The sequence below is a fragment of the Poecilia reticulata genome, chromosome 16 (assembly GCF_904066995.2).
Source record: "Poecilia reticulata chromosome 16, P_reticulata-male-v2, whole genome shotgun sequence".
Lineage (NCBI taxonomy): Eukaryota > Metazoa > Chordata > Actinopteri > Cyprinodontiformes > Poeciliidae > Poecilia > Poecilia reticulata.
This window is the reverse complement of record NC_088845.1, coordinates 25,010,023-25,082,111: the sequence shown is the minus strand read 5'-3', so window position 1 is coordinate 25,082,111 and position 72,089 is coordinate 25,010,023. Positions and strand designations below refer to the sequence as shown.

At 39.9% G+C, this 72,089-nt stretch overlaps 1 protein-coding gene and 1 long non-coding RNA gene across 3 annotated transcripts in view; one reads left to right on the top strand and one right to left on the bottom strand.

Annotated features, from left to right (window-relative positions):
• The window catches only part of trmt11 (tRNA methyltransferase 11), a 13,748-nt gene extending 13,275 nt beyond the window's left edge, over window positions 1-473 (top strand). For both annotated transcript variants that reach the window (XM_008432087.3, XM_081597265.1), the window contains exon 13: window positions 1-473. This exon is cut by the window's left edge and continues 1,271 nt beyond it. The gene's annotated coding sequence lies outside the window, so the exon portion shown is untranslated.
• Window positions 474-28,375: 27,902 nt separating this feature from the next.
• On the bottom strand, window positions 28,376-54,204 carry LOC103478330 (uncharacterized). Its single transcript, XR_014083955.1, has 5 exons — window positions 53,761-54,204; window positions 30,829-30,944; window positions 29,066-29,173; window positions 28,681-28,790; window positions 28,376-28,582 (listed from the first exon to the last, which is right to left on the bottom strand). It is a non-coding gene; the product is annotated as an uncharacterized LOC103478330 (long non-coding RNA).
• Between the last annotated feature and the right edge of the window lie 17,885 nt (window positions 54,205-72,089).

The window sequence follows — 72,089 nt, the reverse complement described above, 5'->3', positions numbered from 1 at the left end:
GGCTGAGCGGCGCTGCGTTTGTGCTGCCGCCACATTAGTGATAAAACGAGTCCTTGAGAGCGCTCGGTCTCCAATGATGCAGACGATAATTAGGGCGAGGGGATGTGTGGTGGGAGGCGGGGTCCTCTCCACACACCACGTAATGCTGTCCAGACGTTGAGGAAATTCTGTTTGTGAATGTGTTTATACTCGCGTAAAATCTGGTTTTGTTTTACACTGGACGCTGGCTGCAGTAGAGCAGTTTCTCGATGTCGTTCAGTGATAATCCAGAAGCTTGAAGCCAAAATTGTTCACAATAGTCACACCTTAACCATTTGTTTGGCTGGTAATTACTGATGTTGGCTTTTAGTTATTTTCTTTTTCTATTTATATAGTGTTCATAGTGGGCAAACATTCTGTGGTAGAAGTGACAATAGTTGGGCATGAAGCTCATTAAATATGTTTTAGAATAAAATATGAACTTTTTAAGTTTTCTTAAGTCTCGTTGGGTTTTTTTAACCCAATGGACCCTTTAGAAATCTACGAAAAGTTACAGTAAGACAATTATTTAAAACATTTTTATTTACAGTCTTCATGGTAAACATGGTAATTTGACAAGACTAAACTAGAAAGCAGTGATTTATTTCAAAGAATATTTAATATTTACTTCCAAACTGTGATTTTAAGGGAAATCAACTGGCAGTGGCATTGCGTATGCAGGACTCAGCTGCCTGCGTTTGCTTTGGCTAGTTACTTTTTTTGAAAAAAAGTCCCCAGAAGAGTCTGAAAAGTCGCTAAATTGGTGTTATTACGTTCTTCGTCTCACTAGACGTTTTGGGTTTGACACACCTGCCCAGTGAGAATCCAACGGGTGGTGGAAATGCTCTCCTGAATATGGCGGACCATAAACTAGCCGAACCTCACTGACCGTTCCACTCAGTGAAATCGAGGCATTAAAGTCCTTTTCAAAACCAGGTTTTATGTGTTTGAGATCATTGTCTCAAACGTCTTTCCCAAACTTGTTACCAAGGTTTACATAAACATGAGCTGAATCGGTACCAACCAAAAGAGAAGTCCTTTCTCTGAAATTGACACCTTCATGCATGGGTGGATTTATCTTTAGCAGAAATGCTTATATTACAGAACGATTGCACTCATCACCCACGGTGATAAGAGGAATGTTTCCATGACTTCAGATGAGACTTTCAAAGCTTGGGATCAAAGTATGACCTGGTAAACATGGTAACGGTAGCACAATGCTCTTTGCCTGCTTCTTGCCCATTTGTTCTGTTCTTAGCAGTAAGTGGTTTGAGTAAATAAGAGATAGATGCCACCTTCAAATTCTTTACAACTTCACCTCAAATGAACAGCTAAACGGCTGAAGCTTTGGCACAAAGAGCAAAGTGATCTAAACACACGTCAGAACTGGTTTGGAATGGATAAAATATTGAGGTCCTAAACCCTATGGATGATTTGTAGACTTCACTTAAAAGCCAGGAAACCACTAGTTTCAATTAGCTCCACCGTTGCTAACAGGAGTGGTCAGATATCCAGCCGTACTTCTGCTCGGACTTTGTTTACGGCCACAAAAATCCACTGGTTTCTGTGGAACCTTCTTTGGTGCTATTAGTCAGAGTTTATGTGCACCATCTACTTGAGCCTGTGTATATCATTTGGACCTTTTTGGATTAGAGAAAATACACAATAAATTCAAATCTGTACACCCATTGGTTGTTTTTAAAAATCAGTGAGGATGTTTGTCTTAGAACCATTCCGCCATGTAAAATGGGTGGAATAAATCATAGTGGTTTGGAGAAAATCCACAATAAAGCCAAACTTATGCGTTGCTTTTAAGCATCACCAGAGTTGTGTATGGTATTGCTTTTTAGAACAAAATGAGGAGAAAAAAAAGAGTGGAACCTCAAAAGCTTAAAATTAATAGCGCCTTGATGTCAGTGATGAGTGTGTGTGAACATCTTACGGGAATTGTGTTCAGCTCTCGTTTTCTAAGCAGCTCTGCATTACTCTGCACCGTCCCACCTCCAGGTTTCTCCTTCACCTCTGATCTTTCCTCCTTTTCTCAAAGGGGAACTCCCCATAGGAGGAGACGGCCACTGTTATGGAACGATGATTTCTGATTAAACTCCCCTCGGTCTGACAGTCACCCTTAATGTGCTGAGTCGGCTGGTGCGCCATAAAGTGAATATAAAATGTTTATATTACGAAAACGAAAACTTTTTGCAATGAAGAGAAATTGAAGCCAATATATATCATTTTATGATTTTTGCCACCTTTATTGTGATGTAAATTCTCTATATTCAGAAAACAAAACAGGAAAACGCCCTAATCAGATTAAAATTTGGACTTTGACTGGGACGTTATGACACACGAATATGTGCAAACCGTTCCGTCGCAGGTCTGGCTGTATGCTAAGTGTCATTGTGTCAACATCTGCTGATGTTTCAAGTCTTTTGCAGCTTTTAACAAGTTTTCTCTCAGATTCTTTGCTCTTCTTATCGGCGGTGTTTTGAACAAATCAAAACAGGTTGCTTTCATAGGATTTAACTTTAATTTTCCTTAACTGGAAATTCAGGTTGGCAGCGATTCTTTCCCAACTGTGCGCCAAGTCAAGTTAAGTTTATTTGTATGGCACATTTCAGCAACAAGCCAGTTCAAAGTGCTTCACATTATCAAAACAAGCAACAACCATTACATTTTACCATGAAAAAGATCAAACAGAAACACAACGGATCTGTTGATTAATGTTCCACTCAAAGGCCACTCAAAACACAGCAGTGTATCTATCACAATGTTCTTATTAGATCTAATGGGAGTCATGCTGAACACATCTGTTTGCCAATGATCCACAGCGCCTGATGAGTCACCTTTTGACCGGTAACATTAGCCAAGGCTTTGCGTGTAATCTGACAGAAGTGTGTGCTGTGCCTGTTAGGAAGGGGAGCATTGATGTGCTTCGGGAGGCCGAGGTGATAAGTGTGCGAGGGTGAGAGGGAAAAACTTCAGAGAGCACAGCTGGCAGTCAGAGCTCTGCAGTCCTTGGAAATACGCAGGAGCACATGTTACACAGGTGCTGTGCACCTGCCTGCAGCCGGGGGAGCTTTGGACACCTGCTAGTCCTCCACCCATTCACACCTCGCCTCCTCCACCTTTAGGTCAACTCTGTGCCCCCCCCCGCCCCATCGACACGGGCAAACCCCTGCTTAGCCTCTGCTGCCGATGATCAACGTAAGATGAGAACTGTTATCTCATAGTCTGGGAGGAGACGTGAGGAGGAGGAAGAGCCATTATAGCGCTACAAATCACCACAGGTCTCTTCGCATGCAGCTGTGTGAAACTCAAACCAGGAACAAAGACAACACGAGGAACAGGCGGAGAATCTGCTGTTTAAATCTTTTTTTTGTTGTTGTTTGCATCTTTTCTGTCGAACCGTTGCGTTTAAGGCCACTAGATGACACCCTTGAGCAAAGAAAGCAATTAAGCAACAGCCAAAGAAGGTAGTGCGAGCGCCATTCCGGCGAACAAATGGTTTTGCCGTACAATCAGTGCTGCGCGGCCCATAAATAAACAGTTCAGTGGCTAAGCTTTTGAAGTGATATAGCTGTGGTTGAGAAAGTGCAGAGCAGTTTGGAACACACAACATCCTCTTTAGGATGCTCGCCTGGAAGTGGTGAGGGTTGTTGGCCCAGGAAGTAAAGGGGGGTGACTGAACGCCTTGCCGCCCAACTTCCTCGTCTTTCCGGCACCTATCCACAGCCCGCTCTCTGCGACCACATTCGGTCGTTTAATCACCGTTGCCCATGCCTCACGGCGTCCACAGGGCAACTGCGCACGCTTTGCTTTAAATAAACCGAGAGAAGAAATCCACTTTGTGGGTTTCACATCTCGTTGTTCGCTCTAGCGTGTGACCCTAAGGCGTCACACATGCGCCGATGTTTCAGTACAGCGGAGCTTTTGATTGCGTGTGTTCACGGGGTCATCATACTTAGTCCAACAGGAAAGGCTGTTTCGCAGGCAGGAAGCAAAACACCAAAGATAAACCGTATTTGGATGTGCGCATATGTGTATCGTTTGGTGTTTACGCTGTTGGTGTGTATGAATGGGCTCTCGCGGTCGTCAGTGCTGTTCTTCATTAGAGTCACGAAGCCGCTCGATGTCTTCCTCTCGGCCTTTTTTTAATGACTCTTAACTGCCAAGCGGGTACACACACTCACACACTGCCAAGATGGCAAAAACCCGCTGGTGGTTGTGACACATTTCCTCTTCTGTTTTTGTTAGGGCCATAAAGCGCTAATGTTTCTCTGCAACCCTATTACAAGCCACCTGTGAGGATGTATTATAGGAGCGTTTTTTCGTCCAGCTCTGTGTTTTCCATGGATACCTCCAGGACACCAGGACCCAGTCTCAGAAACACCGTGTTCTCGAAGCGGGGGGAAAACAACCTGGACACGACGGCGAACCTGCCGCAGAGCAGACGCAGACACACACCCTCACACCGCGCTAATGAGGAATACTGCAAAGTGAGAGGAAAGCCGAGCTGCCAAAGGAAATATCCGCAAATATCGGAGGAAAACCGTGGAGAGGGAGAAATATTAAAACTGTCTGCTCCACATGATATATGTTCAGGGATTTTGAGATGGGATTTCTTCAACAACAGTAGTTGCTGATTTAAACCTATTGGGATTGGCAATACTAGTCAGCTCCTTTTTTTTATCTATTAAACGTTGGCCCCCCCGCTTCACATGGTTTCCGCATCCTCCAGATCAACCAGATTTTCCATGAGAAATTGCCTCTTTCAGGATGAGCTGCCATTGTCTCTCAGTGAGAAAAGCTGCTGTCTATGCGGGGTTTGAATTTCAGCGATGCACCTCAGTGCTTCTTTAGGAGGGTTCGACTGAAACGTGTTCTTTATGTGTGAGCGTTTTGTGTGCCTGTTTGCATCCCAGGCTGCACATATACTTTTAGTGATCACAAGCCCTCAGCTCTCATGGCTGTTTAGCTGAGTGGAATGTGTTATCCATGGGGGTGTGCGTTAGCAAGGGCCACAGTACACGCATGGGGCTCTAATGTTTTTCTCCCCTGGGACCTGCAGAGACTATTGCACCCCTATCGCCGCTCACTGGATCTGTGAGGTGACCTCTAGCTGCTAACACACGCACACCTGTCCTTTCTGCACAGGTGAAGCCACTTAAAATTGGTTGAGCTAAACCGCATGCCTGCCTGTCAGGCCGCGTTTCCACTTGAGTCAGCTAATCTTCGGAAAAGATGTGGAAAGTTGGAAAATTATTCGAACTCTGCAGAGTTTGGAAGAGTCGTGTTTTGACAATGATGGAGAACACCTTAGTGATCATGTAACTTTAAGCTTCAAGCTGATTTATTGTCACCTTCAACAACTTAGGAAGTAGGAATTTAAAAAAAAAACATTGTAAAAACATAAAAACATTGTTTGCAGCAACTCTTGCAAAAAATCATCTTAAGCTTTACTTTCTATAAGCAAACGGCGCTTTTGATTTGTTCTGTTTAGAGTTGCAGTTTAATTTCCCTTTTGCCTCAATAAAGTATTTTTTAATTGTATTTTTGAATGTTTAAATTTTAATGTAACATTATTTTAGACGCAGTTTAACATGTGCCCTGTAAAACACAGGTTTCCACATCACCTTCCCGTTGATGCAGGAGCAGCCATATTGAAACGCGAAGTCCGCCTTACTAACTAGACTAACTAGAGTTGCTCCCAGTTTGTGAGCCATGCTCACTGCATCCATTCATAACCACTTTGAAGATGCTGCCTTAGTGTATTCCTCAATTATATATATAAAAAATACTTACATATCTTCTATTTCTGCCCTGAATAAGTTTGCTATTGCTTTCATGCATTTTCACTCCTGGAACTTGAGAAGTACAAATGGCCACGGTGAACGATAATGATTTTTTAAAAACGATTTTAATTTTATTTATTTTTTATTTTTCTTTAAAGTCAGTAGCTGTGTTTTGCTTGACCACAAGTCAACACAAACGCTTTCAGTCAGAGTCGTGGGCAACTGTGGTCATTCTTAAACAAAAACTAACCAACACCGGTGCACCTAAATCTGGCATTCATAACTGGAAAAAACATTGGCTGCCAGGGAATGGAAAGTTCTGACACTTGACTTCACCAAGCACAAAACAAACACCAGAAACTTTGCAAGGACTACCCATAAAACATGTGCACCTCGAAATGAGCGTAATGTTACACTTTATATTTGCAGCATGTATTTTATATTGCGGCAGACGAAAAGGCTAAACGGTTCTGCCAATAACTGCCAGATGCGCCGACTAAATTAATTACGTGCAAAACTAACCTTTTCTCCGAATAATATTTTGAATGCTAATTCTCCAATCAGCTATCTTTACTGAGAAATCAGAGGGCCAACATACAAAGGAGCCTGAAAGAAAGTTTATTTAATTTTCTTCTCTGCTCTGCTGCACAGCCACAGCTTCTTCGCCAGAACCTGACAGTGTGGAACTCAAATCAAATAAACCTTGCAGATTTGAGTTAGTGCTTCTTCTTGTTTTTACAGCTTTTTGGCCTGGCGCTGGCCAGGACCAACACTGACTTTCATCCACACAGCATGAAGAGCGGCCCAGCGCTGCTACAACTCGGTTTTATAATTCTGCTCAGCGAGAAAGACGATAATGCTACGAAATCTCTCCAAGTTGTCTTATTAGAAGAGTGATTTAATCCATTCTTTTATCTGTTCATATTTCCCATGTCGACCTGCAGTTCTTTCAGACATAAGGTGGTGTGCAAAAAAAAAAAAGTTACAGATTTTTTTCTCTTTTTTTTCTTTTTCCCCCCACACACATATTTCAGATTACAAAACTCACTTTAATATCACAAAAAGACAGCTGACATCAATAAAAAGTCCACTTTTTAGCAGGGATTTTATCGACTTAAAAAGAAAATACTATCCACACCAACTTGTAAATGTAATGTAATGATTAACCAAATTTCTTGAGTTCAGTTTCATCAGCCAGATCCGAGCTGGGCTGTCTAACATGAGGCAGACTAAAACCGAAACATCATGCGCGATCCAGAGAAACTCGCAAACAAATGAGAAACAAAGTTGCTGACATCGATAATCAATGTGCAACCTGGAAACTTTCTTTCCAGACTGATAGGAAATATTAATCCTTTCGATCTGGATAAGATTGAAATTTCTTTTCGAAAGCTTTGTGGGTCCAGTAAAAGCATCAGCAGCGAGCGGAGTGGCGCATCTACCAACGTTACTCAGGGAGTCCGAGGCTGATTCATCCAGGAGATCAACGAAAGCATCCAAGAACAACATCTGTGGCGCTGCAGACCTCGTTTACTTTAGCTAAGGTCAGTGTTCGTGATTCACACAATAAGCAACAGACTGGGCCAAAAGTAGCATTGAATATAGAGTTTTAATGCAATACACCCTGCTGACCAAAAGCAAAGGTCCTGCCTCATATTTGCAAGGGAAAAAAACAACAAATTTGCAGATTAAGGGTGCCACAACAACTTACTAGTTGCACTTTCAGAAAAGGACATATGACTTGTTTTCTCTGAATAAACCACATGATCATTTTGAAAAGTGCCTTTTGTCTAATATTTAGATTCGTTTGATGATCTAAAAGAAAACGAAGCGTGACAAAAAAAAAGGGTAAACGAGCAATCTGTTAAGGGGCAAATACTTCTTTACAGTTCTGCATCGATTTATTTTTTGGCTTTCGTTGAGAGAAGAAGAAGAAGAACAAGAAGAAGAAGAAGAACAAGAAGAAGAAAGCGTTTGAAGCAGTTTCAGGCCATTCTACAGCAGTACGTTTGATTAACTCAACACCAAGCCTAAGATGCCTCAAAAGTGCTTTTTATTATTGTGCAGAGTTGCTGCCTCCTCCAAAACCCTGAGCATCGTGAGGGTGAGATCCTTCAGGTTGTGCCGACACCCAGCATGTGCAAGACGGTGAAGAACGACCCCCACCTTCCAGCACCACCCTCTGCGCTCTGGTGTTTCTGATTCTGTGGTGCAACACATGCAACTTGCTTTTTTTTGTCGTGAAAACATATTACGAGCCGTAGTGTGTACGGGAAGGTGGTTTAAAGCTGGGTTTATTTGTTTGCTGGCTGTTTAGATATTGCATGATGAAAAGTTTGTTGTTTTTTTTATATTTCAATCTTGCATAGCTTTTGTTGAACATTTTGAGGTTTTATGAATCCAAATAAATAAAATGTGTGTTTGTGTAAGCTTCAGCGTGCGCAAGCAGGAGCTTGTTAGTGTGTGTAGGTGTCTACACGGCCAAGATACCGGTTAAGCACCTCTGTGTGCGCTCGTGTGTGTGTGTGTGTGTGTGAGTGATTGGATTGTGCAGTTTGTATCATGGGGGTTTCCAGAATATCTTTTTTTTCTTCTTTTTGCTTGCACATTTTCCTTACAGTTTGTGCCTTGATGAAATGCAAACTCTGCACACTGATATATGTTAACCCCCCACCTGTCAGAGTCTTGGTCCTGGACAGCCTGGAACCAGAACATGGTTCTAGGTCCAGTTCACAAAGGTTAGAGAGAAATGATTCATATTCAAAAATGTTCACTTATGAAAACTAAATTGCTTGCTTCAGTATGAAGCAGTTGATGTTCATCATTCATTTTTTTAAATTTAATAAATATTTGAAAAAAGTATAAAGATTTACACAGTTGATTGAATTACAATGTCATCAATTATCCCTTCAGAAATGTATTTGTCTCACTTTAAAAAAAAATACTGCAACTACTTTAACCGTTTGAATGTCATTAATATTAATAATAATAATAGAAAAAAAATTGAAAGAATAAACTCACCGCTCACCTGTGCAGAAACACGACCTGCACTGTGTTTGTTTGGCTGCCTAACTATGTAACCCTCAGTTGTTCTAAAAACATGAACAAAGTTACATTTCTTTCCAGTCTTGTTTAACGTTGGGAGTGAGGCAGAGTGGCTTAGACTCAGCCGCTGCTCCGCTGGATTCAGTGATGGATGATGGTGAGTGTTTTACAACTTTAAGCACATTTTAAGTTGGTGGTGGTGAGCAGACTTTGAGCAAACAAAAGGAACGCTGACGCTACTGCACCCTTGATGACGACTAGGACGTTATTTGGTGTTGCTGTATTTGGTAAGAGGCAATAATCATGTTTATCACTGCTTTTTTTTTTTTTTTTTGCCAATGTGGGAAGAACTTAGTTTCTTTTTGTTCAAAATACAGAGAAAGTGACAAGGCTGCTCACATAGTGACAGATATTTCTTTTACCATTATCTAATCATGCATGTCTCCAATTCCCTGCTGAGGAACCACAAAGGTTATTTGTATTATTTGTATTTCCATTTCTAACCTTTAAGTGAAATACTTAAGGTTCGAACTGCTAAATGTACTGCAAGCATAATATCCAGGTGCCATCAGAAGTGCATACTGAAGTGTTTATCTTCAAACGTCAAAATATACTGAGCAGATTAACAAGAATATCAGAGCAACAAAAAGTCTCACTTTAACATAAACCATGTCTGTATGCGGTGCATTTCTGGTTAAAACATCATCGCCCATTCTTCTGTGAAGTGAGTCACAGTGGGTCGAGTATTCAGGTAGTAAGAGTAGTGAGGCTTGATATTATTACTACACCTATCAGAGCTGCTGCTGCTGTGTTTCTGAGGTCAACCTCGGTGTGTTCGGTCAGTGGACCGTGTCCAAAAAGCCACCCAGAAAGCTTCCTGATCAAACACCTGAGTCGATTTGGCTGACACCTCTTAATGGGGAGGGACACCCACACCCCTAGAGAACAGAGCTCACCTTTTCACTCGCACTGAACGCAGCGACCAGCGAGAGACAGCTGCCTCCAGCCCGCTTCTATCTGGGAACTCTTTTTTTTTTTTTTTTTCCCCAGCCGTGATTGAAATCTCATGATCACAAGAAAGAGCTGGAACGAGAACGGACGAGTAAATCGAGAGCTTTCTGCGCCTGCATTACAGTCGACGAGGCTCCGTCCCGTCTGCCGGTCGCTCAATAAATTCCAGTATCACTCGTCAACAAAACACCCCGAGACACTTGAACTCTTCAGCTCGAGCCAGAGACTGACCACCGGCCTGGAGCCGTCCTGCTTTTTCCAATCGAGGGCCGTAGCCTCAGACTTCCAGGAGCTGGGTCTCATCCCGGTCGCATTGCAGTCAGTCGCGCAGAAGCTCAAAGGTTTGAAGATCCAAATCCTGTCCAGAAAAAGAAAAGAAGCGAGATTTGAGCAAAGGGCACAGGATGGGTCCAATGTTTTCTTATCGATCAGTTATTGTAAGCATGAGACTCGTTTCCACGCCATGACGACATTGGTCGTCACACAACGTGTGCCATGTTGCAGTGAAAAGTTAGGATAGGGTAACTCTAACCCATTCTTTTAAGCAGCGTATCAGAAGTGTTTTTATTAATGAAATATGGAATATACCAGATATGTGGTGCGTCTATGAAAAGACACTCTAATTAATATGTTTACAGCTAAATCTGTTGTTTTTAAGATCTGAAGAGAGTAATCTGTGTGTTTTTCTTCTATCTTCTCCAGTTTTTTTTGTTCTTTCCAAACAATGATTGTTCTGATGCCAGTCGGTCGTTTGAGGACATCTGGTCTATATATCCTATATTTGCATGATTGCTCCCTTTTTTCCCCTGATTGGCAAAAGAAAAACGAGCTCCTACCTCACACTCAGTAAAGTCCTAACCGCTCATTTTTGAGGTTTTTAAGTGAGCGTTCAGTGAATTGAATCAACACAGTGAAAAAATAAAGTCTTGGCTAATGAATGAAATCTTTCCTCATTCTGTACCGCAAGCACATTTATTGTATTTTGGAGCTGTAAAAACAATGGAAAACAAATGGATTTCTTAGGCCTTTTTTTTTTTTTCCTTTGCTTTATTAAACAATGCTGGTCGTGTACTTTAGCAAGTCCTCGGTGAAAAGCTCAGACTTAACATGTGAAATGAATCTGCTGGTAATAGCCTCTGCAAATATTTCAGAGATCGCCAAGGAGGATAAAGAAAGCCATGTCCAGACTTTAAAAGTGTTATTTCAAACTTTTATTATATACTTAGCACCTCATCAGAACTTTCCAGATACATTTGGAGGATGTTTGGACGCGTGCCAACCAGCAGCAACGCGGAGCGTGACTAGCAGGTGTTGGTGGGTATTTCTCCTGGTGGCATTTCCCGGCAAGGTCCAAACCATATTAGGAATAGGCAGCGTCTGTTAAAACCCCACCCAGCTTCATGTTTGGGGCCATCGCAAAACATTTTAGGGAAACATACGATCGTTTAAAGGTCGTGTTATACGTCGTGATCAGGTCTAGCTGCATCCATATTCTCTTTGACTTTTCCTCACTTTGCAGCATCACAACCAAACGCCGCATTTGGTTAAATCCCATTGGACATGTTGTGTTTAATGGGATTTAATCTGACGGGTTATCAGGAGGCAGAAATAAGTTATAAGCATGTGGTGGAGGGGTTAAGCACAGCCCACATAAGGAAGCTTTAGTCCTCGACTCGGCCGTCGCAGGTTCGATTCCCGGCCTGGTGACCTGCGCTGCATGTCTCATTATCTACTTTCCTGTCAATTCACTATCAAATAAAGGCCACTAGAGCCAATTACACCTTTTAAAAAAAAATCTGAAAACTGTGGTGTAGTTGGACACCTCCACTTGTTCTTTTTTTCCATTCTTCTTTGCTGAAGCACGGTAGACTCTGAGAACAAGAGCGAACATCAATTTTCAAGCATTGCTGCAAATTCCTAAAGCAATGCAGGCATGGACTTTGACTGGGCCATATTAACATATGGGTGTGCTTTCTTCTGACTGACTCCATTATTGCTCTGACTCTTTGTTAGCTGCATCTAACAAGAATCTGTCAAAACCATGTTTCACTATGAGGATGAATCGGTTCAGGCAGCCGTCTCATGTTGGGTTGGTTACTTTTTTCATTCTCATATGACGGATTGAACAGCTCTCTATTGGATGTTCAAAGCTCAGGATATTGTTTTAAAACCCAGACCTGCTTTTAGCCTCTCCACATATTTATTTCCCCGGCCTGTCCGTTGTGTTCCTCTGCCTTCATGTTGTTGTTTGTTCATTAATGTTCGCTAACAAACCTCTGCGACCTTCACAAACCACATCGATCTTTCTGAGATTAAATTACACACGGACAGAATAAGAGGAACGAAGTCGTGTGCGCCACACTTTCCAGACTTGCAGTGATTTTGAGGACTATATTTTTTTCTTGCACCTCATAATCATGCAACATTTTGTGTTGGATTCTTAACCTAAATTGCCAAAAAAAACTAAATGTGAAAATGTCAAGATGTTCTCTGTTATTAATCTTTGGTTGTGTGGTTTGACAGTTGCACAATTCACTTAAAAACCATCTTATCTTTTCTTAACACCACAAACCTGTTTCATGCTTTCAGAGCAGTTTTACTTTTTTTTTTTTTAGCGGGAAGTTGTTTGAGAAATTGTTCTGACTGTGTTCTTTTTTAGAGCTGTGTTTTATTCAGTCAAATAAACTGAGCAATTTTCAGTTACATGAGTAATTGAAAATCTCTACAGGGGAGCGTTTATTTTTCACTGACCAAACAGTTGGAACCCCTTTTCCTCCTTTCCAGGATCAGCCTGTTCTCTGTCCGTTCCTCATCAAACGCCATGCCTACCCGCAGTATAACAGAGAATGCATTTCCAACACTCATTTATCATATCGAACTTATTTCCAAAACGAACTTCAGAGAGAGAGAGAGAAAGAGAGGAAAAACAAAAGAATAAAAAATGGAGGAAAAGAAAAAAAAAAATTCAACCTGTAATAAAAACCAGGCGTGCCACTTTGGAGGCTAGAAAGTGACGTCTCATTTGCTGCCAAGTCTGCCAAAGGTGCTGCTGGTGGAGGGGGAAATCTTACATTATAAGGAATGAATTAGATCTTGGATCCAGACCGGGAGCCTAGATGCTCACTGCTTTCATGAGGCTTCAAGCAGAACCAAACACACCTTTGTTAGATTGGCTCCAACGGTAAAAGCCCATGCGAATTCGGCATCACTGCCAGCTGCCATGTTCCATAAACTGAGGCACATTTTTCCAGTGTTGAGGTGTCACCAAACAAATGTTGAGGCCGTATGCTCAGCAGAAGGCACACGTGTCTGGGAGTAACATTAAGCAAGCAAGAAAGAAAAAAATAAATACAAAATTGTGTTTAAGAGATAACGCGTCCTGAGCGTATTTGCGACGGACAGTTGAATTGTTTACAGTTGCGTGAAAAAGCCGCCATTGCAGACGTCTTCTGTTTTTTGTTGCTGCTTTTTAGGTTTCCAAATGAAATCTTTAGTTCATATCAGTCTGATTTTTGAACGTTTTACTGTAACACTAAAGAAGAACAGTGAGTTTTTCACACGCCTACATATTGGTGCGCGCATGTTGTTAAGTACCACATAGGCACGAAAACAAAACAATCAGCATTAGCTGATTTACTGACAACTTACAAAAAGGCTAAAAAGGCCCAATAATTGACCTGAATTTATTTGATTTCCTTATTTAAAAAAAAAAACATTTTAGAACCACAGTATGAAATATATATACATCTCTAGATAAATGTAAACATTTGTGTGAAGAAGAAGAGACGCTTTCTTTTATTCTGGAGGAGAATAGATGCTTTATATCCTAATAATAACTGGTTCCTTTTTTACGCACTTCGGCAAATTTTCTCGGAAAGGGATGAATCTGCAACTTGGAAATGGTTCATGTCATTCCAGATGCATATTTTGGAAATGACCATATCACAGATAGTGTCTCAAAAACCAAAGCAGACATTGGATCAGATGAGAGCCTGACTTCAAAAGTCGCCTAATGTGCCAAATCTGTCACGACCAACTCGGATCTCCAACCAAGTGGAAAACATGAGCTCAGCTAACGTAGCGGTTTCACAACATGCTGAGCGGAAATACTTCATACTTAAAAAGGACAAACCACTAATGCAATGTTGGGTAAATGAACTTTGCAAGGTGAAATGGAATAAAGTTTTTATCGTATTAAACTCTTTATTCTGATTTGGCTGCACTCGGTCAGTGGAACAGCAAATGTTCACCTCTTATTTCAAATGACTGAACGTTTCGACTGAAGTTTTAGCTTTGTGTGCAAATCTTAAGAAGACCAAGTTGGAGTCAATGCCGAATAATGTTGGAAACCCGTCTGTTGTCTTGGTTTGATTTCATTTCTATTCTCTGGTGTATAGGGTTACAGTAAAAAACAAAAAACGGACATATTGACCTCTTTAGAGAAGAACCATCGTTATGTTCTTGATCTTCATTTGTTATTCAAAGTGGACTAACGTGAGTGTTTTTGTAGACTTTCACCTGCTTAACTCACTATCAGATAGAAATTACAAGAATTTAACACAGTCGTCTGCTCCTTTGAACTTTTTGTTTTTGTGACTGTTAGCTTTAAGAAGGTAGTTTTACAATTTTTCTCCACATGTGGAAATGATTTTTTATTTCATATCACTCAACACAGGCTACAAAACTTGCTTATATGGTAGAACTGACAAGCTTTTTTTTGTTTGTTTTGTAAGGTGCTTGTGCACCTCCCCTTTTCAATGTCGCTCTGGGCAACTGCCCGTATGGCTAATATACAAAATGCAGCTGCACCCAGAAAATCCTCACCCAGAATTTCACAGCAAATCCTTATTATTTTTCTTCAGCTCTTTGCATAAATCAAAGAAACACTTTTTCAAGCTCTTGATCACCAGTGAAGATGGTGGGACTCAATTTAAAGTAAAGAAATGACTTTTTTTTTTACACACACACACACATTTCTGCTCTGGCTTTGTCACACCTCGTAATGTCAATATTTACCAGGATCCATGTGCGTTTGCTACATGTCCTTGCGTTTGTGTCATGTTCTTTGTGAGCCTGTGTTTTGCACTTTTCAAGTGGCCCCTCTTTGATATGCCCTCCCGCAGCTGAAAGAGTAACTCGAGAGCTCAGCGCCCACAATGCCGCTCTCACCTGTGTGCTTTGATGTTCCGACAGAGGCTAAGTAGTCCAAGTCACGGATATCGCTGTCAGGCAGCACACGTGAAGAGATATTCCCCGTGACCTTTTATTGTGGTGAGTTCTCGGCTCACACCGGTCCAGCTGTCTTTGTTGGTTGCGGCTCCGACCCGCTCCTGTTACAAAGGCGGATGGATGGGTGTCAGGCAGGGGTAAAAAGCAGCACTCTTCTCTGATCGTCGCTCCGGCTGTTTGACAACGGCAGGACTATCAGACGACTTCTGTGTTACTGGTCCTTGTCTGTGTACAGTCTGTCCTTTTGTTCACTTCACGTTCCCTTTCACTGCATACCTGTTCGGTCCAGTGCTTTAATATGCGTCTGCCATATTTACTTGTTTTGCCTTTAAAAAAAAAAAAAAATTATAATAAAAAAACAGCACAGGTTAATGCATTAGTGAGAAATAAAATGAAGAAAAAGAAATCAATGTTTCATTTATTTTTATTTCATTTACAAATAAAAATCTGAACAGTATTGGTGAATTTTCATTCAATCCCCTTTCAAATGTACACCACACTTTTCAGATTTTTAAAAATCCTTTTCTTTCCATTTCATAATTGCACAGTGAATTGAGTTTGTCTGTCACATAGAATGCTCAGTAAATGCATTGAGATGTCAAGAATAAACATTTTGATGGATTTTTTTGACATTTATTTGAATGTATTGGGCTCATTTTTGCCAGTGTTGACCACAAATCATTTGTTCTTTGATTATCAATTTAATTTAAATCCAGTTTGATGTGAATTCCTTAAACACCACATCAATAATTTCTCTCCTCTTCGCATTCTCATGTGATATCGAAAATAGCTCCCGGTCCGGTCCGGTCCAGCGACGCCCAGCAGCTGGACAGAGAGTGATGAGTAGAAACCAGAGGGAGGAGACCCCTGTGGACAGGTGAACCAGATACTGGCTCAGGTCAGCACAAGGTCAGAACACAGCTGAGAGATGGTGTGTTTGTGCGTGTGTGTGTGGTGGGGGGGTTCGTACTTTCATGATGTAAGAAATCGTCCACACTCCTGTCCCCCCAGTCTCTCCTCTCACACACACAGGCCCACTGTTCAGCTGGGCAGAAACAGCTCTTTGTCAAGCCAAGCAGGCAATGAAGGCTCCTGTCCTCCACCCGCTTCACCCAACCCGTCATCCTTCCCTCCTTCCTTTAGAGGGGGTGACAATGACCTCTGGCTGAAATAACATAGGAGCTCCACCTGTGGATAGAAGAGGCCCTGTACAGAAACACTCGATTGGCCTCCTGTGCTCTCCCCTTGGTGTCGGTGTCATGCAGAACCGGGTCTCGGATACGGGAGGGAGGATTATTCCGCACGGTTCAGTTTGTTTTATGTTCCGAATCAAACCCAAATTTTGAAATTCATGTTTTTGTGCGACATGATAACTCCTAATGCAAAGAGCTGAAAAGATGATTTGGGAAATCATATAGCGTTTCAAGGTAAAAGTCTGTGGTCGAATGGTTCCCCCCCCTCCCCCCGTTTCCTCATCACCCTCTTCTCTTCCCTCTGCTTACCCTCTTTCGGTCCTGCTCCCACCACCCCAGCCTCCACTGCCTCATGCTCTTCCTGCTGCCTCAATGCAAAGCTCCAGTCTGTCTCTGACGACCCGGCCTGAACAAACACAGCCTTAATCCCGGGATCACTTGGCGCGGTGCGAAGGGCAGAGAGAATGACAGAGATGAACACAGACACTCTTGATGTTTATTCAATTAGAAAGAAAGTGGTATTTATTGGCACAGCTAATCCCGTATGGATTGTAGGTCCGGGCTGTCGGGATACAAGGTGAACAATGCTTGTGTCGACTTTTTTTTTCTCCCCCTCCCTCACAGACGGTGTGATGCTAGAATCGTCTCTACACTGTTCAGTCGGCAGAAGCAGACACAGGCTTAGATGAGTCGGATCAAACAGTAAAGCTAAGTTTAAATATTCAACTTTATCATTTAAGCAGAGTTTACATTTTTTATGACCTTACGATGACAAAAAGCAGAGATCCAGTGAAACTAAAACTACAATAATCAGATTTTGGAGCTCATTAGTCACTGCTTTTGTGGAGCTTGTATTCTCTTTTGTGTGTGTGTGTGTTATGCACCTGAAAATGTAATGTGCACTGTTTGTGGAAACAATTGACAAAAAAAGAAAAATGGCTGCGCCCGACTTCAAGTTTAATATTTGAGAGGACAAAAGCTCTGATTTGCTTTTATGCTACAAATTGTTAATTTACTGTAACCATGCAGGAGTCGTCAGAACCCTTTCTGTCATGACTGTTGTTCATTGTATGAAGAGATGAAATTTTTTCCCAGCTCTGCAGGATTTTTACTTTCCAATAAAAGTAGCCACAGAGTTAACATTTTAGCATCTCGTATGATAGTACAGTTAGCATAATCAGCACGATGAGCGCATTTAGCACAGTCAGCTGTGAACATTCATTTGTGTTTGTATTCCCTGTGGTTAGTTGACCCTTATTCTAGTGATGTCATTTTCCAAAAGGCGGCCAACAATTTGTAATCAGGCATTTTCTAGTAGAGGAAATGGATGTGATATTAGGTGATGATGTAAGCATCACAGCGGGGGTGGAAATTGGCACCTGCCATTGGCCAAATTTTTGTTGTGTGTGTGTGTGTGCGCCAATGTACTTTAGTGAAGAAAGTGTTTAATTTCCCTGCATCAAATTTGTTTGGACTCCCTTCTTTGGCCCTCAATTTTTATTACTTCTATGTATTAAAGCTTTTTAGGTATTCAAAATAAAATAAAAATACATACAAGTAAAACGTTCACATATCAATCTACCAAAGATTGTGTAGAAGAGTCCCATCTTTTCCAGCTCGTTTCCCCCTTTGTGCCGTTGTAGGCAGAAGGTGTAGGTCATAAATTTCATTGCTCTTATTCGACAATTTGTGTCAAGAGAGCCATTGAGGGTGTGTCTCTTCTGAGCCAACATCTTGCGATGACTCTTTTCGCAACAAGGATAATTCTGATTAAGTATACGTCACTTCAGTATGGTCCCCCTGAGGGTACACTAAGTAACAAGGTAACAATTCCAGATGAATACCGAACGCCGAGCAGATTAAAATCGATCGAGTTTTTCCAGAGGTCAGCTCTGGATGGGGATCAGAAGAATACATGAATTTGATCTGCCTGGTTGAAGTTACTGGTCAGGTTTTGATTCTTCCATCCCTCCAGCCACAGTTCCTCTGGCATTTCAATTTGTAGATTTTGATCCCATTATTTTTTTTAAGTTAAGGGGAATTCTATCAACTAGTTTTTTTTGTCCATCCAGCTTTTATCCACAAATATCTGAACCAGACAGGAGAGATTTCAACCAAGCCACCTTGTATTTCCTGTACAAAACAGTGAAAGTTGTTTCCCACATTACTGATTGTGATCATTGTCTAAATCTATAACCATGCACTGCTGTTTGAAAATGTGGATCGCACACAGGCCATCTCTATGATTTATAGCCATATTTTTTATGGATGTGCATAAAAGTTCCCAAGCTGCAGAATAAACGCTATGACCACAATGGAGTACTGCCTGTAACAGCTGCTTGGTCCTCTTGAAAGGGAGAAAAACATCAGAAAGCACATTTATCAAGAACCTTTGGCCTACTTCATGCTGTCCGACAGGCTCTATTTGAATGTTTTCTTTATTCTGCTGGTCATGTATGTGGATCATGAAATCAATTTGGGTTTATCGTAGTTCATGAGTTCACAAGAGGGGCAACAATATTTTTACAAATAGATGATGAGTTTGGTTTGGAACAACTTAAAAACTGCATTTGCTCGTCTTTGATGCTGAAATATTTTCAGTGAGCTGAAACTTTTAGGTGTGACAAATAAGCAAATTCTTAAGTGGACTAACAAAAGTAAACCTGAGACTTTCTTCATAAAAATCCTGAAGTTGCTGTGGCAGATTTAATACATTAAATTACTTACTGGAATAATAAAAGTAAGATGTGACTCTAGGCATTAACAAAGTTAAGAGACAACTCAGAAGTTAATTATTTTGCATTTCCCTAAAGTGGCAGCCATCTTGAATTTTCTGTCTAATGTTTTGTGTTTTTTTTTTGTTTTGTTTCTCCAAAGAGGGGCTTGACTGAACCTTCATGCCAAACTTGGTCCTTGTGTCAGAATAAGAGTGATTATCACATTCATATTCCATGTTATTGAACAGGAAATCGAACTGGACGCTTCAAAATGGTAAAAACAGAAACCGTTGCTGTAATAATTTCAGGTTCCTGTCTGCTGACATCCAACTCTGTGTTGTTTCAGTGCGAATGGACAGCCGACATTCCTCTGCAGAAATCATATTTTCTTTTCTAGACGCTGCTTGCCTTTATTGCTTCCCTTGTGCCTTAATTAAAAGCATCACTGATACTGAAATTTGCTGAATGTTTTTTTTTCTCCAAGTAAACCAACTTACAACACTGCAGACTTCTCGATGGCGGTCCTCGCGTTCGATGCCTTCACTAGGCGGAAAAGGTCCAGTCCTGACTGGGCGATCGTCACCAATGAGAGCCAGCTAACCAGCCGATTTCTCTGGGTCAGATAAAGTTAATAATGGGCCCATTCATCGAGTGTACTGCAGGACAGCTGGTGGTAATCAGCTGTTAGCAACTGTCAGTGTCGTGACTGGCTGAAAAACAAGGCAACAGACGGGCAGACATGTTCCTAAAAATGGAGAGTTGACTGTAGTTGCCGTCTAGCTCAGCAAGATAAGACAGAACATCTGCTTAGTCTCAACTCTGTAACTTCGCCACTGAACTTGCAGTTCAAAATGCTAAAAGGTTACAGGTTCTCAGAGCAGATGATATGAGTAATCCAAGACATCAAATTGTTTTAATAATATTTTTGCAACTGTAGTTGTTTAAGTAGAGGATTTTCTTTTAGATAATTGAGGTTTCGCATACACAGATAATATAATTTCTACTACTCTGTAGTTAAAAGGAGTGCCTAAAATAAGCATCTGTTCATTGTCAGCTCTTAGATGGTTCTTCATCATATTATTAGTCGATCAGCAAACACAATCTCGCAGCTAACGAGAGATCAACTCGCTCTGAAACACCCATTCAGACTCAATCCCTGAGCTCTGCGTTGTTCCTTCGGTAGCTCTGTGTCATGACGAGATAAAGCAAAGCAGGTCTGCTTTGTGTCAGCGATCCACACAGATGCGGAGCTGGACGGATGAGAAGGGCAATGGGAGTGTGTGGCAGCAGTGGGTGATTTAAACTCATGAGTTTGAAGTTCTGCTTTTCCTCTTTCAGAAAAAGGGAGAACGAGTAAAAGATGGCAGATTTACGCCACGCCTCCTTACAGTATCGTTAGAAAACAGGTTTTCAGGATAGGAGCTAAGCTAGAGCCTACAGGTTACAGTGACATGTTGGTGACGGCCAGTTTGGTTTATGAGTAAGTTGTGAATAACTGCTGTTTTTAGTTCATCTTAAATTTCTGAACAGCATTTTGCTGTTCAGTTAGTGTCAGGATGACTCGCTCTGGCGATATAATCTTGCTTCAAGTCTGAAATGCTGTTGTAGCTACCATTTATTTTCAACTATGACAGGAACGCTTTGTGTTCACAAAGTTTCAAGTAATAAAAAAGGAAGAATGAGCTGGCTCACTTACGTAGTGGGAGCATTTTCGTATTTTGTACATAAAAAATATGGCGCAAGCCTAATGGACAAGCTAAGACTGGACTAATTCAAGAGCAGTTGAGACGCAAAGTTATAAACAATTAGCAGTGTGGAAAGGGTTACAAATACATTTCTTCAGGCTCTGGTACTGCAGTGAACCACAGTCAGAAACATTGTCCACAAAAATCAAAAACATGGAACAGTGGTGAGCAAGCTTGCCCAGCCAACAAAATGTGGCTGCAGGGATGCACCGACGACTCATCTAGGATGTCACAAAGGAAACCAGAGCAATATCTGAATCACTACAGACCTCAGTAGTCAGTGTTCATGACTCAACAATAAGACAGAGGCTGGGAAATGAAAGTGGGACGGTTTCAAAACAAAACCACAGCCGACACAAAAAATTCTCATCCCAGTATCACATTGATACTATATTGTTGTTCAAGTGTGTTTCCTTTAATGCTTAAGCACATAAAAAAGTGCCACGTCAAAATAGTTAATAAAATGGAAAGTTTTGGAGTGGCACATTTACACCAGAGAAGTAAATCTGATACAAATACTGTGGCGTGGCTTTAAGCAAGGTGTTTATCCTCATATATCCTCCAGTTTTGATTGAATTAAAAGAATTCTGCAAAATGGTGCAGCAAAATTAAACCCTGGTGATGTGAAACACTCCAGAACTGGGATTGTTATTCATTTTTTCTCTGCCTCAAGAACACAGTTTTATTAGGCTTTTTAGATTGTAAAATGTCAGTTTGACATGTAAACCCGGCTACCTTTCCCTCTCGTCTTTTTGGAAGAGGCGCACATCAGAGCTGGCCAAGATTGAAGGTTCTTACAAACTTATAGTTTGTGCAGTGTGTGCATTATACATGATGCAAATCTGATTGCGTTTGGAGTATTTTGTTGTTAAAATCACTCAAAATATGTTGTTGTTTTTAGTTTAACTCAGATGTGGATTGCTGAAGTTAATTTAGACTTGGCAGATGTTAAAAGAAATCAAAGCGATCTGGATTCCTGTTTCGTGTGAGGATTGTTATAGGATATTATTTGTACAGTTGTAAATCTGATTTGTGTGATTTTTTAGTGCTTTTGGGGGCCCCTGGGCTGATGTGAGGGACCTAGGCAACTGCTTAGTTTGCTTGTGCCTAGGGCTGGCTCTGCACTGAATTTATGCTCTACAGGAGAAACGGACGTGGAAGCCCACATGCAGGACACTTTCTTATACATTTTTTTGCTGCAATCCTTGCCCTTGTTAAATCTTTTCCTGTTAAATCTTTTATTAACAATGCTCAACAACTTTAACATATACAAAGACATTAGGAAAAGGCCTCTGTCAGGATATTGTGTTTTAGGTTTGGGGTTGTTTTGGTGTGTTGGTATTATTCTGTGTTGCTTAGTCTCTTTCTTTGATTACATCAGCCTGGCTTCTGTTTGACCTTATTCCAGTCATTAGTGAGTGATTCTAGTTTATTTCTGGTACCTAGTTATTCCTTGCACTTTAGTTTCACTATGTTCCCCATGTCTACTTATTCTTTAGTGTTAGATTTATTTCCTGGTCCCATGTGTAGTCTCCCTCCCCTCACACCTGCAAACTGTTGGCCAATCAGGCCTGGGCCATTGTTGCATGTTTGCTCTCCCTGCATTTAAACACTTCTGCTCCTCTCGCTCCTCTTTGCTGGTTCCTCATGTGTGATGCCACGTCTCCTTACAGTATCGTTAGAAAACAGGTTTTCAGGATAGGAGCTAAGCTAGAGCCTTCAGGTTACAGTGACGTTGGTGACGGCCAGTTTGGTTTATGAGTAAGTTGTAGTGATGGGTAAATGAGGCGTTTCGACTCATAGCAACACTGTACCGATACTGTATTGATACTGTGTCACTCAATACTGACACCTACTGGACATTAAAAATTCCTACCGGCAACGTAGTGATTTGATGACCTAGTCTATACAATAGGATTTAAGTATTTGTATTTTATCGAATATTATATGTTGTATTATGTCATATCTTCAGTTACATTTAAAATATATTTGATATACAGTCAATAAAGAATGTGAACATGTACCATAAAGTGAAAATTTAAGTGAAAATGTTTGGAATGAGGATGCATGGACAGTCCCCCCCAACACATTTTTATTAAAAAAAAGTTTTTACAACCTATTGAAATTAAGCCTGTTACGCTTGTTTGACAACTTCTGCTGTAGAAAAAAATTAAGTAAACTCTACATTTCCAGCGAACCCTTGTTTTTCTTATTGGTTGCGTTCCGAAAATAACCCGTGATCGGCGAAATCCGTGAAGTAGCTACCTTTATCTTTTACAGTTATTACACATACACAGCATAAATAAATACTCTACATTGAAACCAAAGAACAAAACCTGTTTTCAGGTCAGCGGATGTGCGTGTTCATCAATCGGGCCTTATTAATGTGATCCGCAGTCATGTCATTAAAGCGTTTCCTCCAAGCTGAGATTCACAGCTGTATCTACGGCAGAGCAACGGATCTCATCAAACGAGCCTCCGGTCGGGTTTTGCGCTGCCTCTGGCCAGTTTTTTTTTTTTTTCCAGCAGACATTGAAAGTTTCTATTTCCATCTCCTGAGTGGCCAATCTGTATTAAACACCGTAACGTTATTGGCACTCAGGTAGCGCGGAGACTGTTTTTACCAATCATATGGTCAATTAGGACGAAGAACACTGTAGGAAAAAAAACTGCACAAAAAAAATCTGCGAAGCAGCGATACCATGAAAAGTGAACGGCGTTACAGCGAGGGTTCACTGAATATGAAATAATTTATAAAAAGCAACCGAGTAATTTGTAGAATGGCTGCATATCTGAGTTTATCTAAGTGAATCTGGGACCTCATTCTCATGCCTGGCCTCATAATGCCTCAGCATTGAAAAGGTGACTTTATTTAAATAAGAGTTTAGTTAAACATATGCGACACTTAACCTGCAGAACATAATATAAAAGTAAACTAAAAGTCAGTTTCAGCTGAATTTGGGTTCAGATAGACTAAGTAGAAACTGACAAGAACCGGATGACACGACAAAAATGAAAACAAATTTATTGTCCTGTATTGGTCACGTGACTTGCTGAAACCAATACGCGCACCGACACGGGTGTTGGTCTATGGGCTTGATGCATGCACCGGCGCGTCGGTGTTGCTGGACCCATCACTAGTAAGTTGTGAATCAAACCGATCCGGATTCCTGTTTCGTGTGAGGAAGGATATTATTTGTACAGTTGTAAATCTGATTTGTGTGATTTTTCTAGTGCTCTTGGGGGCCCCCTGCCATGTACGGCTGTCATTTTTTCCCCCTGGTTTCCTGTTTTTGATTTGCCTCTGGCTCCCTTTGTTCCCTGTGGTTTATTTTGCTAGTTTCATTTTTTTTATTGCAACATTCAACATGATCTGTGCTCCCGGCTCTGCTCTGCATTTTGGGTCCACCAACAAACACCTCACCTCACAACTCTTTAGTTTTTCCCTCACACTTGCAAGCCGTTAGCTAATCAGCCTCTATTGTCACTCTACACCTCCTCTCCTCTTCCTCCCTCCTGGATTCTCCCATTATTCTGCTCCTCGTGTCCTTATTGTTTCGTAAGTTCTTGTTTTTCTGATTATACATTCTTTTTATTAAATTACCAACTCCTCTGCTCATCGACTTCACCCACTCTGCAATTATTTCACACTTGCCACCACCGCCAACAGTAAGAACAATGTGTCGTGGTTTCTGGACGGTGCCAAGATGTTTGTGATGATCTTATCGTTTGAGTGTCCGTCTTCTTCTTTCCCCTGAAAAGGTATGCTTTACTTTCTCCACGTCTCGGAGTGAAAGCGTCATTATACGACGGTGAGTTGTACTCGCATATATGAATTTCCACCCATCTTTCAGTGCGAGCGCTCACGCACCACACGTACGGCCTGGAGTCTCCGTCTGTGTGTTTAAATGTGCCAATGTGCCTATGAGTGTGTCTGCATGCATTACCTGCGGTCATAACTTTGCTCAGGACAGTTTTATAAAGTGCGGCGCAGCCAGCGGAGCGGCAGTAAATCAGTTTTATCCTCTGTGTGCTGGAGGTCAGCTCTCTTGACACTCCTGGACTCTGACACCACAGGAATGGACTGGCTGCTCTTTGCTATTGCAGCTGTGTTGTTGTATGTGCTGGTAGTAAAGGGGAATTCATTCGTGCGTGGACGTAGTTCACCTGAGGAAAAAGGGAGGTTGCTATTGCTTTCTGCAGTTTTCAGTTTGGTTTGGAGAGAAAACAACTTCTCTGCTTAGAGTAACGGTTAGAAAGCGAGTGAGAAAATACACTTTTCTCTCACTGACGCACCCGTGTGTGTGTGTGTGTGCGAGATAGATGAGAACATGGATTCCATTCAACACAAAAGCTGCATGAAGCTTACTTTACCACAGAGATTGGAAATTGTAAAACTGCTTGTTTTAAGTCTGACTAGGCCAAAAAGAAAGAAAAGCCAAAGCAGTAAAATGCGACTCCAGAAACGTTTCACAAGGTTCAACCTTACAGAGGGAGGTTCTCTTTGACCCATCTCTCCTCATGGTCCAGACTCCTGGAGTTCTCTAATTCTCCTGCTTCAGCCCGATGCTTTTCTAAAAGACTGAGGCCTGGAAACTGACTCGGCCATGAAAGAAGTTTGAGTCTTGTGTTCCTGAGCTATTTCTGTGGTGAGCTGGCCATGTGTTTTGCATCATTATAAGACATAGTGATGATGCATGTTGAGTTGTCGGATTCGTATTTAAAATGTTGTGGTATTTTAAAGAGTTCATGATGCCGTGCTCGCTAACAAGGATCCCAGGGCTTTGGAAGAGGAACAACTTCAGAGATTTGTGCACAATATTTTACAGTGGACATTCGGAGTTTTCCACATATTTGTCCAATGATTTATAATGTCTTAATTTCCTTTCTCGTCTTGCTCTCGTGTGGGTGTGTGTGGGTGTGCGTGTGTGTGTGTTGGCGAAGGTAAATATTCGCCTTCTGACGCCGTATTCTTCCATGTCACCAACAGTTTCTCTCAGACTGTTTACATATAACCTTCTTTACTAATTTCATCGCAGCACTTCAAACGTTTTAAGAACCACATAATGTCATCCAGCCAATCAGAAATCGGGCTCTATCACGGTATTTGCCACCACAACAGGAATCCACAATGCTCCAAACCTCAGGGTACGTTCAGGATTTCGAAAAATGCAGTTTTCCTGCTTTCGTTTTCTCAAAAACCAATGATGGTAAATTTATGAAACTCTCATATTACATGGTTCAGTATAATACTGATAACTATTAAGACTTTGTACTGGACTCTTTGAAACTTGTGGCATTATTATATGAAAAAAAAAGTCTCGTATATGATCATACATCTTGATCAAGAAAAAAAAACTTATTCTGACTAAATATCTAATTAGCAATATGGCTTTTTCAACAAAAGACTCAATTTGAGATGTTTTATCACAACCTTGCCAAACATTTGTACTGATTATGAGAAGTTCAACCCATATAAGCATCGTAAAGATGTAGTAGTTAATGAGGGATTTTAAGGTTTTATCAGCAATTTAGGTTCCTATGTATCCAAGTTGCACATGTTTAAGCTGCTGACAAATAACATGGCCATCGATTACATATCAGTTCTGTAAAGGGAAAAGAGATGAGCGCCATCAGTTGCTGTTATTTCACAAAATAGAACATTTTGCAATACGTTGCGTAGCGTAATATAGCAATTAACGAAATCTGTTTAAGTGACAAAAAAACGACAAATAACTCTCGCAAAGATAGATGTTAAAAATATGTTAATACTTATTCACATTAATAATGAATGCTTTTAAGTAAAAGCTCATTTTAGGCTGAGGCTAAAAAAAGGTGAGGATTAAGTTAACGACGCACATTAAGCCAGAACACTGATTAATGCCATGCTCAACCATTATTTAAGGCTACCAGCTAAATGTCAAAATTTATGTCAAAAAAAACAACTTTTGCTTATGAATCTTTTTCTTGCAGTTAAAATAAATGACTCCAAAACATGAACATCCAAAGAAAAGCCAGACTAAATGAATAAAGTATGTCATGTTGGGACTGCTGGCTGATGTTTTCCATCCCGGCGCAGCAGAAGTTTGTTGTTAGGAACCTCAAATTGTATCAGATTTTGTGAATGAAACGACTCGGTCCACATCTTGTTAGGGCTAATGGTTTCACTTTGCTGTCAAATACCAGATCTCAGAAGAGATGATTCATGATTTGCGCGTGCGCACGCACACACAGCATATGTCCGTGCACACACACGCATGCGCGTGCTTCCTTACAGAAACACTAGTCCGACAGAGCATGATTGCACTGCATGGTATACTGTTTATATAAACAGTATGTGGGAATGCAAACAAACTGCCTGGCTGGGTCGGTCTTCCTCTCTCTGCAAACAAGGTTTAGGGAACTGATATTCTCCCGAGTGCGCTTCCCAAAGCTCTCGGTTTCAAAGTTACTGCTCTTAACAAAAACTTCTCAATTCAACACCCTTTTCAAATGAGCACGCTTACGATTAACTGAACGCATAACACAGAAAATGTTTTACGTTTGCTGATTGCTACAGAGGCAGACTGGTTTATAATTCAGCTTGAAACGAGCCATGGCTGAAGTACATGTACTTTGACAGCGGAGTTGAAAGGCGCAGCGCTCGTTAAAGTCCTTTTAAAAACATGATGTCGGACGTTTCAAGTGTGGGTTACAGTTCCTCAGTGACTCCTGATGTCTGAAGAAATTGCGTCCCCTCATGTTTCTGACCAGTAACAAGTTAACAGTGTGAATGTAAAGATGATCTGACATCACAACTATAGAGTTGTTCATAACGTCGCTGCCTGTTGGCTCTAGAAGAGGTCACGGCTCTTACCGTCATGAAAAAAATAGGATGTCTTTAAATGTCTGTTTTTTGTTTTTTTTTACGTTTGTTCAGCTTTTTTATTAAATTAAATTTTATTAATACAAAATTGGACAGAAAGATAATTACCATCAATTTAAAATAAAAAATCCTGCAGAACAACAACATAACTAATGTTATTCAGCTTCATATTTAATTGAAAGATGTGTACAATGAGCAAACATCTGTCTGGGTTAGGTTACCATGCCTACAGCCTGGAGCTCTGTTTCCATACGTGACCCGTTATGTAACATTGATCCCCAAGGATAAAATGACTGAGCAGTGTTTCTAACACTTAAGCAACAAAGTGCAGTTTTAGCATTTGTCTACATTTCTTTTTATTCTGCTCCTGTATATAACTGCAATATTAATGGAGGAATATGTTTTGTTCAGTTCAATGGCTTTCCCTCCTTCATTTACCATAAATATGACATTTAAGAAAAAAGTTTTTATTTTTATTTTTTAGCTTTGATGTTTTTTATTCTAATACCTAAATATTCAAACAAAACAGAATTATGAAAGCAAATCAATCTGTTGTCATTTAACTGTACAAAAGTTGGGAAAAATGTCTTTCTTGATTCTGAACATTAAGTTGCTAAATAAGATGGATAAAACATGTGAATTAATTCTAATAGCATCAGGCACATAATCTTACAAGCAGGTGATTTTTGATTTTGCAAACTAATTTAAAGATTCACAGAATCCTTGCAGAGTTAGACAAATGTTATTCAGCACAACCCAGGGCAAAAATCACCTTTATTGTTAAGGATACGACCTAACCTCTTAATCAACATTATTTTATTTTTGATATATGCCAAATGTTGTGAAGTGATTCATCTTTTGTTCTTACAGCAGAAGCTGCATAGACTGCCATCGGTGACCTCATGTATCAACACTTGTAGACTGTGTCAGATTATGGAAATGGGGCGTCAAGTGATGCTGCCACCTGTGTATTAGTACAAAAAAAATACAAAAATATGACAGCAGTGAAAAAATCTTCTGTTTCACACATTCAGTAAAGATCTGAATGTGTAAAGATCTCACTTGGTGGACGTTTTTGTAGGACACAGGTCTGATTTCTTCCACAAGGTAGAAAGTGACTCTTCCTGGTATCCATGCAGAGTTTGGATTATGTTTAACCCCAGCTCTCAAGTCTAAGAGGATGGAGGGTAAAATGACACTCAGACTTCCATCCAAACCAGCGATGTTTAAAGTAACCGTAGAATGAAATGCCGGTTTTGGGTTTCTGTCCCCTTTGTTTATGAGCACATGCTGTGATTTGCATTATAAGGCTATCTGTTTTTATTGCAGAGCTGTTTCAGAGCCTGAAGATCTGCCTGGGTACGTGCTTCAGACACCCGTATTTAATTTTTTACTTGATTCTTGTTTTATCTTTCAACATTTTTTCTTTTACTATTTTTTTACTTACTCTGACTGCCCAAGTGGATGTAAAATGTCCTGAAAATGGGTTTCAACTGACGCATCACTGGCGTGAGTCGTCCCGTAGAAAATGGCTCCTTTTAGTACCTGAAACTATCTGGAAGAAAAAAAAAAGAATCACTAAATGGGATAAAATTGTGAAGAAGCAAAATAAACAAACAGATTATATTAACTTAATATTAATTACGTTAATAATGCAATGAATTCTACTACATGACATCAGCATATTTAAATTGAGCAGACAAAAAATACATGTCGTGTACACACTTGCACTCTTTATGTATTTGGGTTTTTATGCATGGATTAAAACAAACACACAGACATGGAAGCACACTGCTAATAGACAAACATGTAATATTCTTAAAAATAATTTCACAAATTATTTACAGGAATGTTAAGTTCCTGCAAATAACTTTTTTGGATTTAAAACATTGGAAAACACAGGTTTTGAACCAGAAATTGTGTAGACTATGAAGGTGCTCAGTTTATCAAATTAAGAATCCCTACAAAGTACAATGTCGCTAATTTTAGTTTTATAATTACACCGAGAAATTAGGGAGTTAGAGAAATATTCTGAGTATCAAATCCAACATTAATCTGTCACTTCTGTCAAAGAAATCTGCTTGTACTGTTAAGAAACCGATTCATTATTGGGCGAATTCTCCCTTGCTTGGCTCCAGCTGGCAAGCAGCAACTCGAATACAGAAAAAATATAGATTTCCTACAAATTAAATGCATAAATGTAACATTTTTAGTATGTAAACACATCAACCAACATCTCAAGGTCCAAGATGCACTTTTTGAGTTTAGCAAATCCTAGATTAAATTATAATCTTACTGCTTACCTTGAGGAATAAGTAAAGGGAGATATTCCTATAATTATGTCACTGTTGCATATAATATCTAAATGATCTTTTATGTATATTAGTCTGTAGAAACATGGAATACTGGTACCTGGTAAAGTATAAATCTGTAAGTCAGACCTTAAAGAAGAATACAAATTGGTTCCGGCCTCATCATAAATCTCTGTTTTAACAAAGTGAACAAATAACCTCAAACTCAGTAAAAATTACAACAAAAATAATTAAAGCATCAGCTCGACTTGGTATACGCAAGAACTTTTGATTGTTCTGGAAAATATGTAAAAACAAATACTCCAACACAGTCACGCGACAACAATAAAAGAATGATTTGTTTATTATAGGTGGTAGTTATAAAATAAAAAAAACATGTTTATCTGAATTCTGAGGGAGTAAAAAAAAATGCTGGAAAGTTTGTGAGGGGTGTCAAAACTGGCAACAGCTTTCTGTTATTGCAGCACTTCCTGGTTAATGGTGTATGAAGAGACTTTGATCCCCATTCAGAGCCTCAAGCCACCATCACTGCGAAGCAGGAAGTCCAGAAATATGTTGTGGCCAGCAAATGACTTGCTATTTATCAAAAATACTCTTTGTATTGTGGTTATCTACAAAATGGGTTGAAATTAGCCCCTATGGTCTGCCCAAGCACATTCGCTGTGAATAAATTAAACATTAAGGACATAGAAGACTGACCAAGTGTTTTGATCTCTTTTTTTTTTGGGTAGGGGAGAGGATAATTTCTTTTATTTTTCTGCGTCGGAACTTACTGTTAGAGCTTTTGAATCACATTTTGATTTACGTCGCTGATAAAACACCAACAGCAGCTGTGAGCAAGCTGCTCCTTTCTGAGAAACTCCAAAACGGAGAAAGCCTTTACAACTCCTTCCATTACCTTTTAGCTGGAATACGGCATGAGATGCCATCTGTGGCGCATAAATGTCTTTTTAAAAAGCGCGTTCCTTCACTTCGACTGCAGCATCAACATGAAAGTGGAGAGAAGACGAAACTCTGGAAAACCAAAGTAGACAAACTAATTAGATACATTTCAATCAGTAAAGGTTTTTGGAAATACTTGGGTGCAAATATAAAAAAAACAAAAAAAAACTGCATTAAATGTGAATAGATTGAATTTAAATTAATTTCACACCACTGGCATTCTGAGTATGAGTATCAGTGGATCTAAGCAACTGTTGCAAGTTTGACTTTTCATGCTTAAGCTATTTTTCCATAAGAGCATTAATGCCTTATCAGGCTGCTTATCATCCGCTGTCGGTATGCGCAGCTGGAACATTATAGTCACACTTAAATTAACCTCTTGACAAGCACGGACGCATTTGCACTTCAAACTCTGCGGTCTCCAATGGAAAAACTGAGGTGGAATAAAAACACACCAGCTCCAATGTACAATATTTTTTTCAATAGTAAATATGATGTGTCTTGCCCAGGGCTCAGGCTCTTTCATTTCAGCCCGCTGCCAAACGACAAAAGCCAGGGTAAATGAACACAAACCGTAAAACCATGTGCCATTTAACTGGACTTAACATCCTGGCCGAGCACCAGGCGTCCATTATTATTTATTAATTTAGTTTTAATTCGACAAATGCCTTGCAGATGTTTTGCATGCCTCATGCGTCGGTGGTGATGCCTAACGCTCTGAACTCCGCCACCCCGCTCTCTTCCACTTAGCAGCGGTAAGGAAGAATGCTGCCGCGGCGTTGCCTGTTTCAGTTTATTTTCAGGTGCATGTCCGTCTGAAATTCCTTCGACATCTGCAGTCGTGCGACTCAGAATTTGTAACAACCATGATTAATTCTGTGGAGTTTTTTTTTTAAATATATATTCCTGTGTGTATTTCACTTTTATTTCAGACTAGGAAGAAAAGGTTAAACAGATAAACGAATAAGCCACAGTGCTGTGAGTAATGATACATTTTCAACATTTTCACATTTTGTTCTGGTACATGCTAATGATGAGATATAAAGAAAACGTTGCATATATTTGTATTCATCCCCTTCTGCCTGATACCCCTTAAGAAAGTCCAGTTAAACACATTTCCTTGTTCCACATGGGTGTGATTCTGGCTCGGTACTTAACTCAATGTTTTGTTAGGGAACATTACTGAGTCAACATCATAACGAAGAGGAAGAAACTCAGAAAGCTGGAAGGAAGATGAGGGAAAAAATTGCAAAAAAAAAAAAAAAAGGATAATTTTTAACTATATATTCTTTTAATCATTTGTTATGATAAAATGTAATCTGTTACATTACAAAATACAAGCTAGAATAATTATGGATATATTTAGACATAGTAAACTCAGATAAAATGGAAAATTAATTAACCTATGTTTATTTTTATTTGATTTAATAATGAGAGTCCATCTGAAAGTATGTGAGTTTATGGGGTAGAAGTTTATAAGTTCTCATTGTGTGTGATTTTACACTTCTGTCATGTTTGGAAAAAAATAAAATAATTATTTACTTTGCTCATCTTTCTGAACGGCTGCCATTTATCAGCCTCACATGCACAAAATGGTCAATCGCCAGAATGACTTCATGATTGATTGTCCTACGAGCTCTCTGAGTTGTGCACAATTCATAAATGAACCTGGTTGAGTGATTTTACCTGAACGGTGCTTGGTAATAGTTTTTTTTCCACAACAATTTGATAGATGACAGGCATTTTCTCAACCTACATGAAAGAACCACTGACAACGTTCATTATATTTCAATCAAGCTTTCATGAAAGGAGAAATCGCAGCGTACAGCTCCTGCGAGCCATTCACTGCGGGTTCTGTCGACCTTTAGTTAGAGCTCGTCTTTTATTAGCAGGGAAGGAAGAGACAAAAAGGAAAAGCAAGTTTTGTCTCTGGGGGTCAAACTAATGTTTGGGAATAGTTTGGGAACTCCTGCTTTAGACCAAATTATATACATATTATTAGACTAAATTACAACTGAGAATCTGTGGCACAACTCGACAATATGCCGTTCACATGCAATTTTAATCCAGTCAACTCAGCTTGAGTCTGGAAAGAGAAACTGACAGAAACTCCAGCCTCTTGATAGCTGCTAGAAACATTTCCAAAATGACCATGGTCAACTTTAAAACTTCAAAAACAAACTTATCAGCAAAAGAATTGGAAAACACGTTTTTCCAGTCCCAATTAGCAGTTACTTCTAGAAGCTCATCGTTGCCATAATGTTTCTTCCAAAAAAAAAAAAAAAGACTACTTTAAAGTCACACACAGCTGTGCCGGCATATGCAGCAGATTGTGATCATAACAAGTCACCCTGACCACATTAATACCCTCCGGCAGAAGTGACACCGCAACAGTGCACACCACTTGTGCTCATAGAGACCTTTCTATTTTCTCCAAAAGCAGAAGACCACTTCTGTAACGGAGGCTCTTTGAAGTCTTTAATTAGTTTTTAATGGTACAAAGAGAGGTAGACTTTAAGCCCATACATGTGTGGTTTTATGGTAATTTGCCTTTCAGTAGCCTGTTGCTATATTAAGCCACACCAGATGCATGCAAACCACAGTCTCTCTCTCTGTTTTTTTTTGTTTTTTTCATGGAGCTTGCTAATAATAGCAATAAACAGGTGCTTTGAAATATTTTCTCTTTGTGAGGCAGACACTGACATGTATTTTCCTCACGCCACTGGAGTTACTGCCTCATTATGGTGCATGACAAATAAAAGGTTTGGTACGACCAGAGGCCTTTAGTGAGGTGACTGATGGTGAATGTGTTGTCATGCTTTGTATACGCAGTTTGCATGATGGGAGCGCCCACTGTGACTCAATGTCATGACATACATTATGTTTATGTTTAATGTGGTGGATGTGGGTTTTGTTCCCCTTGTACCCAGATGCATGTCCACCGGTCTGCCAGTAGACCCTTCGATCTCACCAGAAATTGTTGGCTCCGGTGGTTGGCGGTCATTCTGCCACGGCACAGAAAAATGTGACTTGAAAGACTTGATAGAACTGCAGGCCACGACACACCTAAACTATGTCTTCAGATATGTCCCGACCTTTGTGAGGTTGCGTTTACTTTGGGTATAATTCAGCTGTAAATTCAGGGACAACATTTATATCTTGCAGCTTATGCTAAAGATTGAATTAAATAGAATGCACCTAAAAATATTCTTTGGTTCTTGTGTAGTCTGCAACTCATCCTCTGTTAATTCAAACCAAGCAGCTTCGGTCTACATTGGCATGGTAGCTATGCAATGGTAAAACGGAGCCTTATGGGTAAAATTTGTGTTGGACATCTCACATTTAAACCCCATCAGCGGCTTTAGATGCCTCATCAGCTGAAGTTCAGTGATCTCTACTTCAACTCTTCCAATATATGCTGATGTATTTTTTATTTCTAACTCATTAGTTTAGTGACGTACCTTTTTTGCTACTCATTGCTTTTATCTTATTTGCTTTATCTGGTGTTTCATGGTGGTCATGACGATAGCGATGATCTGTGTTGGTAGGAAGGGTGAATATTAAAAAAAAGGTGAAGGTTAGGATTATGTTCCTCAGTAAACTCTGTATGATGTGATTGTAGAATGTTTCCCCTTTGTTTAAAACAAGTAAATATTGTAATATAACAAAAAATACGACAAAGAAACAAGCCAGGTCAACACCCATCTGAATAGCTAATGTTTTTTCACATGCTTAACAATGAATAAATGGTCCTGAACCATCAGAGTTGTTTCTCCATGATGGACAGGGAACATGTTCAGTACATTACTTCTTGCCTTCTCACAACCGTAGATGAGCACTAACGTTCCTATAACCTTACACCAGGTTAAGCACATTGTGATGGCAAATAATACACATTTGTAACTGAACGTCCAGCCCTAATTCTGTTGTTTGTCTCCTGCATTGTAAGAAACGGCAGATGGTCCATATTATGTCCCGCTGCTTGCCTGTTGATCACAGGACTCTGCTCCAGAAAACCCTAAACCAGCGCAACACAAACAAACAGGAGAAATCCAATTTTAGTTCCCAGAATTCTCATAGCAGCTGCAGAATCGATGAAATAAAGGCTGTAAAATTAGGACAAACAAAAGCCCGGCTCATGTGTCCACTGAATGGCTCCAGATAAGCGCAGATGCTGGTGAGGTCTCCTGTCGAGCTTTTTTTTCTACCACCAAAGCTTGTCCTGTGTTTATACGTGCCAAGCTTTGAGGGTGGTTGCAGCGGCTTTGGGCTCATTCTGTTGTTTTCCCTATGCAGTGGCATGGCCTTAGCCACGTTTGATGGTTGATTGAACATGAAAACACTCGGCCACATTCGGTAAGGAAGCCGTGAAACTGCCTGCCTGCCTGCCTTCCTCCGTGTACTTGGGGTCGAGACTGACACTAGTCTACAGACGGGTAATCTCCTGGATCTCGGCACTTTAAATTAAAGACGTCATGCTGACAGCTAGAAGGGAGGCGCTGAGTGGTAAATGGACAATCATCAGGCGACATCTTTAGGTTTCTCATGTTAAGCACCTTTTGTGATCAGTCACTTCTTCCAGTTTAGAGAAACCTTCTCTTTTATAACCAGTTCATGCGGCATGGGCAGGGGGAGTTAGAAGGGGCAAAATGAGCGCTAAAGTCAGTTGTCCTAGCTTGAGTTTGTTTTGCATTGTTTGTATACCACTGAGAGGTTGGTGCACCTTGTTTTCAGGAGAAGAATCCTGTTAGCATGGGGAGCAAGTCACCTGACTGGGATGAATAGTCACGTGACCGTCTCTTGCACAATTTCTGTTTCCAGTTTATCCATGGTTACTTATGAGCATGAACACATCAAGCCTGTCCCCAATGTTCAAATGCAGAATGCAAAAACAAATTAAAAACAACTCAAAGAAAGGGATAAAGCATGAGCAATAAGAAAAAAACAGGAGGTTGTTGCTGCTTTGGTGGATGATAGTTTGAAATTAGGTTCTGTTTATTTCTATTTAGTTTATCGTACAGCCTGTACAACCCAACAACAGAAGTGTTTTCTCATTTTCTGATTCAGACGATGTTAGTTCATTAATATATAAGCTGACATATCTACAGAATTCATAAGCAGTTGTTGATTCTTTTTCCATCTCTAACGAACAAGATTTTAGAGGGATCTTACCAAAAATTCACATGATTCTAATCAGAACGTCAGTCCTCATAATTTTACTACAGTGTACACAAGTACCGAAAGGGGAAAAAAATATCACCTTTGATTCGACTGTAACTCTAACCAGACCTCCAGCTTTGACTCTGTTGCCAGACTAAACTCTGCTTTTCCAGCCAGCTGTTTTGGGAATATTCTTACACCCCAGGGATGACCCCCACGATTTATAAAAACGAAGTATAGCTTCAAATTGCACCCAAATGACAGTGATGTAGGCCTGTAGGAGAAACCTGTTTGTTTTCTCCATTTCTTTTTCTATACATTGAAATTGTTTGCAGAATTTGGAAGAAAAAAAAATTGGATGAAGTTCAGAGATATACTGTAGTGTGTTGCAGTAAGGAATGCAGTAACTCGTATGTGCATGTGAACCTGTCCAAGCTGTCAGTATCTGAAATCTCAGGGATTTTTTTTTTACACTCAAGTCCCACAAATGCAGAATCTGGCAAAAAGAAACGTTGAATTAAAGAAAAGTTATCATCACACATGTTTTAATCTGAGCACTTTGTCATTTCATTTCATTTAGTTTAAATCAAAATTTTAAGTGCGCCGCCACACTTAACGATGGCTACATGGTTGTAAAGCTCTGGCTAAACATGTCAGAATATGCCGGGTTTCCTGCTAACGTTCAGAGTTATTATATTTCGGCAACGGTTCCCATCAGTTACTGTGGGCTCTGCAGAGCCTCAGTGTGAATAGTGTGAAGAGCTGAACCATTAAAATCTCTCGAATAAGCCGAAAAGCTGGCTCCAGTAATGCATTACACGCTAGATCGGTTCAGAAAAACTGTAAATATTTCCTCTAATATTTCTCTGGCTAGCAGGCGTTCTCTTTTTGGCCAAAGGTTCGTGTTCTGCTGTAAACATGTATCTGAGTACAGCTATATTTTTGTTTGAGGCTTGTGTTGCTCCCGTGTAGAACCCCACTTTGGCCCTTTCGTGATGAGCTGTAGTAAGATGGATGATTCCCTGAAAACGACAATTTCCTGGTCTAATCCCAGCCGGAGGGCAAAAGTGGGGCGATCCAGCAGTGTGTAGGTGTGTGTGTTGGGTTCTGTTCATCCCTTCAGGTGTAGCATAAAATCTATGCTTGTAGCTTTTAGCAATAAGGGTATGAATGTACAGTAGCCAACAGTACTTGAGATACTGAGGACTGAAAACTCAAACAACATGAAAATGTGAAATCGCTTCTAAAAATGTACACACCTTCATTAAAAAGGTCATCATGAAAATATGCTGGCATAAATGATTCCAATGAGGATTTTAGTTTTTGGACCTAAAAGACATTGCTCTTTTATTAAAAGTATGCACCCCCCAATTCACTCAGGGACCTAAAGAGTCACCATGTATGCAGTTCATCATTTGGACATCTTTGATAAAGAAGCAAAGAAAATCTTAATGCTTGTGTTTTGTGCATTAAATAGAAAAGGCAGTCTACGTAGTTACAGGATAACCTCACGCAAACACAAAGACACTGAAGTCACAACATTTATGTTTTACTGTGCATGTAAAAAAAAAACATTTTTTATGCAACATTGATTTCTCATCACTTATTTTTTTCCTCAGAAAAATGATTGTCCTAATATAAAAATTCACATGGAGCTTGTGTCATTCTCCCTCACTCGTTTCACCAAGTCAAAAAAGAATGCATCTTTTTAGTCAGTCAGATTCTAAGTCCCACAACATCATAATCATGCAGCATTGCTAACAGATGTCAGTGCCACTTAATCCTTCTACAGCATGTGTTATCAATACTCTCATTAGTAAAACTCTTACGGTCTCTTTGGTTGTCTATTAGGCAGCAACTGGAGAGTTTTGGCGTTTCTGGATTTTTCACTGAGGGTTTTCTGACTAAAAAGAACTTAACACGTGTTGTTGTCATTCATGGCTCCCCTCTGTTAATGGAGTCTGAGCTGTTTCAAAGGTGCACAAACTGGTGCTTACGTATGAGAGCACCAGTGTTACCCTTAGGCCTGTACACCTGTTCATAACTATCACAGGTTTTTTTTTTTTTTTGGGGGGGGGGGGTTCCCCAGCTTCTTTTATCTGTTGCAAATGTAGCTTGGATGACTTCACTCCACTGTTCAGAGACTTCTGCTGCATTAACATCAACTTCTTTGGTTTTGGCTTTTTTTTTCTCTCCTGCAGATGTGACTACTGGTTTGGACCATCATGCTGTAAGTAAAGATTTTATAAAACATGTAAAAATTAAACCAATTCTGGTTTCTGTATTTAAATATACATGCTGCATAAAACTTTAACTTGTGCGTAAACAGAGGTCGCAAAATGCAGCAATGGGGTTTCAAAAAGATTACCCACTGACGAGGGATTCCAAGCTATTCCCACAATTCTCGGGACATTAAAAGCATACGCAGGCTTGCATATAAATGTATGTGCATGGTCTTGTTACTCCTGAGAGACGTTATCTTATTCATGAGTCTCCAGGAAACCCCATCTTCCCTTGTGTGGCTTTTACTATTACTTAATACCCGCTAATAAACAATTTATGCCACTTAACTGAGGGTAATGCATTATATCCTGACACACGGTTGAGTAACTACCTTGACTTTTCTCCCTCTGCTCCTCCAGTTGTGGAAAACAAAGTATTTGGCATTCAGCCACGCTGAATACTGAGGCCCATTATCTTCTGCAATCCCTCTAAAGAAGCTTTCAAACAAAGGAAGTTCACCTCTCTCTTGTTGACCAGGTATTGTGTATTGAATAACTGATCAGCATGCTAATGAAATATGAATACTAATGCAACTTGGACACAGTTGCGGTTCAGGGAAGCTCTAGGCATAATCATCTCCACATTTTGTGCAAACCATTGCAGTTTAAAAAGAAGAAAAAAAAGTAAAAAACACACACAAGACCTCAAGATGTGTCATTTATTGCACATTTAAAAAAAAAGATTCAGTAAACACACTTTAGATATAGATGTACTAAAGAGATGGTTAAAAACAACAAAAATTAAAGTGAAATGTGGAAGTACTAACACAAGTAGTTTCCTCAACTGAGACAGAAGGATGTCAAATCAAAAAGGAAAAACACTGAATGCTAACTGCTAGTAAGATATTTGTTTTTGTTCTCATCAATCCGCTTTACGTCTGTAAAAAGTGACGTGAACTTTTGGGTTTTGCGTCATGCTGTTTGTTGTGCTGATGCGTTCCTGTGCTTTTACAGACCTTGTTGTCCAGGTTGACGATCAGCTGACGGGGCATAAAAATGCATCCTCTTATAAAAGTGTGTACTGATAAAATTCACTTATATAGCCTTGCATCAACACATATAAACACTTTCAGTTAAAGTGTTTATAAACCAGCTAAATGTCAGGGTTCTTCTCACTTCATCCACCGTGAAAATGCATTTGCTATTCACAGGTTTGCAAAAAAACTATTGTTTGAAAAAGTTGCAGAAGATTGATGACATAGCATATGGAGTACCTGAATTAGGTATGAATTCCTAACCACTATGAAAGGAATAGTGTAAGAAGGAAAAGAATGACATGCAGAGATTTACTGTGTAGATTTTCTGCATAGTGCTGATGTTGATGCTGTAAGATATCTACTGCACTACCATGATTATGCACTGATGGCAGAGTGTTGCTGTCATTTTTTTAAAGGAGAAAGTGGCATACACCCCCTTGTGACAAAAGGAAACTGCAGTTTAATAAACTTAAATTCAGCATTGAGTTGCTGTTTCTGCTCCATTTCTGTGTGCCTCTGTTCTGGCTAAGTTGATTCAAATGATTGCATAATTCAAGGAGCAGGGTTGGGAATCACTGCTCTAATAAAGGCTGCGTCCGCTGAATAATTTTTATAATTGAACACGATGATGGCTATGTAAAACTTTGCAATGAATGGAAGCAGCAAAAAGTCAAACTTTTCAATGCATAGCCCGTGCTCTACTTGTGAGGGTTCAGCTGCAGTGCAGTAATGCAGCTTCTAAAGATGTTGTTGGGAAATAGAAATTGGATCAATGTTTGGCTTATGGAATTACTAATGATTATGAATGATAATTCATTATTAAATTATTATTAGAGTTAAGAGTTTCTTTACCTGGAATCATTAACTAAACATGCCAGCTTCTAATAAAGTAATGAATGCAACTAGGGGTGTGCCGATCGATCGGCCACCTATCATAATCGGATGATTATGGATGAAAATTGAAGCACGTGGGGTGAAGCAGGTCAAAATGCATCAACACGATTAATCTAATATAGCATAAAAGCAATGCCATACGTGACAGAGTTTGGCTATATCGAGGCTCACTGTAGTAAAAAAAAAGACATGGAGGATCAGATAGCAGGTAAAGCAGCGCACAGCTACAAACACTCACCCGGATTATTAGCATGACGGTCAGAAAGCTAAACAAATAACCCGCAAAATTATTTAAGTCTTCGAGCTGCGATGTAAGACGCAGGTTCTGTTCTCGCTGTTGAACCGCTGCTCCGCGCTACAGGTAGTAATATTTCACAGACGGAGCGCCGCTTCTGCTCCACCTGGTAGTGACTCTCACACCGAACCTCTGCTTAAAGCTGCAGCATCTAACTTAAAAAAATTAATTTTACACACGTATTAAAACTTTCGCTATCCTAAACATGAGACAGATAGTCTCTGAAAAAATAATCGATCTGTAAGATTATTTGTTCTGCATAATTACTCCGCTCAGTCATAGACAGCCACTCAGAACTAGCAGTAATCAGCTAGCCGCCATGCTATCAGGAAGTTTTCATTCAGTAACTCAGGATTGTTTATTGTAATGGATCCTGTATTTGCCTTTGAATGTAAAGTTTTATACTTGAATTCTTTGGCAATGTTGAGAGGTTTTATTTTGACTCTTTGCATTATTTAGCCTCTTCAGAGCCTTCGTATGTTTTCAGTCTGTTAAAGATAGTATTACCGATAGCAGTACAATTTGTACAATGTCTGTTTTGTTTTTTTCTTGGACAAAGTTATTAAAAACAAGTTTTTGTCTAAATTAAGGTGAATTCATGGTTCCTTTTTCCACATAATGTAACCGGTGGTGCTTTTGATTTTAAAAAATCAATTATGTGATTCGGTATCGGTGATCGGCCCGTAATCAGCCCTTATGGTTGATCGGAATCAGCAGGAAAGAACCTGATCGGCACATCTCTAAATGCAACTCTACCAGACACCTGACACTCCTGACAGAGACGCACTTCTCTCCAATAAAGTCCAAGAATGAACAAAACACTTTAACTTTACAGTCAAAATATTCTGTCACTGTTAAACTACCGACATCCCACCAGCTACTGAGAAAAAAAATCAATAGCGAGTAAAAGATCAAGTCAACTAATTAAGGAAGTGTGATGAAATGAAACAGACTTCTGTAAAATAGTTTCAAGGCTGATTAATAGTAGAATGTTGGAAACAACAATGCTGCAAATTATCAATTCATCAGAAGACCAGCTTGACTCCAGCAGCAACAAGCTGTGGGGTGACGGGGGAAGAGGTGGAGGGGCGGGGGGCAGTCGGGTATGCGTTTGTGGAAAAATCTGGGCTTACAAAGACAATGGACCATATAACTCAAAACACTTGTTTCAGCCAAGGGTTAGAAGTCAGAGAAATTAAAACGTGACCCTGGGTTCTCCACTGTACAGAATGGAGGGAGTGTGTGTAAGGAAAAGAAACAGAGAGAGATAAAAGGATATGAACGCACAACTTGGTTTTGGCACATTACTCAAACTCCGCTTTGGATGCAATCATTTCAAACACGTGGCAACATAATGCATGAAATGACACATAATGACAGAACATTCAGGAAAAATGGCTTCAAGATCAAATGATTGTCGGGTGCTGTGGTGGTGCAGGGGCAAAGCACGACCCACGTATTGAGGCCTTAGTCCTCATGGCAGTGGTTGCAGGTTTGATTCCCGGCCTGGCGACATTTGCCGCATGTCTTCCCCTTCTCTAATTATCCTCTTTCCTGTCAAATCACTTTCAAATAAAGGCCACTAGAGCCAACAAAACCTATTAATTAATTGTCAAATGTTAGAAAACAAGAATGCAGCGAATTCAGCAATCAAGAAATGACAAAGAACAATAATACAACATGCAATCTTGAGCGAGACGCATTAACCCAACAAATAAAAATATGAGTAACAGTCTCAAATCTGAAGTAATTAATTTTTAATTCAATACTTGTCTAACATAACTCTAGAGATCTGGAGTTATGTCAAGTAGGGGTAAAAAAAAACAAAAAAAAAAACAACAAATACACCAGCAAACACTCTCACGTCATGAAGAAAACAAATGATTCTCTCTGGTGCAGTCCTTTCATGTGCAAACACACACATGCACCCCTCTGAGTGCCTTCAGGTTCATGTTGGCCTCCAGAAGAAACTGTATCTGACAACAGAGGTCATGTGACCTGGGGAGTCAGCCTCTGATAGCACTACTGTCAGCTCTAATTGGGCAGCGGGGAATTGATGCAGAAACCCCCGTTTCTCTTTAAATGTGTTTGTGTGTGCTTAGACTGATTGCTTTGCGTTTCCTAAAAAGAAGGTTCATGTGGGATTTGACAGTGGAATAAGATAAGTTAGTTATTGGTAAGCCAGCCATTTTTATCAGTGACTGAGATAAAGTCTTCAATCCGACTCAAGTTCATTGAAGGCTAAATATTCTACGCTTCACCAGTAGAGGGCAGTAATTGTAAAACAACGCAAACCAATGCTGGAACCTTTTTAAACTAAAACATGAATTACGTTTGCTGTTTGAGGGAGCTTGGAAAGGTCGATTTCAGAGGAATTCATGTTTGTTTTCTTTAGCTGTGAGCTTTCATTTATTATCTGTGTGTTTTTTTTTATTATTTGGAAAAAGAACGGACTGCGACAGACTAAACAGAGTGAGACTTGAGCACCTTAAGGCATGAAACAAAACAGGTGGATTAAGGAGGAATCAGCTGCGACGAGGCTGAGAACTGGCTGTGCAAGACACTCAAGGAATCTGATTAAAATGCAACATCTGTTTTCACTTCAGATAATTTCATTATTATTCCTGTTCATGTTTATTCCTCCTCTTCAGATTAGTATTTGCAGTTTCTCCTAATAACATTATTTCTTTAGCTATGCTGCAGCAAACAAACTGAACACTGAATATTCTGATGGACTTGCTGATATATGGAAGTCTAATGATGATCAGAAACAACTGTAAAACATCAAAAACCACCCTCTGTCATAACATAGAAATTATTTAAAGGTGCAAAAAAGTAATATTTAATGTGATGATACTGTGTTCATTCACACCCAATTATTTAAATTGGAAAACGTTAAACAGCTTAAACTGATGTCAGAGGCTAAACATAAATCTTAAAGGATATATATATATATATATATATGTCATTATTACTTTTTGCAACTGCTCCCTTTTTTTCTATTAAAAAGTATTTCCCTCATGTTTTCTTTTTGTCACACCTCAACCTTTGAAATCATTTAACAAATGTTTTTGTAATGTAAAGATAACCTGGGAAAACACAAACAGTGGTTTGGAAATAATGACTTTATGTACTTGGAGAAAAAAACAATCAAAACCAATGTGGCATGACGAAAAAAATCTAACTCCACTTCAACTTAATAACTGGTTGTGCTACTTTTGGTGGCAACATTAACAATGGATTTTGATGAAAGGCAGCAAGTTCTTTTTTCTTTTTAAGTCGCTATGAGGGAATTGTGGTCCGCTGTTCTTTGCAGAACATCAGATTCTTGCTGATGGTTTTGTGCTAAAGAACAGAATTTGTTCTGTCAGTTTTGACAAGTTGTGTAGATTCTGCAAAAAATAAAACCTAGATCATCACACCTCTTGGTATACCATTCTTTTTATTAAATGTTGTTAGTTTTACAGCAGATGTAACAGGACAGACTTAAGACTCAGTTTTGTCACTCTTGTCTTCGTCATTGCCTACGATGACTCCTGTCTTTAAAGTGGGCGTGGGCTGGAGTTAGCTGCTGACTCAGAGCACCTGGGTCAATGTTCCCGGCTGACTTAAACCTGGCTGCTCCTCAGTTTTTTAATGCCTTTGTTATGTTTTGGCCTGTTTTAGGTTTGAACACACTTGCCATAGTTATAATTCTCTTTTTAGTGAAACCTAAAGACAATCTAATAAAGCAGCTTTAAAATCTGTCTCCTTTTTTATCATGACAAGAGTTGAGTTGTGACAGTATTCAAAAGAATCCCTTTTTGCTAAGAGGGGGAAAATAAAAGGCTATGTTCTTCCTTTCTCATAAAAAAGACATGAAAGAAAGATACAGCAGGGTGTCACGCTAATGACACTTTAATATCTGAGCTCAACATAAGAGCTTCCACAGATTTGGGGACTTTGTGAGACAAAGGTACTGCTGTAAAGGCATTTTCTATCATTAATAGAGAACTATGTTAGGCTCCTGATAAATTTACAAACAAAATTGCACTCAGATATTTAAAGTTTCCAAATTGTTTAATCGTCTCTTTGATGTACTTAGTAGGCATGTTAAATATTTCATATTTACAATACACTTGTCACAAATGAGTCGTTGAAGAACGCATACCACCAGAGACAGGAGGATGGCACTAAGCTGGGAGTAGTACAAAAGATTCAACAGAACCACAACAGAAATTCAAAAGTATGATTCAGAAGCAGATGTACCCAGGGCAGGACACAGCAGGAAAGATGAGCAGATGGACAAACACGAAGGGGGAAAGTAGGAACATATCTACATGCTAACTGACTAACGAGACACAGCAGGAAACAGTAAAGACAGTCAGTGGGTCAGAGCAGCAGGGACAAAACACCAGATGTACAAAGACTGCTACAAATGAACAAAATAGGGAATGTTGGTAGGACCTTTATGAATGCAACAAGTAAAACAACACAACCAATCCGTAGATTGGACTTTTGGCACAAAAGTAACAACCGAGCGGTTGGTGAGAGGCAGGGTATGTCCTGGAGACGATGCCCGTCTACGAGACATCATTAACTTTGATAAAACCTAAAAAGATACATCACTCAACATTTCCTCCCAATTATTGCTCCAAACCTATATTTTATTTCTAAAGTCAATCTACATCCATCCCACATCCCTGAACTTTTAGGTTTTCCACCATCTACAGCCCATACCGTACCCTCCCTCTCTCAACATTCACAGCCCCTAAGGTCTCTCTATACATCTAAGAGCCACATGGAAGGTCTGTTTCAGATCTCCACATGCTCAGTCCTCTGTTTGTTTTGCTTGTTTGAGGACCCCACAATGTAGTTTGTAGTGCCTAGGACCCACAGAGAGCAGATTTAATTAGATAAGGGGAATGGTGGTAGGAGCTGGATAATTGAAATTGGACATGGGGCTTTCACAGGGGAGGTGGCAGGTTCCTGGCACTGCGTGTGCTCGGCGCAAACAATGCGCTTCACACTGTGAGGAGCAATGAGAAAGTTAAGGGGAAAAGGGGGGTGAGAAGGAAGAATGGAGATAACATACTTAACTCCGGTAGTCACTATAGGGTTTATGTGACTATTATCCTTTTAGTGCCACGCCTATGAATACCAACCCTTAGTTCCTAATGTTAATCTTAGAACAGACAATGAACATCTGAACAATGAGAGCAACTTCCTGTTAAAACTTTAGCTCAAACTTTAGCAAACATTTAATTTACATTTCTGCTTGCTATTTTAGGAAATGGCTTTTAAAGTTTACATAAAAACACATTATCTGGGGAGTTATATTTGGGAGACTGTAAATTTGCTACATATATTAAACTGATTCTAAGTACATCTTCTGACTCTGAAGGAGCAGAAGGTCTTTTATTCAACATATTTACATCCATACAACAAAGAGAGGAGTTTGCTAAATTCACCAGCAACTTTATCAGAAAGCTACTTAAGTTTAAACAAAGCATCAGATTGATTGGAGACGCTGGTCAAGAAACGTGGCGTCAGGTGCCGTTATATCTGTTACTCCTTTGAGCAAACGGATTTATCAATATATTCTGTATCCATTGATGCAAGTAAAAAAATGACTTATTTTTTGTTCCATACAATTTTGTCTTCTTGCTGCTTACTGCTATGAAACTCTCTTTTATTGTAATAAAAAGCTGTGTTTTTGCTGCTCGGCTACATAAAATGTATCTGAAGAAAGATCCTTCAGTGCTGTTTTCAATTGTCTGAAGACTTCTTTCACTTAGATAAAGAGGGAAAGTGTGTACCTTATACTGAAACACTAGATTTCATTCCTGTGTCTCTAATGACTAGAATGTAGTTGTCCTTGGAGAGTCTGTTCTTTTTCATTTAGCTCTCCCCCTCGTCGTATACTTGACATGCTTATTGTATGCATATTTCCAGCTTGCGGATGATTTAAATGGTTACATACTTCCCATAGCAGTTCTTGCTCTTTTTGTGGCATCTGGTCAGGTTTTCAGTTTATATTTCTTTTTCCTGACGTGTGTATGTTGGCAAACGGAAGCATTTTGCATTCCTTTTCTCAGTCCCAATCAAGTGGAAAGTACAGATAAAAGAGCCAGGGCATGGGCTGAATCAAAGTCGAAGGGCTGCTCTATTCCAAATTCAAAATTTAGCTCAAGCCTTTCAATTGACTGTGCTTCAAAACAGCTTAGTCCTTTTGAAATTCTATATGAATACCAGGCCAGGATATGATAAAATCCTATTGTGATGTGACAATCTATGTTTTTTTTCCCTCCAACTATCAATTTTGTCTCTCTTTCAGTCGTTCTCTTTCCATTTTAGTCTTTGCAGAAATGTATTCCTTTGTAATGTTCTCCGTGGCATGTCATCAAAACCATTACTGTTGACATCTGCAGTGGGACATTTGTTTGCTTTAACCAAATCCATGGTTAGATGATTCTTTGGGCTAACACCTGGTTTTTACCTGACGCATATGGTGGCGTAAATGTTCTGCTGTGCGGTTCAGAAATGAACGTCTTCAGAATCAGCGCGACTGTTAAAGACAATGTCAGGCCTTTAGCAAAGCATTTCCACTGTTCTTTTTTCAGGGTGGGATGATTATACAACAACTTCAATAAGGTTTTCATTTGGGTGTTGGGCGAAGCATTCCCAAGCTCTTGAAATTAGCCTGCTTTTAATCATTCTAAAACTGATTTTCATATGTGCTGCAATGATGTCCCAGTTTCAGTCCTCTATCTATACTATTTTTGTAATTATTGAACACCCAAACCCTTTTTGTTGCACATTAAATAGACTTTTTGCAACTTATTAATCAGTCAAACCTATAAAAACCCAACAGTTGTTTCTTGAAACTAACAAGTATAAATAACTATGAATTCTGCCAAGAGAAATAGTCAGGCTGAATCAGAAGCTTACAAAAAGCATGTTTTTGATGCTACAGAACATTCAGCTAAATATAAGTGGGGTAATACCTATTTTCTTGAGCCTGTAGGTATTATTCTGACACATACAGAAAATCCAAAATAAACTAAAGTTTGCTTTATGTCCAAGTTGAGAGCATGGGGTCACATTTTACCAGTTCAGTCTCTTCCACATTCCTGGTCCGGAGCGTCTTCAGAAAAGGTTTTTACAGTAACATCAATTCCAGCGTCTGCACATAAAAAAAAGCTGGTTGTACACAAACCTTTAAATTTAGTGTGGGAACCGAACCTTTTTGGCATGCCAAATGCCAAAAGGTTGTTTTCATTTTGTGGCAGATGTGACTTTTGGAAAGGAATCTGCCATCATGCTTCCGTGCATGACCATCAGCAGAGTGATTCAGCCGGGTTTCATTAGGAAACACAAGCTGTCCCTGAGAGTCATTAGGACCATCAGCGAGTCCAACTGCCAGGTGGAGGAAGTTTTGATCTTTTTGTTTGGGATTCCTGAAGGATGTAATCGTTTTTCCTTTATTTTTCGTTTCTCTTTTTTTTTTATAACGAGGACTATCCTGTGGCAATGTGCGCAGCAAAGATTAAGCAGTAGTGATAGACTGCAGATAAAATGGCAGGAGTGATTGTTCCAAAAAGACCAAGGCCATCCCTAAATTGTTACTGACAGCCCATGTGGTTTTTATGTCAGTCTACGGAACAATTCACCTCACTGAACCACCACTGTTGGGATCTGCTGCTTCTTGTTAATCGTTCTCAGCCAAGCTTATGGGTAAGAGAAAGCAGAAATTGTCAAACGACATAATCCTTCATTCACACTTAAACGTTCTTGCTTTATTTTTGATTTGATCAAAGAGGCAGTATAGCAGGCTGCGGTTGTGACTCGTCAGCTTCAGATTGGGTTTGCAATGCAAATGAACTTCTAAATCTTTTAGCTTTTCTTACCCGTGTCTGCCTCACGGGTAAGAGATATCCAAACAAGTCTTTCGCCTTTTTAGCCAAAAAAGTTTTGTGAAGAGTCTTGATCAGCACATCCTTCGTTTTTCATCCAATTCAATTCAGTTCATTTTGACTGCGCCAATTCATAACATGTCACCTTAAGCCGCTTCACAAAAACAGTCAGTCGTACGTCCCAAATGATCCGAGCAAGAGCGACATGAAAAGCTCCTTTTGACAGGAAGAAACCCCCCTGGCAGAACTAGGTTTTGTACCAGCGGCCATCTGCCACACCATTTCTCTCTCTAGCGGCATGCTTGTGGGTTTATTTTGGCTCAATTTACCCAGAATGCCCTGCACTGTCGTCCACTTCCTGCTTGCTTTTGGAGCAATCTCCGGGTTGCATCCACATACGCATCCGAACAGTGTAAGAGTTCACTTCAACCGAACCAAAATCTATATCATTAGCATGACCAGAGTCCAGTTCTTTGGTCCGCACTAGAGTTTGATTGCACACTCACACCTCCCCAAACAAACCGGACTTTCTAGGCAAACGAAGAAAGAGTTTGATTAAAGCGGCCTACCCAAAGGTAATTATTTCTGACTCTAAACCATTTTCTCAGATAATTCCACTTTCCTTGTTTGCTCTTTTAGAGATTAAACTTGTATTCAGCACTAATACCACAGGTTCCTGGAAGAGGACAGACTCTGAAAAATACAACACAGACGTATCACTTTTCTGCTGTCCGACATCACAGACTAGTTGTTCTCTATGAGCTGTCCTCTCTGTTTATCTTTACAGAATCCAGATGAATTCTTGCTGAAAAGTCGGTGGCCAAACATCTGCGCACTGGCACCGAGCAGTGACAAGTCTGCTGCAGACCGGTAAAGTGTACGGAAAACACAGAGGCAACTTGACACAAACACAGGGGGACGAAAATGCTTAGATCAACCTTTCTGAGACACAGTACATAGTCGGACACACAATGTTCCCTGAAACGAGCACTTGTGCCTGCTTAGTAGGTGCTCAATCAATCGGCTCTTAAAAGGTTTAATGGTTTGGTAAGCCTGCAAGAATATTTCTTGCATGAAATATTCTTGAAACATGGACCTGAAAAACTTAATGAGGTCAGAAAGCCCACAGAAAGCAGGAAGGTTATCACTTAATTTCCAGGACACAGATGGGATTGTTCTGGCTGTGATGCTGTTCCAGTTGGCAAGCCTTCCCCTGGACATAATATCACATTAAGACTCCCTCCCCCATCACATTTTTCTTTTCAAACCATGCTTTTCTTTTATGATCCATATATCTCTATGACTGTAGCTGTTTTCCGCGCTCAGGATGACACCGAACACCTGCTTTGCGTGTGCTTTGTTACGCTCCTTTCCAACATAAAGATTGTCTCCACTTTGAAAAAGTCAAGGCCGCTGAAGGACACTCTGTGATAGCGGTGATGTTAACCAAACTCAAGTCCTCTTCTTTTCATGATAGCGCCGTCTTTTTTCCAGGAAACACTTCCTTTCTTTATACCTATTGGCTGCAGAAAAACACATCATGCCAAGAAACCAGACTTGAAGATTACTCCGATTATAGGCTAAGATTGCTTGAGGCAAAACATTGGAGGCGATATTTAAAGTCTGCTGCCCAGTCGTATCGTTAACAGGAAATAGGAGCATTGATCTGACGGCAGTGCTTTGGTTTCCTCAAACACAAACAGCAGGTCTGTGTTTGAGTGGAGCAACGGGAATTGGCTGATGCTCTCTGGGGATAAAATCAGCTCTGTCATAGACCAAGGTCCATGTTTATCTTTGGGCTTTGGAAGATGTTGATGTTGGCTGTGCAAGAGAACCACTTGTTTAAAAAATTATTTTTGAGGGACACTGAAAAAGGAGAAAGAGAAAGCGAGAGGCTAAGCAGATGGGAGAGAGGGAAAACAGTGTAATTGGTGTGTGTGGAAGTGGGAATAAATGTCTGTGTGTGTGTGAGGGGTGGCGGGCTTATTCCTCACCAGAAACAGCATTTATATTGGATTTTAAAGAGTAAAAAGTGCTTTCCATCATCCACCTCTAACCATTGTCAGTACTCGGCTTGGCCTTGTAGGATCCAGAGGTCACTGGAGCGGGAGGCGGGGTAATATCCCTGGACAGTCCGTCACGGGGCAACACCGCGACACAGAACAAACAATCATGATTGTTCACAGTCACACATAAGGGCAATTTCAAAGTAACCTAACAGTTATGTCTTTTAGCTTTGGGAGGAAGTCAGAGTACCTGGAGAGACCCACAAATGCACTGGGAGAGCATGCCGACTCCAGAAAGACCACACACGGAGATTTGGATATGATGTCTGGGTTCCCCTGTTGGACCTTTTTGTCTCTCTGAATCAAATCTGCTCAAGTGAAAGATTTGAGTAAGTATGGATTTGAGATTATCTGATGACTGAACTGTCGCTGGGTGCCAAACAATTAACACAATCCGACTTACTCTTCTGCTTCAAACGGTAGTAATTGTTACACAACTTTTGGGTTTAGGCCCTGAAACAGCAGTCACTACCGTGACCCAGCTCTGGCCCGGTTGTTACCTGCACTTGGAAAAACACACTGGCAATAATTACACTTGCAGTAGGACTGTGAGAGATGTGTTTGGGTCAGAAAGACAAACAGAACTAATGTTTGTCTTTTTAAGAAGCATTAGTCATGTTTGGTCAACCACGTGTTGACAGCAGCCTCGGTGCAGCACGGCATGACAACTAGGACTTTGCAGAATGTGCTGGCAAAATATGAATTGAAAAAATATGAGAACGTTTCAGTAAAACAGAACGCAGAGGGTTTTTTTTTTTTGTTTTTTTTGACCGCAGTGACACTGTTTATGGTGGGAAAACTTGTATTTACAGAGAAAAAGAGTTATTCACATCCCCCGTTTCCAAGGGAGTGCTTTTGCCATTACACGCTCAAGAAAAGATTACCGTTTGCAGCGATATGAGGAGACATTAATGGGGCTGTTTTCTGAATTAATCTAGCAAGCTTTCATGGTAACACACATCATGCAGGAATTCAACTTCTTTTCTGACCATTGAAGACATGAGTTGTGGGGTGTAAAGATACAGTCGGATGACAAGACGGGATGAAACCAGATGCTGGTTTCACCAGACGACTGGACATTTTAGCATTGGTTTTAGAAAAGTATGTCCCCACATTTCAAAAATCATGAACAGTATCCTAAAGCACATACCACTCCATCAACAATAATTTAGTTCTGATTCATATTATATTTAATTTGTTTTAAAGAATAAATTGAGTGTGAATCATCTAGTTCAGGTTCGATCAGTCCGAGTGTTTTGAACTGGATGAGATCAAATTCAGTCCAGACTCATTCAAATTGTGAAATACCACGTTAGCTTAGATAAACGAGAAGTTATCAAGGGTTTTCACTGAGAACAATCAATTAATCTGTTCATTCTTTGTGTTCAGTCTGATGCAACAGTAAAATTTTTTATTATGTCAATGAAAAAGTCAAACTGTGGAAGTTGGAGTCGATCCAGTTAAGGTTATTGGCTCTGTCACTTTTCTTTAAAAATATAAAATAAAATACCTATAAACTGATCAGCCATTAGCATCCAACTAACATTAAGTGCCCATAAAATAAAATATACATATATAAATTAGCCACTGATGGTCATGTGATCTAAAATTACTTAATATGCTCAAATTGATTATTATTTTTTTTATTTTTTAAACTGAGGCAAGCTGTGTAAAATGCGTCTGGTCGGGAGGTGACTAGTTGAAGTTTGTTGGCAGATTGATGGCAACTGTGCGAGCATGCAGGCTTTTAGACAACATAAGTCCATTAAAGCACAGCGAGTGATAAGATCAGTTCAAGGAAAGATCACAATGAGCCAGATTGTTAAATTCAGGAAAGATGAGGCAATCGGGTAAAATAAGGCTTGACACAATTAGATACGGAAATGTCTGCCAGCCGATTGACTTAAGAGAAGAAAGGCATTATGTAAGGCTAATAACAGCAAAAAGAGTGTACAAATATTGCAAAACTAAAAATGAACAGAAGACGAATAAAAACAGGGAATATAAGAAATTATGTTGGAAAAAAAAATACTATTAACCTAATTCTCTGGAACCAAACCTGAAAAGATTTGGAAAGTGGTTGTAATGAAGAGATGTGCAGTGGGATTAGGTCAGATTATTTACAGGCTGATTATCGCTCTGGTTACTGGCTGCTAGAAAATTTAAAAATCCAATATTTTTCCGATCAGAAAACATTGATGGCACTTTTTGAAAGTAGAAGCTGCTACTGAAGAAATTAAACTTCATGTCACAGAGACTATTTTCCATATCGGTGAAATGTTTAACTGAAGTCAGCAGGAGGAGAGTTAGAGACCGTACTTCACAAGACATTTTGAAACATATCCACGGTTCACCAATTGAGAGAGTGAGGCTTTCTGCAGATAACAGGAAGGCTGAAGAGAGACTTTTCACCTCTTTATGTCATGTAACGTTCTGGATTTGGAAATGTTGGCAGTATTTTCAGAATCTCCGAAAAGCTTTAAACTTTCAAGGAAATACAGAAAAAGGAAGGAAATGCAGCATTATTGTCTAATATTAGATCATAAGGGCAGTTAAAATCTTTCTACTATTACTTTGTTTTAAATTAGTAAGACCTGTTCTACAGTGATTTTACCGTTTCAATAAAAAGCTAATTATCTCTAAACATCGAATTTCAGCCCCTAAAGGGAAACCAGAATCAGCTAAAAAGTGACATTGGAAAAGGTCCACATCATTCTGATTGCTGCAGCACCAGTTAGTCTTCTAATATAACCACCGTTCACGTTTCCCCTATGAACAGCGCCCAGATTCTCTGGCCTACACTCTATGAAATGCTTCACAATGAGGAATAAGTGTGTTAATTGGCAACAGCATATGGGGTAAATAGAGTGCGTAACTGAGCACAACAACAAGGCTAAGATATCTACAGCTAAGATCTAACTAAGATCTAAATGCAGTCCAACTTTAACCTTATACTAAAACAAGGAAGGAAAAATGGTAAGGTTGAAAACGTACCAGTTTAATAAACCGTACTGGTCAGTAATAAACCAAGGGCAATGCACATTAATAAGAGCAGTTAACTTTCACCATTTAGCACACTTAGTGCAACCGCGCTGTCTCAGAACTGTACAAAACAACCCTTTAAACAGGATACATACATAAAAATAATCAAACAAGGCTAAATGTATCAACCACACTATTCAGTCTCTTGAATTAGTAAAGCAGTCAGTTAGCTTTACAAATGTTGCAGGTCTGAAGGGACCCAGTTAGCATTCGTTCTCGGAATAGCAGTTCCAAAGATGGCGGCTCCCAGAACAACCACGAGGAATGGGTTACTCACCCCACCATGGATTACCAGTTTTGAACGAACAGCAATTAAACGGCTCCAACTCCAGTCCAACAGTCCTTTCCGGCTCACGAGCGTGGTTTGGGTCTGCAGCTCGAAAATCCAAGCAAGACATTGAGCGTGGTCCGGTTCTGTGGCTCCAAAGAACAGGCAAAACGTTCAGCTGCTACGTACTGGCAGTTGGTCGGCAGCCGTTCATGGATGAGTTTGGATCTACACTGCTGTGGACTGTTATTTTTTTAGCTAACCAGTTGGCTAAGGGTTATACTGATATTTGCTAAATCTTAATGCTAACATTTTAAAAAGCCAAAGTTGTGACTTTTATCATTTTCTGAACATGTTTGGGGAAAGTGTGCTGCCAAAGAACTAAGAAATAACCAGTCACACTACTTGCACGCATTCACATGACATGCAACTACCCCAAACACACAACTCACACACACACACACACACACACGCACCCCCCACGTGCGCGCACACACACGCACACTGACCCACAGACACACATTAAGGCGCTCCTTCCCATCTGTGGCCCATGAAATAAAGGTGCTGATGAGCAGCCTCTATCAGCAGATGCCATCTTGGTCTTGTCATCAGTGGCTTGCATGGTCACAGAGAGAGGGGCTTGTGGCTTCACCTTTCAAAGAGTTTCTGCAAGCTGCTACCTCCCCTTAAAATTCCTACGCTCTATCTCTTTATGCTACATTTATTACCTGCACTTAGATAATATCCTGTCCGATCGTCCCTCCTCTTCCCCCCTCGCTTTTTTTCCTTTTCTTTTTTTCCTTCTCAGGCCAAATTGCAGAGACTCTGAACCCAGCAGAATAAGAAGTGTTGAAAAGTTGACATCAACCTCACGACCGCTGCTTTCTCTCAACTTGGCTAATAAAAAAGCAGATTTAACTTATTGATTTAGTAAATCAGATCTTTATGTCTCCTACTCTATTGGGTGAGAACTTCCATAAAATCCCTTTCGCCTCTTCGTGGTCAGAAAATCATCAGCCAATTGGATTTTCATCTCGTCTTCATCTGCTGCAGAAACGACTCGCGCTCTGAGTCCGTTTTGTCTACCCAAGCTGTGTGTCTGTGCCTCTGTTTCGTCTGGTCAAATTAAAAAGTGTGAGTTTGTCGGCGCCGAGGGAAGACGAGCGAACGCCGAGCCAGTCCGGTCTACGGATTCCACAGGAAAACGTTCAGATGACACCTGGTACCTGTTTCCTCCATCAGCGTTTGAAGAGAAAACAAACACCTGAGCGGGAAGGCAGGGGAATTCTCCCTCTTGGCCTCCGTGACGTCAAACGGGGGCTCTGTTCCTCGTCGCTCTGCAGAACTGACACTTTAAGAGCAAGAAAACAAGAGGGCTGTTTTTCCAGTGGAGAACAAAGTTTTATAGTCGTATTGATTTTGTTTAGGAGGGGAAAAAAAATAGAAGAGATGAAGCAGAGATGCTTGTTTGGATTGATTTTACTCATCAAAGTCAAGAAGCAGAGGGAATATTTGCAATTGATTCAGTTGTTTTTAAGGCACATATTAATTTCTGAAAAAAGACATTAAAAATCAAGTTGAACAAACGTTTCAGACTGATAGCCTTAAATAGTCTCATAAATCTAGATTTTGTGCAGATTTCTGTCAGACTTTCATGCAGTTGTGACGCCCTGATGGTAATTCAAAAAAGACTTTCCGCCTTTGAACTTTGCAGGATTCTTTACTATGACTATTACAATGATCCATTGCTGTCAAGGTTGGACACAGTAAAAACCAAATAGCTTGATATTAGCTGCAATATCACCAAAGCGTCCAACTCATCTATGAAAACACAGGCAGATCCTCGACTCAAATCACGGCCCTTACTGACACCGACTGAAATCCAGTAGCCATAAGACGGCATAAGAGAAGATCTTAAAGAACAAAAAAACTTATTCAAAGGCTGCATCCTTCAACAGGACAAACCTGAACATTTGAGCTTTTTCAGGAAGAACCAAACTGAAAGGAGGAGGAGTTTTACTGAGGCTGATCGCGACACGTTACATCCCTTTACTAACAGGAGGCTCTACTGAACTGATGAAGTTTTTCAACAAGAAAATGCAGAAGTTTACGACACCATTCTGATTTCTTCCAGAAATGACACTGGTTTCCTCACCACAAGGAGCAACTTTCCCTCAAGGTTAGGTTACTGGAAAATCTTGCATCAAGCATGGCTAAGCTAGTTGTTGAAATGGTGGGACAATTCACGTCTGAGTCCTGGTTTTTTTGGTTTTTCTTTTTTATTGACGAATTCTCTTGAACTTTGGATCAGCTCATGAAAGAGCCTGTTTAAATTTGGTTTCCAGTAAATTGATCACTCTGCTTGGTCTGCTGTTGCTGCTGTCTCTTCCTTTTGCATTTTACAACCTCACTTTGATCCTGAAGAATGGAACTCGAATAGCTGTAACTTTTTTCATTCTCTCAAGATTTTTACCAGAATTGTGTCCCAAGATTTGAACAACCAAGTCTAATCAGATCAGCCAACTTTGATTTTTTATTTTTTATTTCCCCCACTGGATGCTGTAAGTCACAATAATCTATTAATCAGAGCAGGCATCTCAGGAAAAATTGTTAAAAAATTTTTTCTCTGTCTCTAATTAAAGAGAAACAACAGTGAATAAAATGTTAACAGGAAATGTTGTTTTATGTAAAATACATGTATTTCTATTTTTATTTGTCACTGGCAGTTTTGTTTTCATATCCGAAGTTAATTGTGTAAAATAAAAACACTTGAAGTATCCTTAAATATTCAGATACAAAGGATACCAATTCAATACAAATTATGTTGAGGCTTTCTTAATTGTGGAATAATCCATTACACACACACACTCTCTCTTTTGATATTGTTTGATTGATGCATAGATCATCAAGACAAAATACATACTGAAGTGAATTTGAAATGCTACCAAAGACCAGAGAAAGGATTTTATCAATCATTAAATACCAAACATTAAAGAAAATACCTATTCCAGTGTTTTAGTACATAAGAAGTACATTTAGTACATAAGAATATTGGATTTGGATATACAGCAATCCTATCGCTTATTTTAAAATGGCATATGTCGCATGTATTTTTGTGATTATTCTGGCTGCCTAATGTCTAATATAATATTAAAGGACAACATAACATTCACGAATTTCTCCCCTTGTTTGAATGTTGAGATGATCCTGCAGGTCATTTTCATTCAGTCTAGGCAAAGTTTGCTCGTGTTCGTAAACAATATGGTGATCTGATTCATTAAAAAAAACGTTCTAGTATTTCTATTAGGTTTTCCGTTGAGATACTTTACAAATAACTACAGTAATGGCAAGACATGTTGGCTTTTACCTGGTTGTAAAAGCAAGAAAAAAAAGCCTCCAGGCAGGTAAAAATGCATGAAACAGATCATTTGTGCTGTTTTGCTGCTGTGTGGTTTTAATCAGCGGCGTTACTACGACGAGCAAAGCCGTGACTAACACGAGCGTTTGATAGGTAAGAATTAATTAGTGTGTGTAATCACGCCTGCTGCATTAGGCTTTGGGTTTGCATGTTTGTATGTAAGAGTGTTGTGAAACGGTTGACTGGGCCAGTAAACAGCTTAGTAGTAATTACCACTATAAAACTGCAGGTTCTGCTCTGCCACCACTCAGTGAAGAAAAGCCCACCCTTGAGACAAGAGTGTGAGCACAATGCTGGCTGTTAATTTGCTTTTATGGAGTGCATTCGGACCAGAGTGACTGGTGTTAACATGCTTTCTTTCTAAGATATGTTTTACCCGAAATAAAAAAAAGAGAAAAACACGCAAATGAAATAATGATATTCTTTCGGTTTGACTGATTCTGACGAAGCAAAAATAATTTGTTATAGTGTTAATGCAACATTTCATTGCAGAATACATGGACGGCTAGTACATTAAAAAGAGACAATAAATAAATTTAGTGTTTAGTTCTCTCTGTCTCATAGTTGTTAAGGTATAGTTATTTGAAGCAAAGTCATCCCCAAGCTGACCTTTTGATCCCATTTTCACTTCTTAATGGGAAACCAATAAAGTGAAAATAAGACTAAAAGTGGGTGCGTGTTTCTGTGTGAGTGTGTGTTGATGTAACCTGCTGTGTAATTAGACGTTTGGTCACTAGAGGTGACGAGGAGAACAGGCCCTGGAATGCCCTATGCCACGTCTGTGAAGAAATCCCCTGAAGACATACACACACACACACATGCAAACGCACACATATGCACACACACACACACACGCACTCACACACAATTATTGTCTCTCCACCTCGGTGAACCCCTGCTGTCCAGGCTTCATTATCTCCAAACCCCTCCAATGAAGGTTCCAATGAGGAGGAGGGGGGCAGACAAAGTTTGGTTCCCCCCTTCTTTCCGGAGCCCTGGGGCTTTGCTGGAATTTACACCCCTGAGCCTGAGAACGGAGAGGGTCCACAATCATCCACTTTCCCATTGTTGGGGAGAAAGTGGAACAGTGGGCTTACATCGGAGGAGGAGAAGAATGGGAACACACAGAGAGGTGAAATGAAACTGATTTCCCCTTGTCTTTGCCGGGGGCTTCGGTGCTTCTGTCGCTCAGCGTGGCGCTTTGGATGTCGGAGGGATGGAGAGCAGAAGTGAGGGGCAAGAGTGACATTCCTTTCTAACTAGATTTGTCTTTTTTTTGTCATCTGCAAACATTCTCCCTCCAAAGGTTTTCTTGTTTCTGCTTTCCCTGCTTCCTTTTTCGTGTGTGTGTTTGTGTGTAACCCCAACTACAGACAATTCCCTTTCACAATGCCAAATTACACCACTATTAATGTTACTGCCGAAAAAGTGATAATTAGATAAGCTAAGTTGCAGGGGGAAGTCTACTGTGAGCCCCCCTGTGAAAAACTTTACATTGTTTTGAGTGCAGAGCCAGAAAGAAAGGCCAATAAAAAACCACTTCCCCTGTAATTTAGGTCAGCATCTTCCCCCCCGAAAACAAACTGAGACAGAGTGAGGGGATGTGGAAGGAAGGGGGGGGGAGCAATCTCTTACTACCTGAGGTCTGTGTGTACGTGGCGGCCCTGCTAACCATGAGTAAACACAGTAAATGGTTTTTGACTGTAAAAGCTTAAGTTCAGCAGTCCGTTCTCACGAGGAGGGAGCGACGGATCTGTGTGCTTTGCACTTGGCAACGCAGACGGACTCCAACAAGCTGTATGATGTCCAAGTCTGTGCAGGAGGGATCAGCAGTTTTCTCCATGCTAAGTCTGCTGACTGTGTCTTGTCTGAGTACACGGTTCTAAAACTGTGGTGTGAGAGCCAACTGGTGGCAATTGGGCTGCCTCTTCGTGTTTCTGTGAAGATATTCATTATCGTTGTGCGAAGACAAGCAGATTGACAGTGATCCAAAAGCACAAAATCTTACCAAATGTTTTTGATCTAGTGCAAATTTGTTAGGTTTGTATTTTTGTTTTGTTTTGTCTTTTGAAGTAAGACAAAAGTAGCTTTTGAGCAAGATTGGGAGCTTGCTTCAAGTCAATGACTCCTTAATATTGATACTTGTTCTATGACATAGGAAAAATATTTTATAAGTGAAATAAGCTGCCAGCAGGCCAAGTACTTTTTTTTATTTAAAAAAAAGTACTTTAAAAAAAGTAGATTCTAGTCTACCGTGACTAGAATGATTTACTAGTCACGGTATTTCAGGCCATGGTTTCCTAATTGCATGATTAACTTTATTAACCTATACTTATATCAAGGTTTCTAGGTAGATATGCCAAATTAACGAAAAACAAATCTATTTATGTTGTATGTAAAAAAAAAACAAATATATATATATATCTTTTAACTTAATACCAGTTGTGTTTAACTCTATTTATGTGAGCATTGCCCAGTCAAGTCTTCTCAGTCCTTTGTGAAGCCCAGCTCTCTGCATCGTCACTGGTTCTGGCCTCTGAGCTTGTGCGCTGGCTAACACCCACCGGCTGGGCCAGAGTGCCCATTAGCTTAATGGTCGTCTAGGATTTCACAGGGGATGCATTGCTGTTATGGCTGAGAGGTTTGTGTTTCCCTTTTTATGGCTCCTTTGGATTCCCAACGCCCAAAAACACGGTCTCAGGAGGAGGAGAAGAAGAAGGAGAGGAAGAGGAGGAGGAGAGACAAAACAAAACAAACAGGGCAGCAACATAACACCGTCTTAAGCTGAAAGCAGACAAGCCAGGTAGGTAGAGATAACAGAAGGGCAACATTTGAAGAAAGAGGGATGGGAATACTAACTTACAATTTATGAGATACAAACATCAAAATATGTCTGATGAAACTCCTGATCTGTAGTTTTTGTGTTGTGGTGGCCAGATTTCTTTGACTTTTGACCCTTAGTGTCTCCCACAGCAAATCAAAAAGAGGTCAAGTTTCACTTTCACCAAAACATATAATTCAACTTGTTCAACAAGGAAGCTAGTTTCCCAAATCTTTTTGTACGTAATCTAAAAATGCCATGTAACAATATATCACCCAGAGACAGACTGAGAAATGGACTCCCAGTTTTGAGAGAAAAGCAAAAATAATTGAGTTGTATAAGCAGGTTGATCTTTGCTTCATCAGAAACTTCTCAAACTTGCCCCTCATTCCCGATCTCCATCCTTCCACAAGAAATTTCCAAGAGTCCCAGTAAGAACTTAATGACAACTGAGGAAAAATGACTTTTAGTTTGAAGCAACAAATCAGACACCAACTTTAGCATTGCTAACAGTCAGCCAATCACAGCATTCTTACAGTATAGACAGTGTACTTAGATTGGCTGGTCTGGGTTTTTCAGAAACTTTTGTTTGATCTGTTTGGCTTTTAATTCCAGTTTACAGGCAAGCAAAAAGGTGAAAAAGGGGGAGAGATTCGGTTCTGTGGAAAACAAAATATTCTATTGATATCAGAGTTCTGAGAAAGATGGGGAAACTGGTTTAAGATGACAAGAAAAGGAAAATTAGAATTACCTTACAAATGTATTTTCCATTGGTTTCAGTTTCCAACTAGCAGATAAACCCAGTCCTCTACGTCTCTAACACACCTGCATCAACTCAATGGCTCAGGCGTGTTGAAGCAGGGATGCATCTAAATGTTGCTCGAGGACTGGACTTATACTTCACCATCTAATTCCCTTTTACAAACTGAGTATCCATGAAGAAAAACATAGAATAATCACTCAATTTTAAGCTTAAGTGCTCACAGCACCTCGGCTGGTGTAAATTACGAGTATAAAAAAAACATAAAAAAAAAAAAAATGAGGATCTGGTTTCTGAAGTGAAAGAAAACGTTTTGTCATGAACAGAAATGCGGGTCTTTAACTTTCTTTTGGGTACCAGTCTTCATGTTGGACTTATGAGAACATCTGCTTTTAATTGACGGCATTTGCATGTGATTTGCAACAGATTCAGAATAAAGACGTTTTGAATGGCATAAGAGGTGGCGTCATAAAATGATTTACACTAAATTAACAAAACTTGGCATCTGAAACGTGCATCATTTAGTTGTTTTATAGGAAAATGTGTCACTTTTAAAGAGATGGATTACAAACCTAAACATCTCTTAGAAATTTATTGCAGCTGCACTGCTTTTAATTTGTTCTTCCTCTGTAAATGTGCACCAACAACATTTTGTTAACTTTTCTGCCTGTGTAATAATGCTTTTAGGTGCAGCTTAAACTGTTTTTGGAAGTTTTTATATCCTACAGCCAACATAAGAGGCTCTGCAGCAACCCCTCACCTGCTCATCCAATAACCGAACCTCTTTTATGCATCAAAACATCAGTATGTTGAGGTATTATTCTTTCACTTATTGAAATATTTCTCAACGTCTTAATATCTGCACCACCAGTGTGACTGATGGAGGTCCAATCCACTCGATTCTACCTTGAATCGGTGAAACAGGGAACATCCTGTTGTTCCTTCTGCTCAGTTTTTATTTGTTGCATCTTTGCAAACTGACAGAAATGAGATGGTCTGATGGGATAGAAGAAAACAATGAATAGTTGCATTTGCATACGCTAATAAAGCCAAATCCGGCCTTGCATGTCATGATGAAGCAGAACTGATTGCTTTAATCCAAAACTCCCTTTGTCAGTGGGAAACATGCGGCACAATAGCATGTGGAGATCATTTGTCAGCATATTGTCTGACCACGCTGATTTAACTCAATTATTTTTAGTTATTTCTTCTTCTTCTTCTTTTTTGTTGCATCATTATTAAACCCTTTTGTGAACATTTTCAATGTTTTTTACCAAAGTAAAAGCGTGCCACTTTAATTTTGACCATCTGTGTTGTCTGTGTATCACCTTCTTCACCAAAATATGAGTTCACAAATAACTGTTTATCTCTCTCCGGCAACAAGTGGCGTCCAGGTCAGGCCTATCAGGACAGGACTCTTGACCTTCCCTGACTCTTCTCCTTAGTTCAGTCTACATCAGCAGGAGGGGGAAAAAAAGAAACATAGCCTGAGCATTTACCAACCACAGACACTAGAATTTCATTTTTATTTAAATTTCTTTACTTTGCGTCTAATCTTCCCATTACCTACTTCAAGCTCAGGGTATTTTTTTTGCTTAATTTGTGCAGTTCACCCATGAACTGGTTCATCACAAACTGTCGACTCTGACTTTTGGTGTCTTCCTCAAGTTGTCTTCACCTTTACCAGCCTCACACCTCACCATCAAGGAGAGAGGCTAATCTTTCTGACCTGCCAGATTCTGCAGGCTCCTCCGCTGACCTAAATGTGGCTCCACTACAGCATTGCACACACTTTTCGGGAGTGTGTGCATGTGGAGAAGAGACAATGTGTGAGCGAAATATTGGAAGGTAAGCTGAGTATTCCTCTGGTTTGTCTTCTTTCATATACATTTTTTTTGTCTGACTATAAGCCATTTATATGGCTCACCTATATACAATTTTTACATATCTTTTAGTTAAACATCAACTTTTGATGTTTTCTTTATTAGAAAGTTAAAATGTTACAAGTCATGATTATTGTGCCAGTTCATCAGTTTTTGATATTATCTTGTTTGAATTCAAATGTGTTAAAGAAACATAAACAATATTGTTACAATCTCATTTTACTGCAGTTGTCAAGGCTGTCAAAATAATTTAAGTATTTTTTATTAATTACATTTTTTCATTACTTATTTATTTGTTTTACTTAGTTACATTAAGATCAAAACAAGCCCAAGCCTTTTTTTTAGTTAGATGGCCTGTCCAAAGAAAATTCAACTCTTCTTTAGTGAAAAATACAAATCCAAAAAGCAAAAGTGTTGTTCCCCTGTGACGCAGACAGACATGAAAAGTCAATGGATGTCAATAAGCCTTTGCACAAACTGTGCAAATGTGGCTACAAAGCTGAGTATCACTGCAAACAAGGCAAACAATGTCTTATGTTTGAGAGTAATTTAAAAAAAGGAGTTTAAAAGTGTTTTTTTTTTTTTTAGAAATGGTGGATAACAGAATACGGTTTTTATTGTAATTTAGCGTTGACATAATTCTTTCGGAAATGCTGTGATTAGCAATGAAACCAACAATTTTCCAATTCTTTGTTTTAAACTGTACTTGCTTCAATATACATGAGTAGACTTTAAGGCCCCTTTGAGGAATTTTACCTTGAAATTGACACAAAGTTTGAAAAACAATTCCTAAAGGTTATTAAACACAAATTCATTGCACAGCGAGGTCCATTAGAGCCATACACTGAGAAACTAAGAGGCAGGCATAAGCTGACAGCTGAGTGTGGGCGGGTGTGTGTTTGAAAGCCCTGTCATATGTTATGATTTGTGAGCTGAGAGCAGATCCCACCGCTAACTGACTCCTAGACTTTGGCGTCAGTGATGAACGATCAGGTCACAGATTCACCTCTAAATGAGCCGAATCACCTTCATGCTTACAGGAACACAAAGGCTCTTTTTTTTCACACAGCTGGAAAAGACACAGTGTTGCTGCAGTTGTTGGTGTTTTCCTGCATAAATAAACACGACAGAACAGGTCCCCCACCCCCAAGATTTGGGATTTCTTTCCACTTTCTACGTCTTCAGATGGAGCACAGGTGTGAGGCGATGTTGAAGACGTTCTTTTCTAAAACTTTTAAACATGAGAATACCCACTCTTCTTTTCTTCCTGACTTTCCCCCTGTCAGGCCTTCACCCGGAATCCTTTCTGACACATCAAGCTGGGTCAGAGGTCACTTCAGTAGTGTGATGAGCCGGGGGCCCCTCTGTGGTCCCTTATTGGCTGAGAGAGCTCCATGTGGAGCTCCTTTTGGATCCGTGTAGAGCAAAGGGCCAGTGGGACTGAATAGGCCCACACTGTTAAGGAATACTTGTGATAATGATGTTATTTGGGTATGAGCAAGGCCTGCCTAGCAGCTGTTGACAGTAATGATGTAGTGAGTGAGCGAATGTGTGTGTGTGTGTGTGTGTGTGTGTGTGTGTGTGTGTGTGTGTGTGTGTGTGTGTGTGTGTGTGTGTGTGTGTGTGTGTGTGTGTGTGTGTGTGCGTGTGTGTGTGCGTGTGTGTGTGTGTGTGTGTGGGTGTGTGCGTGTGTGTGTGTGTGTGTGCGTGTGTGTGCGTGTGTGTGCGCGTGTGTGTGTGTGTGCGCGTGTGTGTGTGAGTGTGCGTGCGTGTACGTGTGTGTGTGTGTGGGTCAGTAATTAATGAATCTCACAGCTCTCCTACATGCCATCTGCTGACCGAGACAGGAAGTGGATGATTGATGGGAATTATCGATACCTCCTGAAGCACAGACGTACATGTAGCAGGTTGCTAAATCCTTGATTGGCATCTCAGTTTGTTTCTTTTTCTCCACCTCATCACAAATGAACTCATCAGTCACTGATGAAGGAATGTCAATACCCTCCCCCCACCACCACCACACGCCCATCCCTTCATGTCCTGTTTGGGGCTTACATTCAATTTCTAGTCTCTTGCATTAGAAAATGTGGGGTTATATTAGCAATTAAAGCCAAAGAAATATTAATGTATATACAGATGAGTAGATTTGAGGACCAGAAACTGATTCGTTACCAAATTTCACCTAAAAACTGCTTGAAGCTACATGTAAAACATAACGTTTCAGTTCCTTAAAATTGGAATTGTGCCGAACATGACACACAAACGTTGAAATAGAAAACAGTATTTAGTTCCCGCTCTCCTTTTGCATTACTAAGAAGTAAGTGTAACATTTCAATCATTTAGTTTCCCACTTTATTAACCATCTCAAAACAGAGTTTTGCTTAAATTTGTGCTTTTCTGTTTGCAGTAATTTCCTTTGAAATCGGTTTGTTAAGCAACTTTTTCTTTCTCTGCTCATTGGCCATTAGTCACATCGATGGAGTTAGATAAACTCACCAAGTCTCCACCAAAATATTACCTGCAGATAAAGTTCAATTCCACACACTGACCATCCTTATAAGGTCTTATTTTCTCTAAAGCTAATTTTATTCCAAAGCAAATCATCCTGTTTGCATCTCTTCCGTTTTACTGCCATGATCCATTTCTGCTGGGACCTACTCAGTCTCTCCAATCAGAAGTCTGCAACTGTTGCAGCCAGAAACAACTGTGTCTGTGCAAAAGTGCATTGATAAATAGTAGATGATATCCAATATTGTGCCGTTATTACTGAAGGTCCTGTTTTCCAGAGCAAAGACTGTTCCTGTCAGAGAAGCCTGTGTTTGATTTGCAGTCCATCCTGCTGTCCAGAGGGACACGAATGGCTCAGAGAATGAATAAGATTTAAAGTCTCTTTTAAATTCTGAAGGGAATTTTTGAGATTTTCATTTCAAAAGTGCATTTCTCTCCGCTTAAATCATTTCAATAAACGATAATAGACATGCATGCCATTTTTCAAAACTTAAAAGTGTCCTCGTTTTTATTTTATTAGTATTTATATGATTGTTCATATGTTTGCACTTACTGTGTGTGTGTGTGTGTGTGTGAAACATAAATGTGATTTATCCATTGCTAGTCAGCTGTAATTTCAGAGCAAAATTTAAATCCTTGACTCCATATTAGAACTTGTGTTTTGATCCTATTTGATTCCACATATATAAATAACCACCTTAAAACCATAACTTCAATTCAGACAACTGAAAATGAATTGTAATGGAAAAGACAGAGGAAGGTGGAGAAACCCCCCCCCCCAGGAATATGTTTGAGAGATGACACATATTAGAACAATGTACAAAAAAATGTTACAGAAAAAAATAAAGACGCTTTCAACATTAATTCATCTCTGCACATGTTCAGTGTGTGTGTCTGTATTTACAGTACAAGGTTTTGAAACATGTGGTTGCTATCACGACGGCAATCCATGGTCAGTGCAGATGACTCTCCGTCTTTGTGAGTTCACGGGTGTGTTTATGTACGCCTGGAGAGCATGTTTCAGTCATTTGCTAATCATCGCCTTTGGAAACACCATGAAAAGTATTTCAGGGACTTTTGTAGCAATGCTGTCGAGTCAATCTTCTTTTACACCATAAAAAATATTTTTAAAAATGAGAAGTGTTGTCTGTAGATTTGAGCACCTGGGCTCCCATGGTTACTGTCACATCATCAAGAGTCATTGAAGGTTTTGAAATTATTTATCTACTCACACCGAAAATAAAAATAAGATACATTAGGGGGAAAAACAACAAAGAAATACCTCATATTCAGGCGGTAGAGCAACTGTTAGCTAATCTTAATGTAATCCACTGACTTTTTGCAAATATGACATTGAAATTCAGGTCTGGTTAATCACAAAATGTTGCTGTACTTTCGACACCTCCCTTCATGGGGTTGACGCAGCGCAGAAGGCTCCCCCACTCCATCGCTGCGTGTACACAGACTTGGCAGATGCCCTTCCTGATGCAAACCGAGGATGGAATTGGATTAATCACAAAATAAAATATGAATTTTATATGAACATGTTTCGTATCAACATGGCTGCATGATGGCAAAGTTGGTACCACTGTTGCCCTGCAGCAGCAACGTCCTGGGTTCAGTTTAATTTAAAAACACTTTAATAATCCTAAAGAGAAATTAAACGTTATAATATCCAAGATTCTTCAAAGAGTTGCTGTAGACGCTGATGCCTGCAGGCAGGTAGGGATCTCCTGGCCGATATATTGGGAACAGAAACCCAGGCAAATATTTTAACACTGCTGGGTCCAGGTCAGCAAAAAACAATTTCACAGTCATTAAGAGGTTAGAACAACTAACTTAAAATTATACTGGAAATTGGATTAAAAAACAAAATAAAAACACTGAACATCATAACAAGGAGAACCAGTTCTGTATTTTGGCTGTGGTTTGTTCAGATGCAAACCACAGCATCTGAACAAATTGGATCATCATCAAAAAGTTCATCTATGAGAGTAAAGTGAGATTCAGGAAGAAGCATGAATGTCATTGCCGTTTTAATTATACTGACTATCACACTACCTCAATTTTTTATTAGCAAGTTTCTCCGTCAATAAATGCTTTATTACATGTTTTCTAGTGTTTCACTCAGGAAGATCAATGGCGAGACACCGCCTCCGACCTCTATTTCCTGTCTAAAAATTCATCTGACTTTGTGTGACTAGTCTCAAAATCTTGGAGTCGGTTGAAAATAGAGACACACTTTGGCAAACTAAGTTGAATTTATGCTAAATGACGACACCAAGAAAATTATCAGAGATATAACTGGATTATAACAATCACATACAAAAAAATCTGAAACTTTTTTCCAGCATCTTTGCTTCCTTTCTTTATTTGCTTTATACCTGCCACCACTATAAGCAAATAAGAATTGACCTCCTTTTCCTGTTCCCATTTATACTCCTCTGTGATGCCGAGGACATACAAACATGTGTGGGACAAACTAAAAAAAAAAAGAAAAAAAATGAACCTATGACACAATAAAATCTATTTATCTCCAGCATGTTTCTTTTAACCAGCTTATCCAGTTTCCCACATCCTCCCCGTCCCCCGCGGCTTGTTTTTAAAGCTTTCACTTTAAACTTAAAGTAGCCGCAGCACAACTCCTGCCTGCCTGCCTCCTGCGAGCGCCGTCCCTTGTCCTGCATGTACTGTTGACAGCAGGTTGTTCAAATCAGACATCAAACAGCGAGGCCTGATGTTCGGCTGCTGCATCTGTCCCAGTGCTGCTCCGTTGTTTATTGTTTCATCCCGGCTTTATTTACAGCTGGCCTAATTATTTCCATGTTTGATCTTTTTGAGGGCCCGGTCATTTTTTTTTCGTGCTCCGCCGCTGTCACGCCAGGCCCCGGCTTGCTCCTCCCGCTCGCTCACGGCGCAGGTGACAAGAGACTTTGGCTGCAAGATGGATGGCTGTCTGCCTGCCACATCTTAGACCTGTTACCTCTGAGTGGGTGTTTATTTGAATTCCCCCCCCCACCCACCACCACCACCACCATCCCCTGCTGCATCACACACTGGGGTGGGTGGGGGGGAAATCTCTTGAACTCCAACAACTGGAGTGTAAATATTATGGGGAAAGCCACTGAGACATGAAATGTAGCTTTAATTACAACACTGATATATCAAGGTCAGCTCCTCTGTGCATGTGGGGGCAACCTGACAGTTTCCTTTTTGTCCACATGATTTCTTGCTCGACTCGGTGTACACACTCATTAAATAAATGTATGTGCCGCGTTGCATATGGTGGTGTGTGTGTGTGTTTGCATAAGGGTAGGATCAGGGAGTGCTGGAGGCTAATTTTATAGGCCATCTGCGATTGGACAAGATATCAAAGACACATTGGGTAATTCACTGACACGATTCTTCATCTGCTGATGGTTTCCTTTTATAGCGGAGACGCATGTGTAGGTGTCCAGTGCTAAAATGAACTCAAATGAACTTTTATAAATATCCTGGTAACTGAATTAGCTCATGACTGAGGCATGCAGTTATAATTCATGTGGTGATTGATGGAAAGCCTTAATTTAGCAAAAACCAGACCCATCCTAAAGAAACCCTGAGCTGATCTGACTGATCGGTTTAAGACGTAGATTAAATTGTCTTTATGTAAATGTGACAAATCCAAAAGAATACAGATTTTGAACATTTATTTTTTTTATGAATAAATCAGATTGAACTTGGGATGCCTTTAAATTGACTATCATATGTGGCTAGCAGCAATTTTCCAGAAAATGTGTTTTCAGTTCTACTGCCCTTTTTCACTGAAACGATTCTCCATCTTTTTCACTTAGATATCTTGGGTCAACTTTTTTTTTCCTGGGCTACTGCAGCAGTGTTGAACAAAGTTTGATATGCACAAAATCAGTGCCTTTGAGGCTCCTCTGTGTCACCTTTATCAAAAATGTCACATCCAAAAAGTATGAATTACATTTTCTAAAGGCACACACATATCCCAGCAGCTCTTCAATTTTTTAAATTAAATCTTGTCCATAAAGTTGCGGTTGTTTTCATTTGTGCCTCGGGACTTAAACCTTTTAAAACCCTGAAATATTTATTTGACAGAAAAACGTACACACTCTTTTGGGAAAGATGACATCAATAATTTAAACTGTGACAGTAGATGAGTTTAAACAAGGAGGCCTGAATTATTACACTGAAAAAAAATTAACTAATTTGAAATGCTGAGCACTCTTCCAGGTAATTTGTTTTTCAGCACGGTGTCAGCTATGAAAACACAGAGAATGTCTTCAATAAAACTGTCCTGGTTCCTGGAAAAGGTTCTCATTGTTAAAGTATCTCTTAATGTTCTTCAACTTCTCATTAACGAAGCAGATATTCAAATCAAAAGCAATGGAAGGATGTCCATATAGTGTATTCACCTGATGGGATAAAGTCCAGGCCAAAATCCAATTGAGAATATTTGGAAAGACGTGTTAGACTATATTTCAAAGATACTTTCCATCAAGTCCTTGATTTGTACTGGTCTGTCACATAAAGCTAAAAAAACATACACTGATGTTTACAGTTGCAAATTAACAAAACTAGAAAATTACACACATGCTTTAGCAAGGGAGTGTATATTCAGTTTAATAGAATTGCCTGAGTAAACTTTGACAGGAGATGATGTGCTTTACCTGTTTTTGCCTCGCTTGTTTACTCAAATTAATAAGATAAAGGAGACGGATGAGCTTCAATACAGAATTTACCTTAACAGCTAATCACTGTTGGCTTGTAACCTAATTCTATCGCCTTGGTGAAATTCAAGAACCAATTTGGGCCAAGCGAGGCTAGTTCAGGCCATGATGTCTTTGATGTGATGGGATGTGAGGAGGGAAACCTTTGGTGTTTTGTGAGGGTATTTGGTGTGTACAAGGAGGAAGTGAAGCAGCTAGAGGCCTGCTGCTGAGACAACAAACCGGTGTTCAATTTGGTGGGAGGTGGGGGGAGGTCACGACCTGAGCACAAACCCCTCAGCATCAGCAGCCATGCAGTAGAGAGGCTGGATAGCATCAGGTTTCTCAGAGTCTGTTGAACTCACCTGGTCGAAGACGGATCAGGAAATGGACCTGGCCGAATTTACGTTTTCTGTAGAAACCATCACAAGCGTCACTCCAGAGAAATCTGGTTTATGACGTCCCAGTGTAGAAATATCAGAACAGTTCGAGACCTAAAGGCACTCCTTGTGAGAACATCTTTGGGATTGGTGATTCATCCCTCAGCAGCTGTGTTTATTTTACATTTCTGAGAATATTTTGCAACGAAGGGCTACAAAATCCAGAAAACACAACACAGAAAAGGTAATATTTACTGCTACACTCATCACCTAATGATTTTTCTGTGGAAGTTTGGAGTTGCCTTACCAGCATAAACAGAGGGACAGATGATCTGCTGCCGCTGCGTATCACTGCGGTGTAAAAAGAGTGGATGTGGGGGATCTGGACTCGGCAGCAAACACATAAACCACTAAAAAAAAAAATACTTTTACTTCTACAATTTCAACACTATTCATGTTTTTTCTCTCTCTCTCTGAATGTAATGCAATTTTGCAAGCACTCTGCATCCTTATAGCTTCGCCTCAAACATTTTAAAACTTTGGTTAGTGAGTATGGTCTCGTAAAAGGCTTACAAAAACATAACTTGCATGGATTTGCAAAACCAGACCCCCCTGGAGGTGTCTGCATTGTGTTGCTGTTAGAAAGCGTGCCCTCGACCGAGCCACCGGCATGAAGGATGGGATAGTTCCACATGATTCTAGGGTTTCCTTGCAGTTAGTGAATAGTCAAACAAAACAGACCATTTGCTTACTTAAACGGTTGAATTTGGAGAGATTTTTGGCAGACACAGTGTTATGATTATCATGCGGGCCATAATTCCAAGTCGATGAATGTGACGAGCTGATTTTGTTATTACTACTGTATGAACCCCATCGGTCCATTATTTAAGCTTTATTCTAAACATTTTTAAAAGTCACAAGAAAAGAGCCACTCATGGTGCAGAACAGCTGCCGCTAAGACATTTTGTGCGACTACAAAGGTTCTTTTTGTACACAAGGACTCCTTTGCCACAGTTTCTGATTTGTGGTCGGACAGAACTCCCTAGGATCCTTTAAACGCAACGGGCACGTCAACAAACAATGCCGTTTTCAGATGCACTGGTCCATAACAATGTATATAAAACCTTTACGTTTTAAAGCTTGGCGATCTGTGCTACGAAAGCTTCAAAACAGATTTTTCAACAGACTCGGCTTCAAAGAAATTCTAAATTCACTTCTGCTCTTGTAAGATGGACAGCCTTTAAACCACCTGAACTTTGTCATGTGTTGTCACTTTATAGCGGATGTCAACATCAATGCAATTTTTCTGGTTTCATGTGACGGATAAACACATAGTAGTGCATAATTTTGAAGCAGAAGAAAATGTTTTCACAAAAAAACAATCTGAAAAGTGCAGCATGTGTTTGTATTCAGGCTCCCAGCATTGATAATTTACAGAATCATCTTTTGTGTCTTGCTTTGAGTATGTCGCTCCACCATGTTTCCAGATCAAGAGACTGAAATTTGTCTTGTCTGTGCACACCAACAACTGTCACCAATTTGGTTTGGTTAGGACTTTGACTGAGCCATTCTAACACACGAAACTGTTTTAATCCAAACCACCGTGTGTCTAGTTGGCTATGTATTTATTTAGGTACCTTCACTTTGGTAACCTTGGTTTCCCTTAAAGGTGCATTTTAAGGTGCCCTGCTGGAAGATTAACTTCATGTCCACTTGAATTCTTTGGCACAGATTTTCTTCATCATTAGCTTTTGTTTAACTTCCTCCATCAACCCTGACCACCTTCCTGCTTCCCACAGCATAGCATTACCTCACTCAATATCCAGTGGCCCCTGAAATTGAGAAAAAAAAGC